Below are 72,089 nucleotides of genomic sequence, written 5' to 3'. Positions count from 1 at the left end.
TATTCATGAATTCAAGTGCGGAGTCTCATCCCCCTTTTGCTTAAGACAAGGTTACTAATGTCATGCAGATTGGATGCGGCTGTTCTTGATTTAGTTGATGATGAAGCTTCTGGTATGCAAGCACAGAAAACTCGATATCACTGGATGAAGGTATATACTTTCGTAGTGACATATTGATATGTTAGACATATGGCATACTCATTAACATGCTTATTCTACTACTGCAGAACAAATTTGTCAAGTTGAATGCAGGGGATCGTGTCACTGCTACAGGAAAGGTAATCTCCTGGATGCTATGCGCTCAATAACGTTTTAAAATACTCCCCATACCAAATTATAAGACGTTTTGGCTTTTCTAGTTACATAGTTTTTACTTTGTATCTAGACATTGTAATCTAAATGCATGGCCAAAGGTATGTATCTAGAGAAGCTAAAATGTCTTATAATTTGGAATGGAGGGAGCAGCAGACTTGAATAAATTGACTAGCACAAGCTGCGTTTGAGTATCATTCATTTTGTATTTAGTGTGGTTCCCATTTGCTAGATTTTATGTTGTACCAGTTGAAATTTTGAATATCCTGGACCTTGTGAACAAATGGAAACATTGATTGTACTTTAAAAATACATATTGGGTTTGTTATAAACTATGCAAATTCGAATGTTATGCTCACTCAGAAATATAGAATTCACTAGTGGGTAATAGGCCCTCTGGAAGTAACATTGTTCACTTAATGCTATTTTTTGTTGTTTTTTTCTGGTAACAAGTTTTATGTCTTAAAGGTGGATTGAGATCTCTCTTACTAGCTCAGTGCTTCATGTTAAATACCGAGCATATTAGTATTTAGTACGCCGATATGGTATGTTCAGCATATATGTCTGAAAGATCAAATAGTTTAACTTCACAATTCTGAAAAAACCTTTCCTAACTTATGTTAGATTAAAACGGAAGGTGGTGCAAAGATAAAGGCATCGGCTACAGGGATGTATAAGAGATGGCAGCAGAGGACACATAAATCAGTCAATATTGGTGGGAAATCTGGCAACTTTGCAGAAGAGGGCACATCCAGTTCAGGTAACACTATTTCTGATTTTGTGTTGTAACCGTTGCCTTTTCTGATTTTATTTACTCTCGCAAGTTGCAATTCAGTCCTGATACGTTTTTTAAGCTTACTGTTTTTACTTTTTTATTTTCCAGTCTCTATAGATTTGGCATGAAAACATATTATCTGTTTTTTTTTTCTGACAATAGAAGTCCATTAAATGTTTCTGAAGGTTTGCTCAGTTGAGTGAATTAATTGTTGCCCTGTGCACTGCCTTAGTTCTCTTTTACAAGTGTGTTAGCATGGTTTGTTTCAGCTGAGTACTTTAATAGCACTGAACCTTGGTATGATGAGATGTATATAGAACACTGTCTGATGGATGCAACCTCTGTGCAGGCGGTTATCAGAGAGGCAACAAGAAGCATTTCGCGGGCCATGGCCGCAGGTCTATACCAAATGCCAACGTGCCTTCTGAAATAAGGAACCCCGAGCAAATGCAGAAGAGCAGGCAGCAGAAGGCAATGGAAATCACGCGGTTGAAGAACAAATCCGCGAAGGACGGCAAATTCCAGAACAAGTTCCAGAAGAACAGGCGGCCCGATGGGAACGGGAAAGGGAGGGGTAGCGGGAAAGGGACCGGAAAAGGGTTCAGCAAAGGGGCTGGTGGCAAAGGAGGGAAAGGTAAGGGCAAGGTGAAAGGGAAGGGCGGGAGGTGATTGATGCTCTTCGGTATTCAGATTTGTTGCAGAAGCATAGATGTTTTCGAAGCAGAATGGTGGTCTAAGATGATGGAGCGACACCACCTTTGCTGCTCACAGTTTTGTTTATTTGTGGCGGTGGGGGGAAATAAGCAAGACCATAGCGTGATAACTACTACTACTATGCAGTGTGTTGATGTGGATAGGGATCAGTGAAGAATCATGGTTCTCCTGACTCGTAAAATTCCTGTGTTTGCAAACAGACCAGCGGTTTTCTATACACGGTTGGCTAATGTCAGAGAGTGATTTTGCCCTGAAAAGTACTACTGCCCTAGGTCCTGAGTGGGGTGTCGAGCACCGTCGTTGTTGAGAATAAAGAGTTGAGAACACATGATGCCAACCGGTGTTGGTGTGGTCTCCAAAACCAAAACTATAGCGCACTGCGAGTGGTGGGTGACGCCGCACGCCGCAGCCGCTGCCGCTGCTTGCCATCTTTTGGCGTTGGCCCGTCGAATGGACGGACGCCGGCTGAGGTTCTCTGCGAAGTGACGATCCATTGCCGCCAAGCCACTCAGGCAACTTTTCCTCTTAGCAGAACGCCCTTTCTTTGTTCTTTTGAGAAAAGAAAACAAAGAGCATAGGCTAAAGATGATACTAGTCCTGTCTCATCTTCAACCATTAGCCAGCCTAGCTTGTAGCTTGGACTTGCGATGTGGTGCTTGGATCGGATTGGGTGTAGTGTAGTGTAGTGGGGGGCAGTAGTAGCTACGGCCACGAGCTATGGTTCTAGGTTAGCAAAAGAAACCTGATCGGTGGTCATACTTAGTGGATAGTGCGTGGCTTTGGAGGAATCAGGGTCACATCAGCTAGCAAAAGAAACAGATCAGATAGCATGGTGTGTGTGTGGCTACAGCTACAGCTCCAGGTGGGTGGGGCATGAGTCATGACATACACAAGCAGGCAAACATGCTCTCTCTTTTTAGTGTACAACATTTTAGCAAATTTTATCGTCTCTTTTTTCAAGTATATAATGGATTTGCTCCTCCTGAATGTTGAAGGTAGTTTTAGTTCATAGGATCAAAGATCTAACCACCTAAATATATCGTTTGTTTTAATCTTGTTATCACCTTCAAGTCATTCTCGTCTCTCCTACCTTCAAATCCTCACTCTTTTTATTTACACTTCCTTAAATGTCATCCAATCCTCACTTTCAAGTTACCTCTACTTGCCGCCAGCCTTCTACCACTGTGGTCGGCAGCACCATCAGTGGCGAAGCGTGGCTGCAAAACAAGGGGGACATTTTCAGCTAAACTGGACCTCACGTGTGCTATTGGGATGCATTTTAGTTGGATGCGGCTAAAAAAACGGCCGTGCGTAGGTTAGGCCACACGTACGGCCGTCTTCAACCTCTCGCTCACCACCCCCTCCCCTTCTTCCTCCTCGCCGGTGGTCGTGCTCCTCCCCGCCGCCGCCCCCAGCCCTGCCATAGCACGCTAGGGCTTGGGCGGAGCTCCCCCGCACCGACCTGGCTCGACCGCCTCCACCGCTGCTAGGGCCCCTAACCGCCCTCCAATCATCCCCACCGCCTGGCCGACCTTCCTCCCCCACCCAAACCTTTCCTTCTAGGCCCGCCGGAGTTGGGGGAGATGAGAAGGAGAGCCCACGGAACCCTAGCTTAGAGATCCAGGAGGAGGAGGCCTACCTCGCTCGCTGGATCCGCCATGGCTGCCGCTGGATCCGCCATAGCCACCGTCGAATCCAGTGGATCTGCCATGGGCTGCGTCAGTGGGGTGAGGAGCTCGGTGAGGGTGGGGGCGCAGGCGTGGGCGCGGGGAGGAGGTCGCCTGTCGCGCACGGGAGAGAGAGAGAGAGAGAGAGAGAGAGAGAGAGAGAGAGAGAGAGAGAGAGTCTTTGCCTTTTTTAGTTTAGTTGGTGGGCCACCTACAAAGCCCAATCAACCATACCTCTAATAGAAATAACCGAGCTCTCAATAAAGCCTGTTCATATTCTCCAATTCTCCAATAGAAACATACGCAACAACTGAGCCCTCAATAAAGCTGCACAGAGGAAGAGGGGACTAGAGCCTAGTTTCGCCTCCACTGGCCTCCTCCGCCCGTGAGCACCGTACCCTCGCTACTGCATTCATTGCAGTCACAACTCACAAGGGCATGTAAATACCCCAACCTCAATCCTAAATCCACTGGCTGAATTCTTTTTCTTATTTTGTTTTCTTAATTATGTATTTGTAAGATATAAGTCACCTTATGTGGAGTAAATCTTTTTTTTTTCATTGAGAAGATGGTTGTATACATTTTGTAGAAACTTGCCTTTTGTTCTACTTTGTCTACTAAAATAGCGGCAAAGATTTTGACGTTCATTCGAAAAAAATCATTTTGTCGAAAACAAAGCATTATCGTATCATGCGTGTGCGTGACTTTGTAGCCCGAAAGAAAATAGCCAACTGAACCCTTTTATTTTGCCCTTTAGTGCAATGATACTGAAACGCCCATGATACTCGAGTAGACGAAAAACAAATGGTTTCATGGCACGCCGCTCGGTCCATTCCATCCTTTGAGCACGTAACGAGTGACCTGTTGGTGACGCCGGTAATCTAGGCGTGTAACAGACGCGGCCACCGTAGAAAACCGCGCTCCAGCACCGTCAGTGGAGGCGGCATGGCTCTCGACATTTTTATTTTTATTTCATATAGGAAAAAGGGTTGGTGGTTGATGGATGGAATATTAGAGAAGTGCGTGCGTGCGCTTGGCTTCCCAAAGTCTGCTCGTCGCGTGTCTGCCTTGAAATGGATAAAACTGCAATTCACAACGACACTTCTTACCTGTCTTTTCGAGGGCGTAAAACTGTCACTCTCCAGCTGAAGCCGCTTTGTATTGAGTGACAACGACATCAATTTGTGCAGTTAGGCGTCTATGGAAGGAACGGATATACTGTCTAGATTCTTGTGTCCAAAGCCAAGTCATATTAAAGCTCTATTTAGATCGAGCTAATAGAGCACCGCTAAGAAATGCTTTTAGTTGATCCAAAGAATCCTGCCTGAACTATCTATGTAATACCAATAAAAAGTTACGTACTTGTAGGCTGCTATGGATCCAAACAACCTCAATAGTACCACCTTACCATTTTCATTTCTAAGGTGTACCAGTGTTTAGGAAAGACATATTCAAAAGCATATGTATTATCTCCGTCCTAAAATAAGGGCACATCTCACATTTTGAGAAGGAAAACAATTTATGTTTAACCAAATATATATACAAAAAGTACTAATGTTTATGATACCAAAGAGATATCATTAGTTTAATCATGCCATATATGTTCATAGTAAACATTTTAGAGATACAAATGTTAATACCATATAAACAGTCAAACTTGAGATTTATTGACTCCTCGAAGTACGAGATGAGCACTTATTTTTGGACGCAGGGAGTATATGTGTAATGATAACGAAAGATCATGGGATCAAACTCACTCAATGCTCTTTAACTCCACTGAGTGTGCTCCCATCACATGCCTATAAACCCTAATTAGTGGACTCATTTACCTAGAGATTAAAACGGGATCGTCCGTCAAAAGTGGTTCAAAAGCTAATTGAATTAATCCGTATATGAATCTAGACATTTAATATCCATACTGAATTCGAATATGAATGCTCAAAGCTAGAGGACAAATTTATCTAGTTTAATTTCTTCATTTGAAAAAAAATGCTAATTCAGTTTCAGTAGTCGGGGAGTACCCATTTGTAGTTCAGTGTTGACAATTGAATTGCAATGTAAAGTCGTAGGTTGCAAGTTGGACTTTATCCTGTTAAAAAACAGGTCATACAAGAGAAACTGTATGGGTGTGACATAACTTCGAAGTTCTAGTGACTTGTGACCGTAGCCGCTTGCACACTTGTGTTCTTTAGATAGAGTCTTAACCTTGGGTCATCTGGTGCTGCTATATCTGCAAATCATCAAAGAAAAAATGAAAGGGTGTCTTGTCATCTAATCGAAAGGCCCAAATGGATACAAGACAAATTGAGGGAAGATAAGGATGAAAGGCACACGGTTGTCTCAACCGGTTTTCCATGGACGTAAAACTCTAGACAATAAAGAAAAAGAAAAAAGCACAGCCTTCAAGTCAGAGTACAGGAACAGAGACGTTTTGTCCTACACGACATGCCCATGCTCCCACAAGCCATTTCCATTCTGCAACGTGGCACAGCCCATTTTTTAAGATAAAGAAAGCATTATTTTGCTCCTCTTTTAAAATAAGGCTCTTCTTAGAAGGCGCCTGTAGCTGCAGCTACAACCCATAATTGGTAAGCACTTGTGTTTCCATTTTTGAGCTGCAAGTTGTTTTCCTTATGAGGACATTGTTGTTTTCCATTTTTGTCAATGCTGAACGAGATGATAGTCCACTGAGTGTTGCATTGTTATGGGCTGTGACCATGTAAGTTGTTAATCATCCCAGGATATTTTGCTCTTCTTCCCTTGCCCTGGAGATTTTTTTTTTATTTTTAACACTTTATGTAAACTAATTTTAAATCTAACATTGTTTTAATTTTTTCCCAAAACTAACACTTTTGACCGCGCCTAATTTTCTTGCGCGCCGAAACGCCTATGCCGCGCCATGCATGATGGCACGGCGAGAGGGATGACGTGGCGACGACCGGGGCGCTGACCGGTGACGTGGCAGGGTCTGTCGCGCCACCGATCTTGGCGCGGCAGTGAAGCGCCCTGATCGGTGGCACAGCAGAGCCGGCTAAAGGCCCGCGGCCCAGTCCCGCCTGCCTGCCGCGCCCGCCGCGCCTGGCCGCCTACCCGCCGCATCTTCACGCCCGCCGCGCCTGCCCGCCGCTCGTGCCCGCCGCCTCGCCTGCCCGCCGCGCCTGCCACCGGCCGCGGCCGGCCGTGGACGCACGCCACCTGCCGCCGCCCTCACTGCCGCACTGTACACCGCTCCCAACTGCCGCACACCCTTCTCTCTATCCCGTGTCCACCCGCCGCTGCCGCCGAGGCCAGCGCTCACGCCTCCCGGCCCGGTCTAGCGCGCCGCCGCCGCGAGGACGAGCGCCGCCGCCCCAAGATACTCCCCTAGTGTATTTGTTGATTGAATCGACATTGTTAGTATAGTAAGTTAATAAAATAAATAAAGTTAGTATAATTAGTAAAGTTAGTTAGTTTAGTTAGTATAGGCAATATAGTAAGTTAGTATAGATAGTAAAGTTAGTTAGTTTAGTTAGTACAGTTAATGAGTCTAGTTATACATTAGTTGTCGTAGTTAGCCTTGCATAGATATTAATATTAGATTAGTTAGTATAGTTATAGTTAGAATAGGTATTAATATTACTATGGACAGTACGTACGATGATTTCGATGAATTGATGAAGTTTCTTAAAATGCTTTTGTAGATAGATTGTTGTGTTAGAGTTCTTTACGGAGGAAGTGTTAGGAGAGAAGATGGTATGTTTGAGGATATGGAAGAAGAATTGGAATGGTTTGATGAACCTCCTAGCTTCAACGACCTTTGTGTCCGTTTGAATGCAAAGTTTGGCGATGATTTCATACTAAAGGGGAGTTTGATACTGGAAAGACTAGCGCACACTATGTCCTCATGTCCTTGCGCGACCCTGCTCACTGGTCCCGCTACACTAGGGTGCCCTAAGGTTCCAATGTGCCCATGGCTGAGGTGGTGGTGAAGAATAGGTACAGGATGCAGGGTGTCCAGGACGGGCCGTCCATTGACGGTGTTGGAGGCAATGAGCAAGAATTGGGGGTCGAAGGGGAAACAGCTTAGGGTAACATGGATTTGGACGGTCAGTTGACATAGGAGCAGTTTCATTCAAGTCAAGTAGGTTGTATAAGCAATGATTTCGATGTAAACGAGTTCGAACTGGAAGAGAAAGAGCAGGTGGAGGAGGATAGGATCAGTGATGTAGTTAGCAGTGATTCGGACGATTTAGATGGTGACCAGGGAGATAGACATGCTATGCCCACACCAGCTGATGCCATGCTAGTACCTGTTCATGGTATGACATTACCAATACCAACTGAGGTTTTGCATGCTATCTAGGCTCAGGGTAGACTAGTCACAGATTTGCCAGCAGATGATACCCCCTATGATTCATGGGGCAGAATTAGCGAAGCGCAACAGTATATTCCACCACCACCTTACATAGCGACTGAGCTTAAGCAACTAAGGTCGATGAACATACCTTTCAGGGGCGTTCCAAACTATAGGGATGTCACCATGATGGATATGACAGTTTATGACACCGATCTCCAGATGTGTAGAAAATCATTGTATGACCATGAGAAAGAAACCCTAGGAAGGGGATGATATTCAATACAATGTCAGAGATGAAGCTCTTCCTTTAGGACTATGCTGTGTATATGCTATGTATAGTGTCACTCATTTGGACCAGGAGTTGAGGTACCACGTGATATGCAAAAATGATTGTATGTGGAGGTTAAATGCACGAAAGAGACAGAGTGATGGCAAGTGGAGGATAAGTAAAGTTGTCGAACCCCACACTTGCCTAACAAATAGGGGGAAGGAAAATCATCAACAACTCACTGCATATTACCTTGCCTGTCGTATATTGGGGCTCGTTGATGACAATAACGACATTTTGGTGTCTTCTTTACAATAGTCCATATGTAGATTCATTAAGTACGATATGAAGTACGGAAAGGCTTGGCGTGCTAAGCAAATTGTCCTGGCGATTCGTTGGGGGTAGTTGGGAGGAAGCGTACAATAGGGTGCCCCGTATCTTATGTGCAATGCATTACTACAACCCTGGCTTGAAATGGTTTGTGGACACCGAAGGGATGTGTTTTCGAGACCCGTTGAGGCATGTCCTCTATCATGTGTTCTGGTCGTTCGCGCAAATAGAACATGCATTCCAGTTTTATTGGCTAGTCGTACTTATTGATGGCACTTTCCTGATAGGAAAGTACAGGGGCACCTTGATGATGGCTGCTGCTGTTGATCCTGAGGACCAGGTAGTACCCATGGCATTTGCTTTGGTAGAGGGAGAGAACAATGAATCATGGTCATGGTTCATGCGGCTTCTACATGTACAAGTGCTTGGCCTATCTCGCACTATATGTTTGATCTCGGACCGTCACCTAGGGCTTCTTAATGCTGCAACTGAGCATATAGATGGTGCATGAGACACTTTGCTGCTAATTTCTAGCGGTGTTAGATGAAGTAGGAGGTATGTGATAAGGTAAAGGCTCTATGTTGTGTATGTACAGAGCACCAGTTCAAGGAGACAAAGAGAGAACTAGACAAGATGGTAAATAAAGCGGGAAAGGCCTAGTTAGAGGCGCAGATGGAACAGAAGGCTCAGTGGACATTAGCATATGACAAGGGGGGTTTCAGGTATGGCATCATGACCACTAACTCCTCGGAGTCCTTCAACCATGTATTCACTGGAGTTCGATCATTGCCTGTGTCTAAAATTGTTGAGTTCTCCTTTCGTAAGTGCAATAAATATTTTGTCAAGAGGTGGGAACTTGCGTAGAGAAATATAGCTGAGCAAGGGTGTTTTGGAAAGGTCGGAGCAGAACATTTGAAGGAGGCCGAGGAATTGGCCAAGCAGCACACCGCTGAGCCGTATGGACCTGGCCGCCATATCTTTAGTGTACGGAGCAAGGGTGGCACAAGCTTGGGCGGCAAACGTTATGGTGGACGAAACTACCGAGTTGATCTTGAAAAGGTAGAGTGCAGTTGCAACGTCCCTCAGATCATGCATGTCCCTTGCTCTCATATGATCACGGCCTATAGGGTTCATGAGTATAACTATGAGGATCTGCCATATATGTCACCCTTGTATCTCTGTTTGAACATTGTTAGTATTTGGGAGATGAGCTTCGAGCCATACCTTGACCCAACACAGTGGCCACCTTATAATGGTTATGACTACGTGTCGCATCTAGATCTAATGAAGGTAGGGAAGGGTAGGAGGAAGAAGAAGCGACTCAAGGGGGACATGGACGCTATGAGAGGGTACGACGAAGATATGTATGGAGGAGGAGACTTCAACGAGACCCGTGGCAGGAATCTTTGCTCTGTTTTCAAAGACCCTGGTCACAAGGCTAGCAAAAATAGAAGACGAGGGCAGTAGGTCCATACATAGAAGTTCAAATTTTGTAATGCTACATAATGTTAATTTGAATACTCTAACCATTTGTTTATCAATTTGTAACAGGATAGCCCCTCCCACGCAGCACCAGTTGTACCCCCTTCTTGAGGTGGAGTACGATGACCCGCACCGAGCACACTTCTTGACTGACACTGACGCAGAGGTGCCCTTGCCTCCTTTGAAGGCCCCACACTGACGTTGGCTACACTCCCACTGTGTTGCCTACAAATCCAAAGAGACATAGGCGTCCGAGGGATTCTTACACTCCTGGGACTTAGTTGGTTATGGCGAACGAATATTGTCGTCTAAAACTTGTAGACTCATGAATCAATGAAAATGTTATGTTGCAACTTGTCAACTTGCGCACGGACTCCAATTATTTGCTTCATATTCGTTTCAATGCGTCATGGCAACACTTATAGTTGTTTACATCATCGATAGCAGCTCCCGTTCAATTGGAATTGAGGCTGTTCGGCTTCTATCTACGTCCAGGTCCTGCCGTGCCATGGGCCTTAGCACGGTAGAACCTGGGCTTAGGGTTGCGTGCCAAATGAGAACATCGATCTACCAAACATGCCACTCCGTGGGCCTTGTTATTTTACATTGATCTGATGCTAATAACATAAATTACACGCTACTATTTTATAATACATGGGAAACATGAAAGATATATATGCCAGCCAACCGTATTCGCTATTATTAAAAAAACTTGGATGCATCAGAGAGCGATAATCGGATGGGTCGGAGGGTGACAAACGGATGGGATCAATTAAGATCGACCATGGGTAATCCGAGTACATAATACATGGGTATAATACATCAATAGCTCAAAAGTAAAACAAGACAACACAATGAAAGTTCTAGTATATAGCTACATTGATCATTAATAAAGCATGGAACTAACAGATGGCGTAATAAAAGCCCTTAGTCAGAAACATACTAAGTAAGCAACTCGTCGTCCGAGTACCAATCTTCTACCACAACCTTATTGATGTGGCTAGGGTCACCTGCATTGCCCTGATCTGCCTTTCGCCTATAGTAAGCGACCTCCATTTTATCTGTGGCCTGAGACAAGAACGCGTTCTCTTCCTCCTCGTTCATGTGGCTAGGCTCACCGGCATTGCTCTGACTTACGTGTCTCCTATAGTAAGCGGCCTCCGCTTCATCTGCGGCCTCTACGGCCTGAGTGAAGAACACGTCATCATCCTCCTCCGCCTGCAAGCCCACCTCTGCTAGAGCAATGAGCTCGCTCAGTCTGCCAGTGTCGTCCTCAGCCTCCTCCGCCTGCAAGCCCGTCTCTGCTAGAGCAATGAGCTCACTTAGTCTGCCAATGTTGTCCTCAGCCTCCTCTGCCTATAAGCCCATCTCTGCTAGAGCGATGAGCTCGCTCAGTCTGGTAGTGTCATCCTCATTCTCGTCCCTCTCATCAGACAACACAATCGGTGATTGAACGGTGAGATCAACTCGCGTTCTGTGCTCATCTAACTTATTTTCCTCATACCTTGCATGAGCCACCCCTCCATCATGGTCCTCACTGCATCTAATCCCTTCATGTATAAAATGCAATCAGTTAGCAACGCGATTATATTACATTTTAAATCAGGCAACCAAAAAATGGCTTTCAAGCACTCACTGGCACATAATGCAACAACATGCTCGTTCAAGACCTGCATCTGTACTCTTGTCTCCTCCCTTGCCTCCTTGCTTGCTCTCTCCTCCTTTAACACCCTCTGTCTCTCCAATCCCTATTTGTCAAGCCCAACATCGATCGGGTTACGAATACCACGCCGTCTAGCAAACTCACGCATCTTGTCTTTGTGATGTTTAACGAATAGGTTGACATAGTCAGGTCCATATCTCCTCTTCCGTGTAATTACTTGCCTCCCCTTCAGTTCATCCAAGAACTTAGCTTGACCATCATAACATTCCCACTTGTATTTCCCAGTGCTCTGTTCAAATGAAAAAGTATATCATATATGTCTTAGCAAAAGAAACAAAATACGATTTCATGTTTACCACAAAAATAACCAACCTCATTATAGTCAACCATATGGCCGCAATAATGGCCGATTCCAAGCTCCGAAAGGACTAGCCCATAGTTCGATTTAACACCACATTCGCACATGACAGGAGGTGCTTTATAAATTACCCTTTCTTTCTTCTTTTCCTTAACCCTTAGTGGTTCTTCCGGCCATTAGTTCTTAGGACCATACAACCACTCCTTGAAACGATACTTCACTATTGAAAACACCGAAATTAGGTGACATTAGTACATGAACACATATAGCTCAATATTTCAACACATACACTTTGCACTTACTTCATGCTTGTTTGGACACACAAACTCTTATCACAGCTCGATCTTCGCAATCGCACAGAGGAGGTTCCTCGAGTCGTCTAACTGTGGCTAAGTGCTTCTCCTTAGCCGTCATTAGAGGGGGGGGGGGTTAGGGGGAGGTGGAACCCATCGCTCGAAGTGCTCTCGTGGATGTCGCCCTCTCCACCAATCGTCGAAAAGGAGGTACCTGGGGTCAAACTGGTCTACACCGTCGATCCACTGAAAGAAAAAGCACCTCTCATGGGCCTACACAACAAAATTCCAACAAAATATTAGTAACCTAGTAATACAAATGAAGAAAAAAACATACGAAAATAATTACTTACATAAAAACGACTACATGTGTAGAAGCAACAGGCCACTATGTCCGGATGTCTCAATTGAAACACGTCGGCTGGATGACCACGGACACAATTAGGGACAGGGAGGTCAGGAGGGACGGGGGCATCTTTACTAGACTCGTCGGGGTATAATTCTCTAGGACGACCCTGTTTTCGCCACAACTGCTCCCGAAACATGTCTTCCACCTAATAAAACGGTTCAAATTAAACATCAATCAAAACAACGCAAAATTAATGTAAAATATAATCATTTGCATTGCAACTCAAATAATATAACCAACACTTATAGCAACAAAAATATACATGGTAAATATACTTCTAACTAAATAATTAACCTTAACATCGACAAAATCAAACTAACATGTTCCTCCAAACCATAGCCCATAGTTCTCAAACATAATTTTCCTCCTAACCTTAACTCTCATTCATAATATTTCAATCCACCATTCAAACGAAAATAAAAAGTGTATCATTACCTTGAACGAGGCCGAGGAGAGAGGGAGGCAGCCAGGGAATGGAAGGGAAGGGAGGGAGGGAGGTGGCAATAGAGGGTCGGGCGCCGACAGCACTTGGGAGTGGCGGGCAGGCAGGCGGGCAAGCGGGGCGGTGGGCAGGCATGGCGGACAGGCGGCCAGGCGCGGCAGGCAGGCGGGACTGGGCCGCGGGCCTTTAGCCGGCTCTGCCGCGCCACCGATCAGGGCGCGTCACTGCCGCGCCAAGATCGGTGGCGCGGCAGACCCTGTCACGTCACCGGTCAGCGCCCCGGTCGTCGCCACGTTATCTCTCTCGCCGTGCCACTATGCATAGCGCGGTACAGGCGTTTCGCCGCGTCACGGAAATAGACGCGGCCAAAAGTGTTAGTTTTGGAAGAAAAAAAATTAAAACAGTGTTAGATTTAAAATTAGTTTACAAAATATGTTAAAAATAAAAAAACGCCCTGGAGCAGATTTTTTATGCAATGCTGTTTTCTTTTGTGGTTATCCTAAGCCTCGTGTTGTGTCCGGTGGCAATGCGCCATTTGCAGAGAACAGACAAGCAACTGAACAACCACTAGAAATATGCTGCAGATCGATCGAGATAGCTTTAAAAAACAAACTAATTGTCACCTCAACAGATGAAAAATACTATCTTTTTTCCATGTCTGCTCTGCACATCATGCATCTTGACAAAGTCAGATCTGTGCCAGATATGGCAAGTGCATTGTCAACTACTAGGAGTACAGCACATCTCCTACCCAGGAGGCCAGATGATGAGAATTCAGCAGAGGCCAAGGTTGCAATGCCAAGAAGGGAAAGCCAGCCGGCCAATCAATCCTCTTCGCCAAGGGGCAAAAGGGCGACATCAAGATAGAGAAGGCTTTTAGTAATAAATGGAATTAGATGGTTCTGTTCGCTTGTCTTATAATCCGTATTTTTTAGCTTATTTTTTCAGCCGAAACAGTGTTTTTCTCTCATGATAAATCAACCGGAACAGTGTTTTAGTTTGTTTTTTCAGCGAAGCAAACGGGACTTGACGCTTGGGTAAGTTTTGTTCCTAATCTGAAGAATCTGGGATAAGATATGTAACTAGGAGTATTAAAAGGATGTGTGCCCTAATCCTGATTAGGAGGAGCAGTGGTAGTACTGTTCCTCATGTCATCAAAAGCATCATCTCACAGACAAGTAAAGGGCATCTTGCAGGAGATATCAGCTGGATTAAAGTTTTGCTTTGTGCACATATTTAATTCAGCTCATCCTACTCTGTGCATCAGCTTTGTTATAATTTTTTTGAGTGAAGATATCTCTTGAAGACATCTTGGTCAATTTGATATATGGTTGAGGAGAACACTGCAAAAGAAAACATACATCAATGAGAGTACGGGATTGCTAAGAGTCGATACCTAATTGGCTGAGGACAACTCCTGGTTCCTGAAGCACTTTCTCTATCCATGCCTTCAAGTTGCAACATCTGAAGGAACTCTGCTGAAACTGAAAGATCTGTGCATATATGATTTCTCGTCGATTTCGGCGTACTTGTTAATCTTATTGGCGGCCAGCATCCAGTACCAGGACAGAATTAAATCAAACCTGACTTCTGTTAACTTTTGCATAAAGAAAAGGAAATGCAACGAATTTCAAGAGCAAGAAAAGTAGCAAGCCAACATCAATACCAACAAATGTACTTCCTCCGTCCCAAATAAGTGCACATCTCGCATTTCAAGGAGTAAAACAACCTCAAGTATGACTAAATTTATAGAAAATAGTATTAACATTTGTATCTCTTAGTAAGATTAGTATGATTAATCTATAAGTTCTGCTCCGGTGGTCCTCCCAAAAAATTTAGCACGAATTTTAAAGCAGACAAATAATTAGTTATAATTAATTTGGTCATGGTCTAGTTTGGGCCCAGACCTACCTATGCCCAATCCAAGTCCAACCCTAGCCCAGGGCGATATTTGTGGATCTCCACCATCCAATTACCGCGAGATGCTAGCGCTTGTTTGTTTAGTCGCGTACTCGCGTTGCTCCCATCAAGCAAACGGACGTCGCCGTCGCCGGCGGCGGGACCTAGAGATCGAGCCTACCTCCACCGTGCCGCAGCGTCTCCCGTCGCATCCCAAACCACTTCGCCGTACGTTTAGGATTTTGGAGCGGCAATAATGTCTGAGCGGAGGGACACCAAACAAAAATTTATGCATTACTTGATTGAGCAGAGGAATGTTTTTTTACTTGAAAAATCTGTCACCGTTCTTATATAATTTAATTTGTAGCTGATAAACAACCCAGAAAAGTAATAAACCATGGTAATTTTGGACAGAAATGCATCCAAACCACTTTATGGATTATATGACAAGGATCCATAGCTCAATCATTTGGCATATTTGAACTAGTTCATGTAGGATCACAACACTTGCAAGGACAGGGATTTCCAATATCATGCATATTTGGTCTGAAAGTTTCTTGGTCTCACACTGACCTGTTAGAATAAACTACTACTTTTCTTATGTGAACACAGCAAGAGAAGGCAGCGTCGAAAAGGCCCCCTGCTATGATTCTGTAGCCACTGCAGGTGCAGGCGCCGCACAGCTCGCCTGCAGCACTGTAGCCACATGCAGAGGCCGGCGCAGAGTTAGCCATGTATGTTATCTAGTCACTGTTACAGCATGTGCATTGTACTAGGACTAGATTGATAGAGTTGTATAAATAGACTCCCACGACAACTCAGTAAAGAGAGTTCAGATTTGTCATCTCCCATACAGGGTTTCGCCCGACGCTGGTGTCTTGTACTGTGTGTGTATACTCTGTTCTCCCTTCTTCTTCTAGCTCTATCCTTGTGTGGGGACGGACAACGCTTGTTCGTGGTCGGCACGACTAGTGAGTGCTCGGCAAGACTGGTGAGTGGTTCACTCACCTGAGTCGGTGATCCTGTGGGCCAACAAGTGGTATCAGAGCCGTACAAGCATCGTCGTCAGACTAACCGCTGGCGATGACGGGCGGTTCGGAGATGGGCGACAGCAGTGGCACTGTTGTGACTGCCCAGCCACGACCAAAGGTCGTTGTTCGCACGGCGCGGGAGGTCAGCGGCACCAGTTGGCCGACGCTGACTCGCACCAACTGTGGAGAGTGGTCGGTGACCATGAAGGTCAAGCTCAGAGCCCGATGGCTCTGGAATGTGTTGACAAGGGCACCGATAATAAAGAAGATGACATATCAGCGTTGGAGGCTATCCTCGCTGCTGTACCGGCAGAGTATAGGGAGCCGTTTGGGCGCGAAGAGCTCGGCTAAGGAGGCGTGGGAGGATATTGCGGCGATGTGCGTCGGTTCCGACCACGCAAAGAAGACAACGGCCCAGCTTCTGAAGCAGGAGTACGCTAACCTCAAGTTTAAGGATGGTGAAATGGTGGAGGACTTCTCCCTCCGCCTGCTGCTCATTAGCAAGCTGAAGAGCCATGGTATCACCATCGACGAAGAGGAGGCGGTCTCCAAGTACCTCCACTCCGTACCGGCAAAGTATATCCATATCGCTCTCTCCATAGAGACGATGCTGGACTTATCCACCCTCACCATTGAGGATGTGACAGGTCATCTGTGGGTGGTGGATGAACGCCTGGAGTAGGTGACAACAATGAAGGACAGCGGCAAACAGTTGCTGACGGAAGAGGAGTGGGTTGCTCAGAGGAACTCAGGGAAGGCAGCCTCCTTTAGTCGTGGTGGCGATGGCAAGCGCCGCGATAAGGTTTCTTCAGAGAAGAAGAAGCAGGTCGACCCCAATGCCTATCGGCGCTGCGAGAAGATGGGCCATTGGGCATGGGAGTGCCCAAATTGTAAGCAGGAGAAGAAGGCTGAGGCTCATCTGGTGCAAGCTGATGATGAGGATGAGGCCACTATCTTGATGGCGACAGTTCTGTACACTGCACGACGTCGAGGCTAAGGAGAAGAAAGAGATGATGATGGTGGAAGGACATGGGAAGGCCCTGAAGGCTATCAACCTCGACCAACCACACGCCCAAGTCCACCTCGGACGTGTGGGCGCCGACCAGGAGCAGTGGTGGTATCTGAACTCTGATGCCAGCAACAACATGACGGGCTCCAAGGCATCCTTCTCTGAGCTCGACGACGATGTTATCGGTATGGTGAAGTTTGGTGACGGCTCAAGGGTGGCTATCCAAGGGCGTGGCACCATTATCTTCAGGTGCCAGAACGGGGAGCACCGCGCACTAACAGATGTATATTACATCCCAGTAGCTGCGTTCTAGCATCATCAGCATTGGTTAGCTAGATGAGCGCGGTAGCGAGGTACTGATCAAGGACGAAGTCCTTAGGATCAGGGACCGAGAGCAGTGACTTCTTACCAAGGTGAAGAGGTCCCTAAACTGGTTGTACCTGCTCGACCTGAAGGTAGAGCAGCCGGTGTGCCTAGCGGCAAGGCACACCGAGGAACCGTGGATGTGACATATCCGGTTCACACATCTTAGCTTCGACGCGCTTGGTCAACTGGAGAAGATGGTCTGAGGGCTACCCCACATCAAGCATGGAGGGGAGCTATGTGACAGCTGCTTGGCCAGGAAGCAGAGGAGGCTACCATTTCCAAAGGCAACCAAGTATCACTGCAAAGGACGCTCTCGAGCTTGTCCACGACTGACCTCTGCGGGCCGATCACTGCCTGCTACAAACGGTAGTCGGTGGTACTTCCTCCTGCTCATGGATGATTACAGTCACTACATGTGGCTACAACTCCTTGACGAGCAAGGACGAAGCGGCGGCGATGATCAAGAAGTTCAAGATGCGCGCGGAGGCCAAGAGCGACAAAAAACTCCACATGCTGAAAACTGATCGTGGCGGTGAATTCACTTCGGTGGAGTTTGTTGCGTACTGTGTGGATCAGGGTGTAGGGTAACACCACACTACGCCATACTCACCACAATAGAATGGAGCGGTGGAGCGATGGAACCAGATGGTGGTCGGCATGACCTTGATCCATGATGAAGGCCAAAGGCATGCCGGCAAGGTTCTAGGGGGAGGCGGTGACCACGACGGTGTTCATCCTCAACTACGCTCCAACCAAAGCCCTAACGTGCAAGACGTCATTTGAAGCTTGGTATGGGCGCAAGCCGAGCGTGTCCTTCCTCCAGACATTCGACTGCATCGACCACATCAGGAAGACAAAGCTAAACCTCACCAAGCTGGAGGACAGGAAGCACACCCTTGGTGTTTCTAGGCTACGCGGAGGGTACCAAGGCATACCGGCTCTACAACCCATGCAGAGACAAGGTGCTTGTCTCACACGACATCGTGTTCGATGAGGAGGCGGCTTGGGACTGGCAGTCCGAGCATGGGGGAAGCTCGTGGCTTCACCAGCACCATCGTCGTTGAGCACCTGGTCATCCACGATGGTGGAGACACCGGGGAAGAGGTGTCGAGCACTCCGGAAGGGGTGCCGAGTACTCCAGCGGTAGAGCCGAGTACTCCTGGGACAGTGCCGAGCACTTTGGGAGGGATGCTGAGCACTCCTAGAGGGATGCCGAGCATGTCAGGAGTGGTGCCAGGAGGTTCTATAGTGGTGGCGACCACTACAGGACGGGTGCCGAGCACTCCCGTGGCGGAGCCAAGAGGTCTTGTAGTGGTGCCGACCACTCCAAGACTGAGGTTGGGCACTCCTACAATGTGGTCGAACACTATAGGAGTTATGATGAGCTATCCAGAAGTAGTGTCGAGCACTACAACCAGGGTGCAGAGCACTCAAGGTGCTATGCCGAGCACTCCAGCGGAACAGGAAACTCCATCGATATTGATCGAGTTCGCCTTACCTCCAAGTGACATCACTAAGTTCGTGGATGCCTTCCACGAAGGTGAGGAGGTGCGATTCCACAGGCTGGACTGACATCGTCGGCGACACAGGACCCTCAGGACTGGCTGGTCGGCTACTCAATGACGCGGAGCTGCTGCTCGTTAGTGCTAAGGAACCACCCATGTTCACACTGGCCGAGCACGATGGAAACTGGCGACGGACGATGCTGGAGGAGATGAAGGCGATCGAGAAAAACGAGACATGACAGCTTGTCGATCCACCTCCAGGATGCCGTTTGATCAGCCTGAAGTGGGTGTACAAGGTCAAGCAGGACGAGCTCGGCGCCATTGTCAAGCATAAGGCAGTGCCTCATCGCTCGAGGCTTTGTTCAGCGCAAGGGCGTAGACTTTGAGGAGGTCTTGCGCCAGTAGCGCGCATGGAGTCGGTCCGTTTGCTACTAGGCTTGGCAGCAGCAAAGGACCGATGCGTCCATCACCATGGATGTTAAATTGGCCTTCCTCAATGGCGAACTAGCGGAGATGGTCTTCGTCTTGCAACCTCCAGGTTTTGCCATCAAGGGAAGGAGCACAGGGTGCTCCGACTGCGCAAGGCGTTCTACGGGCTGCGGCGGGCCCCATGTGCATGGAAGGAGGAGCTCGTCGTCGGCGTATAAGTAGATGACTTGATCGTCACCGGCGCACGTACAGAGGACTTCAACGGCTTCAAGCACGAGATGATGGCTCGTTTTCGAACGAGCGATCTCGGCACACTCTTCTACTACCTCGGCATCAAGGTGAGACAGGGGAAGGAGGAACTCAATGCTCGGTCAGAGCGCGTATGCCTCCAAGCTGTTGGAGAGGAGCGGCATGGCGGAGTGCAAGCCAAGCATGACTCCGATGGAGGAGCGGCTGAAGCTGATGAAGGCCAGCATCGCGGCAAAGGTGGATGCAACACTCTACCGGTGCATCGTCGGCGGTCTATGCTACCTAGTCCACATGAGGCCGGACATTGCGTTCGCCGTGGGCTATGTCAGCCGCTTCATGGAGGATCCTAGAGAGGATCACTAGGCTACGGTGAAGCGGCTACTGCGCAACGTCAAAGGGACGGTGGATTAAGGGATCATCTTTCCCAAGACCGGCGGGAGTAGGCTGTAGCTCGTTGTGTTCAGCGATGCAGACATGGCGGGGAACATCGACGAACGATAGAGCACCTCTGGCGTGCTCGTCTTCCTCTGGTCGGCCCTAATTTCATAGCTGTCACTTGAAATAGAAGGTGGTGGTGCTATCTATGTGCGAGGCAGAGTACGTAGCGGAGGCCACAACGGCGTGCCAAGTTGTGTGGCTGCGCCGGCTGCTGGGCGAGCTGACCGGTGTGGAAGCTCACCCACCAGCACTGATGGTGGACAACCAACCAGCCATCACCCTCGTAAGAATCCGGTTCTGCACGACTGGAGTAAACACATCGACGTGAAGTTCCACTTCCTCATGGACTATGTCGATGGAGGGCAGATCAGTCATCGAGTTCGTCGAAACTGGTCGGCAACTCGCATACGTCCTCACCAAGCCGCTCGGACGTCTTCGACTCACGGAGCTAAAGGAGATGATTGGCATGGAGGGGGTACAAGGGATAGCAGTAGGTTTAGAGGAAGAATTATTAGAATAAACTACTACTTTCCTTGTATGAACACAGCAAGAGAAGGCGGTGCCGAAAAGGCTCCCTGTTGTGATTCTATAGCCGCTGCAGGTGCAGGCGTCGCCCGGCTCACCTGCACCACTGTAGCCACATGCAGAGACCGGCGCAGAGTCAGCCCTGTATGTTATCTAGTTACTGTTACAGCATGTGCGCTGTAATAGGACTAGATGGATAGAGTTGTATAAATAGACTACCACGGCAACTCAGTAAAGAGAGTTCAGATTTATCATCTTCCATACAGGGCTTCGGCCAACGCTGATATCTTGTGCTGTGTGTGTATACTCTATTCTTCCTTCTTCTTCTTGCTCTAGCCATAGTGTGTGGGGACGGACAACGCTTGTTCGTGGTCGGCACGGCTAGTGGGTGCTCGGCAATACTAGCGGGTGCTCGGTAAGACTGGTAAATGGTTCACTCACCTGAGCCGGTGATCCTGTGGGCCAACACACTACTAGAGAACAGACTTTAGAACGATGTCCCAATTTGGCATTAGCCTCGGCATTTTTTGCTCCCGGGACTAGAAGGCCTTTAGTCCCGGTTAGTGTCTCCAACCAAGACTAAAGGTCCCTGCCCAACGGCTAAACCGGGACTAAAAGTCCTCCAACCTTTAGTCTCGATTGGTAATACCAACCCAGACTAAAGATAGACCCTTTAGTCCCGGTTGATAACACCAATCCCTGTAGTCCCGGTTGGTAACACCAACCGGGACTAAAGGTCTCCGGATGGGTTAGTTCAAAAGGAAAGCATCCATCCATTGTTAGATATGTTGTGTAGGTGGGGTGGTAAGCTACGCGCGAGGCATTGCATGAGGTCTTGGGTTTAAATCTCACTAGGGCGCAGCGGTGGGAAGGCATTATTTTTTTTTAAAGCTGAGAGGATCTTTAGTCCCGATTGTAGCATACCGGGACTAAAGAACAATACCTTTAGCCCCGGATTGCTAGTCCCGGTTGGGAAACTGGGAGTAGAGCTAGTTTCCAACCGGGACTAGATCTCATTTCTGTAGTAGTGACATGACCATCCTCTACTGAAGTAATTCCCTTGAGCAGTTTCACATGATATGAAACTATTTGCGATGATCTTGGTTCTTGAGAACGTATATCTTCTCTGCAGGAAATTTGTAAACATCTTTGATGTTGATCATTTTATAAATTATTTGAAAGCTGATGTAGGATTGTCCGAGATATGAGATGTCTTTAACCGTCTCACATGCATAGAAGGATGAGTTGTTTACCCTTGTTTTTATTTTTATTTTTGCATGAATTTTGCGACCTAAATAGAATGCTTAGAACTCTTCTTTCTGGACAGAACCCACATGAATATAGTATGAATATACCAATATGCCAACATAAAACAATAATGATATCCTCAAGGTACTTCCATCACCAAACAGATAAACTGTACACTAGGTTGATGCTATAAATCAACAATCCAGTATGTACATCTCGGTATACAGATTTGAATTGATTTTCTCCAACAGTTTGGCTTCTAATCCACAACCACAACACTTAGTAAAATGGCTTTCGACAGCAGTATGAGAAACTTTAGATATCTAGGCAGCAAGCTGGAACTACAATGTGACCTCCTTGCTGAACTGAAATGTTCAGTTCAGCAAGGAAAGAACACAGTGATCTACGACAATAGCAGGTGGCCAAGGTTGCGTTCATGGGTGCTGTTTGGTGGATCCTCGCATAATTGAGCAGGAGGTCGTTGAGCGCGTCGAAGGTGCTGGCGTCGGTGACAAGAACGGTGCAGGTCGCGTTGCCCAAGGTAAAGCTCATCTCGTCTCGGTACTTGCCGAGGCAGGGCTGGCATCGTGGATGAAGCGGCGGCGGCTGCGTCATAGGAGCGCAGGAGGAGAACCGGACCTGGGATGCGGCGCGTCAGAGGTAGCCTCGGTTGCCGGAGGAAGGCTAGCGCCGCCGCCGTCTGCCCACTTGGTGGACTGGGAATGACGCAGCGATTGAGAAAGGAGAAAATAGATCAGACTTCAAACGAGGAATGGTCTGGGCTCAGGTGGGCAGAGACTAGGCTTCGTTTGGATATGGGTAGGGTCCGGCCCAGATCAACTATACCCAAACTAAAATTAATTATAATTAGTTACCGGGCTGCTTCAAGATTCGTGCAAAGTTTTTTGAGAGGACCACCGGAGCCTTAATCTAATTAGTAGTGTGCCTGTGCTAACGCTACGGTATTCTTCCTTATATTGTATTCTCGTTGTTTTATGTTCCTCTCTTCTCTTTGCTCATATGTTATTATGTTATTTGAGACATCTCCAAATACGTGTCGGCCTTCGATCCTTTTGTTCGGAGCCACACAGGAGTAAAATTGGAATTGTTTGAACGCAACCACAATCTTAACATCTGAATCAAGATTGAACAATATCAAGATTGAGACATCTCCAAATTGTTTGATTTTATAATTTTTAGTATTTTTTTCATACAGAACCTATGCACGCTTCCCCGGTTCCCCTGGTGTGGTGGACAGGACACACTTGCAGGATCAGATCCACTTGCCAGGAACTGAACCTATCCATGTTCTATCATTTTCTCGTTGCGGCAGCAGCATGCTTGGGAATCATGACCTGGACAATACAAGGATCCAGTGTTACGTGAACGATGATTAACTCCCCACATGAGCAGCTAGCAGGCATCGCAATCACTCGAGTAATTAAACTTCAACCACGAGCGAAAATAGGCTTTCTTTCTGATGCAGCTTGCTTGGCCGGCAGAAGCTCCAAAAGTCAGAATCGTGGCGCGCCGCCGGTTAAAATTCAAGGGGGGCTTGGGCTTGGCTTGTGTTGGCTTCTGAAAACGACCAACCGATCCATTGACGAGTGAGCTTGTGCATGAGAAAGACTCTCTTAGGTGGTGTTTGGTTGCGTCTCCTAAATTTTAGTTGTTGTCACTATTGAATGTTTAGACACATACATAGAGTATTAAATATAGACTAATTATAAAACTAATTGCATAGTTTGCGACTAATTTACGAGACGAATCTTTTAGGCCTAATTACTTCATGATTTGACAATGTGGTGCTACAGTAAATATGTGATATTAACGGATTAATTAGGCTTAAAAAATTCGTCTCGTGGAGTACTAACGGATTATGTAATTTATTTATTTTATTAGTATCCGAACACCCCATGCAACATTCTCCCGACACACCTCCTAAATTTTAGTCACTGAATCCAAACACCACCTTTGGCTGCATTCGGTTGTCAGGGAATCGTGACCAAGAACCATTCACTATTACAGAAATGAGCTGTACTCCCGGTTGGGAAACCCCTTTCAGTCCCGGTTTCCCAACTGAGAGCACGAATGTGGGACTAAAGGGCCCCTCCTTTAGTCCCGGTTTCTAGTCCGGGACTAAAAGTACAATACCAACAGGGACTAAAGAGGCCTTTCGGCCTGGCCAGGTGGGCCGGCCCTTTAGTCCCGGTTGGTATTACCAACCGAGACTAAAGGTTTTCTTTTTTCTTCTTTTTTTTATTTCTATTTTTAATTGATGATTCGTTTTGGTTTTTGAATACGCATTCTACGCTGCTAATAATATACGTATTCTACACGCTTATAATGTTCGAACATTTTGTACAAACTAAAGTATGAAACTAACGTATATATTACATGCATATACATATATTATACATTATTTTATGTACATATAATATGTATATATATATATTACAAATAAAGCTTGCATTGTATATTCTATCATATCCTTGGGATGACAAATTCACTCCATCTGGTTTGGCTTCCATGTTTCATTCACGTCATTGTAGAACTCGTCGGCGGGTTTAAGACCTGGTCATTAAGAACTTCTGCTATGGTCTCTTGAATTGCTTTCAGTTGGTCACGTCGTATAACTTTTTTCTTCAACCATAGAGTCTTCAATAAAAGTTAAAGGAAAGTATTAATATATATATATATATATATATATATATATATATATATATATGTTGGTCACGTGATTACTTATATATATGAGCAATGAAAGAAATTGTGGATATATGAATATATTTATATAACGTACTTTGAGGATCTCTTCAGAAGTTTTTTTTTGCGTACGCCATGATAAACTCGTAAACATAGTATCCGCAGTAGTTGTTCCCCTATTCTTGCCTCAGAACCCACTTTTACGAGAAAAAAGATCCGGTGATTTGAAAACATGCATGGTGTTAATTGAATTATATATATATATATATATATATATATATATATATATATATATATATATATATATATATATAAATGTAGCTAGTACTTACTTTGTATGCGATTACATTCAGTGGCGCTTTGCAATGTTTCATGTGGTGTTTCTCAATGAAACTTTTCCAAACACTGCGCCCAATAAAATAAAAAATTAATTTAGCCTTTAATCATTATTGCAGTTAAGAGATCGTGGTATATATAGTTGCTAGAGAGACCAAATTATCCTTGGATAATATCTATCATGTCTTGGTACTCTGTTTGCTTTTTTCTTAACGAGTCTAAGATGCTCAACCGACTATTGGCCATATCGATGACCATCAATATTCAGTGATTGCTGCATATGTTTTTATACACAAATATGATCAGACATTAACTAGAGTCAACATATATATATATGGGAGATAGCTTAGCTAGTAAGCAAATAATTGAACAAATGCCCATATGATCGACATTAATTATTTAACACTCACTTGAAGTTGTAGGGGAAGAGTATGTCCTTGTTTTGTTGGTTCACTAAGAACCTCATGAGATTTTTCTCGAGTTCAGCTTTCCATTGAGGCGGGGGATTAGGGTGTTTGAATACGATATTTGGATCAACGAAACTAACATCATTATCTTTTCTCTTTCTGAGTTTTGTCATCTCATATCTGCATATATAAAAATATAGTGTGAGGATATATAATTTATATATATACATGTAGCTTTATATATATACACTTTAATAGTAGAAAATAATCACACTTATAGACAATAGCAGCTAATGAGACTTTTATCGAGAGAGTCCAGGTGGCATAGTTGGTGTAATTCTAAAAACTCGACATATATAACGTCATCGCCACGGAAGTAATATTGGTTTCTAACTCTGACAGAAACAAAGTTCTCTCCCCATTCACACGCCGCCATGTACCACTTGTTTAGCAGGTACATTTGCGTACCCAGTTCACCTAAGGCCTCAGGGTTGTATAGACTCTTTTCATGTTCAAATTTCTTCCAAAGATTCACTTTCGGAGCAGATGGTCCTTCATCGAGCACTTGGGCAAGGTCCAAACGGTATCCTCATAAAACCGAGTCAGGTCCTCAAAATCGACGTCCAGTAAGCCTAAGTTTGAACCATATTCATTAGGAATGACAAGAGGGGGGACTGATTGTTACGATTGTTGTCCGAGTTATGCAACACCTTTCCTCTGCTCTAGTCTTTTTCTGCGCCAGCCTCAAATGACTTGGTGAGAGAGCGGTCGTAGTCTGATTTTGACAGGGTCTTTTGAGATTCCTGTTTTTTCTAGTCCACCTTCTTTCTTAGAAGATCTGGAGGTAGGTAGAAGTACGGTTTCTCCGGGTTCTCCCTCGCTTCTCGTTGCTTTCTTACTTTTTCAAAGAAACTGTTCACATTTTTTTGTACTACAGCATTTAATTCCTTTTCACTTTTCTCGTAAGATAGTTCTTGGGGAATAATTGGATTAGAGGAAGGCTTTCTTCTTTGCCGGCTGGTGGGCCAACGACTTCGTTTGCGGGGTGGACCTCTTAGGAGCTGGCTGCTTCTTGGTCATCAAGGGAGGCTGGGGCGGCCATTGGAGACCTCCTTGGAGGCGTTAGAGACCTCCTTGGAGGTGGCGGCAGTGGCGGTGTTGCCACCTGATTGCTCGGAGCACTATGATGATCTAAAGATTGAATAATTGAACTTAGGTTGGCGGAGGCCCTGCTGTGTGAGTACAAAAAAGAATAATTAGGTATAAAAATTATTATTATTAATCATGCATATCAATAGAAAATTAGTGAAAAAATTGTTTCGTTCACTTTTGTCCGCACCTATTGTCTGGCAGTTGAGGAAGCGGCGGTGGACTAGAGACCTCGGGAATAATGATGTAGCGCTTGCGCCTATAGTATGAATGTCTTCTCTGCTTCTCCTAGAGTTTTCTCCCCATCACCTCCTGGAATGTCAAGAGTCAGATCACTAAAACCTTTGTTAACTCTATCCACTGAGACGCTAACATATCTAGGTGGTATTATTATCCCATAAATTCTTGGTGTCTTGGTAGGATCTGGAGGAGAAAAAACACCGAGATCCACCATGATTGTGGCATTCCCTTTTGAAATATGTAGCTCACATGATGTAAACGGTGCAGTGATGTTATCCATGGGGAAACAGTAGCATTGCGTCATCTTGATTTGGCAACTCCAGTGGAAGCGCAGCTGCTTTTCAACTGATCAGAGGGGCTAATATTAATGTTGATTCCTAGGATCTGATGCCTGCCTTTGGGCACTCATTGCTATTTGCACTTACTTTATGATTTCATCCCATATTCTAGCTTGCATGTCTTTTTTCGCGCTCCTGTGCTTGAAGCAACGCCTCCCGTGACTCACGAACATATTCCTTCAACCTAGCTGATCCGCGTTGCTTCCTCATCCTTCCTTCTCTATCGGCTTCTGTAGGTATCTCTGTCGTTAGGGAAACCATGCTCCCAAGAAATGTTCCGTCCTAAACCTCTCGTTCGGCCACTGTGTTCAGTAGTCCTGATGGCATACGTCAGTTCATTCTTCTCTCTATTGGGCCTGGACGCACCAATAGCTTTAGCTTGTAAAGCATAAGAAAATCTTTGTGTTGCTCTTTCGAGTTTTGGGCCATGAACCAGCTTCCCGGTCTCTAGGTCCAGTCTTTCCCCATGAGCGAAAAAACAATTCTTCACGCGTTTGGGCCAATTGAGTGATTCTGGTGTGATACCCTTGGCAAGAATATCCGCTTCCATTTTTTTCCCACTTGGGAATGGTAGTCGCGTAGCCACCTGATCCTATGCCATGGTGGTATACCTTCTGTCGGGCATTCTCTTGTTTTCTTCTCACCTCGTTCCTCACCCTCTTCGATGTCTTGTACTATACAAAATCATTTCAATAGAGCCTCAACTTCGCGAGCGGGCCACTAGTATTGAAATTGGGCGTTATGTTCTTCTTGACGTATTTCGTGTATAGGGATTTCTTCCAAGTCTGGAATTGTGTGGCCATCTTCTTCATAGCCCACTTTCGAACTAGCTCCTTCAATTCATCATTGTTGATATCATCATAATCATCCGCTTGCAACGTGAAATGTTGAAGGATATCATCCCAAATTAAATTCTTATCAAGATTAGAGACAAAACTAACATGAGGCTTGTTGATCTTTTGCTTCTATTTACAGGCACTGATCGGAAGTCTGTCCCTTATAAAGCACCCACAGTGTTGCATGAATTTCCTTGCATGTGGACCAAGTGGTTCGCCTGTCTCGATATTGAATTCTGATATTATGTAGCGCCCCTCCAATGGCTTTTTCGGGCCTTGAATATTTTTGCTTTTCACCATTGTGGTCGTCGATCCAGAGGGCTACATATAAAAAAAGAATAAATAAATATCATGTGTACACATAATAGATGATAGATATTCAAATATATATATATATATATATATAATATTCAAATATATATACCTCGCTAGTATTTTCTTGCACAATATTTTCTTGATTATTTTCAAGAGCCAGGTATTGACTCCTGTCATCTACATCCTGCTGGTCATCATCGGCAAATTGAGTGCCGGTGTTGATAATATCCATCATTTCTTCATCCATGTTGTCTCTCGGGGCAGCCATCTAACTTTTACACCACTAGATATATCTATAAAAAACAAAAACCATATAACTATAAAATGGATCGAGTCATGTGCTTAAATTTAATTAAATAACTACACTCGAAATTCAAGTCTCTAAAGCATAACTTTGATTTCTTATTTTCTAGAAATCCATACACTAGTCATGCATATGCTATTTAATGGATACAGCTAGGGGATTAAACTTAAATAATTATAGAATTTAGGGTTATTATTTACGCCGAGCTCTGGTTAGGGTTTGCATGCGCGGAACTTGATTAGGTATATATAAGAGTTTGAAGTGGAGCTCGACCGGGTTAGGATTAGGAGCGAGTTTAGGATAATAGGTTATATATATCCTGATCTACATTGGTGTATATAAATATATCAAAATTCATGTCACCCTAATTATGAAGAATCAAATATATATAACTATAGAATTCAAGGTTATTATTTACGCCATTGTTAGGGTTTAGAGCGGAGCTCGGCCGGGTTTGGGTTTGGAGCGGAGCTTAGGATATTAGGATATATATCAATATTAATGTCAATATATCAAAATTCAGATATATATACCAAAAAATTCATAGCACTAATAAAAACAATCTTTTCAATTGTGACAAAGATTCTAATATATTTCTACAACTATATATTGTAGTACACTACTACATTTTTTCTACAATTCATCCACTCAACATTTTTTCTATATATATATATTATATTTAAGTAAACTACTACATTTTCTATACACACTATTGCTCACATATAGCACGGCGAGCACAATTATGTACCATGCTTAAGTTACTACAATATATAGTTACTTTTAGTATCCAAATAAAATAACTCAAGTGCTGATATATATGTACCATGCTTAAGTTAGCAAGTCTAAATTTTTTTATATATTTGCAACCAAGAAGAGTGGTTTGAATAAATTTGCATTCATCTAAGCCATTATTAAAACTAGTTGTTTTTTAAAGAAATGAATGAACTTTTGGTTGATATTTGAAGAAAAATACATTGAGTTAATACAATCTTCTTGAAAATACTCTCCACCCTAGATATATCATGCACACAAGCACGGTAAATGGATAATAACCTGTAAATAAAGGAGATGAAAATTTTTCTTTTCGATACTAAATCATTCCTGCAAAGCAACAAGCAACAAGCAAGTAGTAGCTACCACTCCCAATAGGGCTAGCAGTTTTAGACTCTACTAATTGCAAGCACGATGGCTGGCGAGACGAGCACAAGCACAAGCACGGTGAGGAGATCGAGGACGACGAGCGTGGAGGATGACGAGCGTGTGGAGCCGGCCAGGACGAGGCGCGCGTGCGCGTAGAGCCAGCCGCTAGGGACGAAGGACGAGCTCGAGGCGCGGTGCTGGCCGGAGGTGATCTCTCGACGACGAGGATGAGTGCGCGGCGATAGGGACGACGACGAGCGCTCTGACAAAGGGAACGACGACGAGCGCTCCAGTGCTTCGGTGAAGGGGACAACGAGGATGAGCGCGCGGCGATGACGAGGATGAGGATCGACGACGGCGATAAGGGCGTGGCATATCCAAATCAGATCTAGGTGAGGGCGAGGATGATGGCGGTGGATTCGGGTCTAGGTGCCGTGCACGAATGGGAGAGACGCAAGCCGGGCCGCCAGCGGAGACAGCGAGAGATGGGAGAGGCACGTGGAGGCAGTTGGAGCTGATGAGGAGCGACATCGGTGTGGTGGCTCTTGGGCGATGGATGAAGATGATGGAGGCAGAGAAGAAGATGAGGCGATATATATTTAGGGGATCTTTAGTCCCAGGTGAAGCCATGGCCCGAGACTAAAGGACCTTTAGTGCCGGGTGAAGCCATGGCCTAGGACTAAAGGACCTTTAGTCCCGGGTGCAGCCATGACCCGGGACTAAAGTTATTTTTTTGATGGGCCACGAAAATGTAGCCCACCTTTAGTCCCGGGTGGTTGATCCACCCAGGAGTAAAGGTGGACTGCAGTTGGCTTTTTGAAAGTTTTCAAAAGTTTTTTCTTTTTTATATATTTCTTTTATATAAATATGTAGAGAGTTATTAATTACCTAATAAATAAAATATTATCCAAAAAATTATAAAAAAATTCTTGGACTTAGTTTTGTATTATTATACACAACAAAAATTTATAACCTAAACTCTTTTGTTTTACTGTATAAATATTTAACATAGTGTAAATAATAATTACAATTTGCACCATGCAAAAATATACTCCTTGATTAAAATCATTAAAACTATTGCTTTTCGATAGAAAATTAGTTTTCACATCTTATTAACGTTGATCATTTGGTTTTTCATCACACATTCTCCACGGGAAAATCCACCGTCAAGCAGAAAATTCATTTAAACCGTAGAAAATATGAAAACACGACAAAAAAATCTGAAGTCATAATTATTACATAATAGGTCTAATATATCACCATATCAAGCCAGGACTAAAATAATTTTTTCACTAATTTTTTCACATCAGATGCATTGCTTTTGCTTTTTGCTTTGTGCGACATGGAAATCCCACCATCAAACACAAATTTAATCTGAACATAGAAAAAAAGAAAACACCTAATAAACATCTCTAAATTCACAATTATTATATAATACCTCTAATACACACTATTAAACATCAATATATATATCAAGCGGGCACAGTAGTGAACTTCTTCTTAACGTATATCCCTTTGTTATGATCATGCCGTAACCATGGAGTGTCCTCATCATTTAGCTAGATGCTTGCGTCTTTGTTCACTGTGGAGGGTGGAATTCAGTCATCCTTTTTATAATCTTCTGATATGTCTGGCCTGTCTTCAATTCCGACGATGTTTCTTTTTCCTGAAAGAACTATGTGACACTTTGGCTCATTGATTGGGTCGTTGTTGTTTTTCCCTCTCTTCGGTTTTGTAGACATATCCTTGACATAGAACACCCGATTCATATCCTTGGCAAGGACGAATAGTTTGTCTTTGTACCCAATATTGTTGAGGTCCACGGTTGTCATTCCATACTGGTTGTCGACTGCTACCTCGTCTCTAGTCACCTTTACCCATTGGCACTTGAACAAAGATACCTTAAAAGTAGGTGCATAGTTTAGTTCCCATATCTCCTCTATGCGGCCATAATATGTTTGCTTATTTCCATTAGGGTCGGCGCCATCTATGCGGACACCACTGTTTTGGTTGGTGCTCCTTTTATCTTGGGCTACTGTGTAAAATGTATTCCCATTTATCTCATATCCTTTGTATGTGAGGATATGCCACGATGGCTGCCTAGCCAACAAATACAATTGCTCATCAATACTCTCATCACCCTGACATTCTTTTTGCAACCAGTCACTGAAAGTTTCCATGTGCTGACGCGTAATCCAAGCTTTAGACTTCCCTAGAAACTTGGATCGGAGCAACTCTTTATGTGTCTCGATATATGGACCCATCAAGGAGGAGTTTTGTAGAACTGTGTAATGTGCTTTATTAAAATAATTGTCTTGCGTACCAATATATGTTTTCTTCCCTAGTGTCCCCTTTCCACTTAGTCTCCCCTTGTGTTGCGATTTAGGAACACCAATTGGGTCAAGGTCGGAAATAAAGTCAACACAAAACTCAATGACCTCCTCTATTCCATAGCCCTTGGCGATGCTTCCTTTTGGCCGAGCACGGCTGTGAACATATTTCTTTAGGACACCCATGAACCTCTCAAAGGGGAACATGTTGTGCAGGAACATAGGGCCAAGAATGCTAATCTCCTTGACCAGGTGAACTAGGAGGTGTGTCATGATATTAAAGAAGGAAGGAGGGAACACCAACTCAAAGCTGATAAGACATTGAACCACATCATTCTATAGTAATTAGCTAGATCCATTAGATCGATTGCCTTCTGAGAAATTGCATTGAGGAATGCACATAGCTTCATGGTGGCTAGACGTACATTTGGAGGTAGAATTCCTCTTAATGCAACTGGAAGCAATTGTGTCATAAGCACGTGGCAGCCATGGGACTTTAAGTTTAGGAATTTCTTCTCTGGCACATTTATTATACCCTTTATATTCGAGGAGAATCCAGATGGTACCTTGATGCTTGCTAGGCATTCAAACATGCTTTCCTTCTCTTCTTTGCTAAGAGTGTAGCTGGCAGGACTTAAGTAATGGCGTCCATCATCTGTCTTCTTTGGATACAGGTTGTCTTATTCTTTCAAGTGTGTCCTTAGGCTTTCTATACACACCCCTAAAGCCTAGCAGGTTCACACAAAGATTCTTCGTCAGGTGCATCACGTCGATCGCGCTACGGACCTCTAGGACTTGCCAATAGGGTAGCTCTCAAAATATGGACTTCTTCTTCCACATGGGTGTGTGACCATCGGCGTCGTTCGAAATAGGTTTGCTGCCATGTGCCTTTCCAAATACTACTTTCACATCCTTAACCATATTGAGTACATCCTCACCAGTTTGGTTGCTCGGCTTGGTCTGGTGGTCTGCCTTACCTATAAAATGCTTGCCTTTCTTTCTTAGGGGGTGATTCGCAGGAAGAAATCGACGATGAACAAGGTACATAACCTTTCGACATTTTTTCAAGAATATACCTTTAATGTCATCGAAACAGTGCGTGCATGCATTATTCTCTTGTTTGATTATCCTGAAAGATTACTTAGAGCAGGCCAATCATTGATTGTTATGAACAACAATGCTCGCAGGTCAAAGTGCTCCTGTTTGTGCTCATCCCACACACGTACACCTGGTCTGTTCCACAAAAGTAGAAGTTCTTCAACTAGTGGCCTTAGGTACACATCGATGTCGTTGCTAGGTTGCCTTGGGCCTTAGATGAGCACTAGCATCATAATAAACTTATGCTTCATGCATAACTAAGGAGGAAGGTTGTAGATACATAGAGTAACATGCCAAGTGCTATGACTACTGCTCTACTCCCTGAAAGGATTCATACCATCCGTACTTAAAGCTAACCTTAAGTTTCTTGCGTTATTTGCAAACTCCGAGAATTCTCTATCGATTGCTCTCCACTGGGACCCATCAGTAGGGTGTCTCAACATATTGTCTACCTTACGGTCTTCTTTGTGCCATCACAACAACTTTGCATAGTCTTTGTTTCTGAATAGACATTTCAAGCGCGGTATTATAGGAGCATACCACATAATCTTGGCAGGGATTTTCTTCGTGGGACGTTCACCCTCAACATCACCAGGGTCATCTCGTCTGATCTTATACCACGATGTATGACATACCGGGCATGCATCTAACTTCTTGTACTCCTCGCCACGGTAGAGGATGCAGTCATTAGGACATGCATGTATCTTCTGGATTTCTAATTCCAAAGGGCATACTACCTGTTTTGCTTCATACATAGTGGCGGGCAATTCGTTATTCTTCGAAAGCATCTTCTTTTGGATTTTCAGTAACTCCTCAAATCCCTTGTCAGATAGACCATTCTTTGCCTTCCATTGTAGCAATTCCAGTGTGGTACCCAACTTTTTCTGCCCCGCGTCACAAGTTGGGTATAGTAATTTCTTGTGATCCTCTAGCATGCACTCGAACTTGATCTTCTCCTTTTCACTTTCGCATTCTCTTTGTGCGTCACGAATGGCCTGACCAAGATCATCAGCGGGCTCATCTTCTGCCCCTACCTCTTCTTCAGCTTCCCCCATTGTAGTATCATTGAAGGCACCATATTCAGCAATAATGTCATCATCGTCCCATTGTTCTTCTTCACCTTCTTCCATTACAACCCCGATTTCTTCGTGCTTCGTCCAACAAATATAGTTTGGCATAAAACCCGACTTCAACAAGTGTGAATGAAGAATCCTTGAGCTAGCATATTCCTTCAAATTCTTACATATGGCACATGGGCAACACATGAAACCATCGCGTTTGTTTGCCTCGGCCACACGTAAGAAAGAATGCACGCCCTCAATGAACTCTTGGGAGCGGCGATCAGCATTGTACATCCAATGTCGGCTCATCTGCATTACATGACATACATTCCATATTAAAACCTAGAACATAATTAGTTAATTAGACGACATGCATGCCACCACACAAGGTATTAATTTATGAAAGTCTCGCTACAATGTAGACAATCCCAACTACCTCTAAAAAACTAAAGCTAAAATGCACTTCAGCAGCATAAGGATTTCGCGACCAATCCCAACTAAAACAGAAAGATCATGCATTTGTTCAACATCTATGGGCTTCTTCCGCAGGATCACTGCCTCATCAGCCACCGTAGCCACCTTTGTAAGAGAGTTTTGCACGTATTCAACATACTCTTCCTCCCAGTCTGATGAAACATGAGAGTATAAAGTTGGTAACCTTTAGAACCGAAGAATCGATGGAGGAATCGAAGAAATCTTGTGATTACCGGCGATGAGGAAGAAGAGAGGCCGGCGATATGAAGCAAGAACACTGAACTCGATGTGGCTCGGGCTCGGGGAGGAAGAAGGGGTATATAGGAGGGGACTTTTAGTCCAGGTTGGAGACAGAAACCGGGACTAAAGGTCCATTTCTAGTCCGAAGCCTCCAGCCGGGAGTAGACTTTTACTCCCAGTTGGAGGGACCAACCGGGAGTAAAAGTTAACCTTTAGTCCCGGTTGGTAGCTCCAACCGGTCCCCTGCAGCAAAAGCCTGCCGCAGTAGCCGTTGGGCAGAGACCTTTAGTCCCGGTTGGAGCTATCAACCGGGACTAAAGGTTTCTCTAGTCCCGGGCACGAAAAATACTGGGACTAAAGCCAAATTTCGATGTGGATCAAAAGTCGTTTCTCTACTAGTGATTCCTACCAGGATTACTTGTGTAATTTATATAGCTCAACCTTCATTAGGAACTATTCCTGCCAAGAACAGACCTAACCAAACGAGCCCTTAAACTTTTGTGGTGCCTTTTTCTTATATGCAAATAAATAGAATTTTGATTTGAGATTATTGATTGGTCCGAGAGGCGGAAACATCGTAACAAAATCCAACGGCAGTGAAACCCTTTGACCACTATATGGTGCCGGTGCCTGAACTAGCCATGCATGCATTCACCACACGTCATCTAGGACTAGGACAGGACGGTATGGTACAACATGCATCTACAAGAGTCGCCTGTTCTCGCATCTTACCATCAGCTGATAGGGGAAGTAAACGTATGCAGACATGAGAGAGAGACGTAGAAGCTGCAGATTGCAAATATTTTGTCCACGCGACGCGAGACATGGTGAAGAAGCTCATTCTCATCATGTCCTTGTCTGCGCGTGCCGATGACGCCAGACTGCCAGCCAGAGCTAGCTAGGTTTGAGGTTTCCTTGACAGTTTTTTTCTTCTTTTTTCTTCTAGAGACTGCCTGGTACGCCTTCGTTTCAGGGGCAAGGTATCGTGGCAGCCGCAGGTTTGGTGTGATGAGCGTTGATGAGGAACCAAACACCTTTTTAATTAGCAGACTGTCAAGACAGTGACCCATTTAGCATTTTTTTCCTAAATTTTTCTCTGATTATAATTTAAATTCTTTTTACAGACCAGTTTTTTTATAACCATCGAATTACAAACACCGGGCACACGAACGAAATGAGGTGGATTAGGATATGTGGGGGCGCGTGTTTCTGGACACGTCGTTCCTTTGGTGGGTGGGTGGGGCCTGGATAGATGCAGAGGATGATCAAGCATCACATTTGATGCAATTCGTCATTCGAGTGACATGACAAGCCAATATGATGCTGTGTTGTGTGCGATGCTATGATTTGTTAGCGCCTCCCATTTGGTGCGAATATTTGGGGTCGAGAGAAAAGTGTGTATATTTTTATTTTCGCTTTCGGCCGGTTCGGTAGGACTTATTGCTACTGTGGCTAATTTGTAGGACTGATTTGTTATGAAAGAAAAATATTATTTCATAGCTTAAAAAGTAGGACTGATTCTAGCTGATAAGCTCAAGCGAACAGGGTCTTCGTTCCTTATTTCCCCTTTTCCGCATTAGCTTATTAACTTTTATATGTGCAATCAGGTGGGTGCGTTGACCTTAATACATGTTCTAGTTCAAAAAAAAAAATCCTTCGACAATTTAATGAAAAGGCTGTTCCATGGCTGGGTTAATATAATTTTCCTCTTAATTGTCATTTGGATAAATTTAGTTTGATAAAGCGCCAACTTTTGTCCATACGCCGAAATATTTTGAATGGTAAGAACCTTGCAATTACTTTTTGTTCTTTAGCTGACATAGAGTACATGAATCAGGAATGGAAATGGTCAGTAATATTTTATATACATAGACAATTCGTGCACAGTCGTAATTTTCCCATATTTCTCAATTTATTAGTAAGCAAGTGCAACACTATGCTAAGTAAAAAAAAGAAGAAAAAATTATGGACATTGCAGTCTTTAACTGCTATCAAAAACTGTAAGTCATAAAGCAATTATCATTTTTCTTCTGATAAACGAACAATGTTTTCTCTCACAACAAATCCGCATAAACATCAGCACCATTTGTTCTGATTCAAATGGAAACCGTTTTCACTGATTTGATAAAATGGAAGTTTTTCTGAGTGCAAATAAAATGTTGCAACTACAGCTGGAATTCCCTACACCTAAAGTTTAATGCGTTTTATTTTGTATGCCTATGCACACCCAAAATTAAGTTTTTGTGCATCATTTGATGATACACAGGTTAATTGCGAAGCGTTTTTTTTCCCAAACATTTTCCCTGGATTGAAAACTTGGTAGACTTTCAGCCTGTTCGCTGGTTGGTTTCTGGGCTGGTTTGGTCTAGCTGGTGCTGGTTTATTGTGAGAGAAAAACACTGTTGGCTGGCTGAAACCAACAAGCGAACAAACTGTTTACCAACAGTACAGCACGCATCAGATGAACAGGTGTCCACTGTTCTAGTTCTCTGAAAAAAACAAAGAACAGAGAATGCTTTCCAAGCTAGAAAAGTCAGCACCTATATAATTAAGAAAAAGTGCCTTACCTTAAACCTCGCTTACGTGTCCGTGATCCGCCATCAGAGGCAACTTAGAACCCAAAACTGCATCATGTTCGGGATTAGATTAAAAAACTCCCCTAATCCCCCGATCACTGGGCAACATCACATCCTAACAGTGAGGGCATTTCCGTCAATACCACACCTGGCCCGGCCCATCTTTGCCCCTTCCCTCTTCTCTTCCTATAAATCCCGGTCATCTCCAACCCTCTCAACTTTAGCCACAAAATTCATCCAAAAATAATCCCATTTTTTTTTAAAAAAAAAAGAGGGAGAAGAAAACACTTGCAGTGGCATCCACCACCGAAGCTCCCATCATCGGCCCCATCCCTCCGTGTCAACCCCCTCCTCAGAAGTTCTACTTGCAGTTCAGCCCCTGGCCGGTCCGCCGGAAGGATCGGAGCCGCTCGCCGGAGGAAGCCCCCCGTCTCCTTGTCCTACGGCGGGTTCATGGGGTTCTCGCTGTACCCCATGAAGACGTCCACGCGGTTGCTCTGGAGCACTAGCTTCTTCCGCCATAAGCTCAGCTCCTCCTCCTGCTTCCTCTGAGCCCGCCTCGATCGCCTCGGCGGCGGCGGCCCGCTACTGCTGCGCGGCCCTAGCATCCGTTCAAGCGTGTGTGTTTTGTGTCTGTGTTCGTGTGTGCGTGTGTGTGCGCGCGCGTACCGGCGTACGGGTTTCACTTTCAACATTGGGTTTTGTTGCGTTCTTGGGGAGAGGAAGGGACTAGGGCGCGGACAAGAATCAGCATGGATCCGAGCGCGGTCAGTTTCGACTTCGGCGGTGCGCGGCGGGGCGGCGGCGCGCAGATGCTGCTCTTCGGCGGCGGGGGCAGCGCCAACAGCAACGGCTTCTTCCGAGGTGCGTCAGTGACTATCCGTGGACCATGGGGTCGCTCAGATCTGGCGGTTCTTGAGATCCCCGATTGCTTACCGGTGGTGCGATGCCATGTGGCGCAGGTGTTCCGATGGCGGTCCTGGGCATGGACGACGCGACGCACGTGGGCAAGCGGCCCTTCTTCACCAGACACGAGGAGCTCCTGGAGGAGTACTACGACGAGCAGGCGCCCGAGAAGAAGCGCCGTCTGACGGCGGAGCAGGTGCAGCTGCTGGAGCGGAGCTTCGAGGAAGATAACAAGCTGGAGCCCGAGCGCAAGACCGAGCTGGCTCGCCGCCTCGGGATGGCGCCCCGCCAGGTGGCCGTCTGGTTCCAGAACCGCCGCGCGCGCTGGAAGACCAAGCAGCTCGAGACCGACTATGACCGCCTCAAGGCTGCCCACGACGCGCTCGCCGCCGACTACCAGGGCCTCCTGGCCGACAACGATAGCCTCCGGGCACAGGTAGCTGCCTCATCACCTCGCTTCGTCTCCGCGGTTAATCGATTTTTACTTGATTTGATTTCATCGGTTACCACATGCGTTGTTCAGGCATCTTCTCTCCCCAGTTAGTTAGGTTGGTCGCCGCACTGCTGCCTAGGTGGATCGAATAAATAGGAAATGCCATCTCGATCCTTTAACTTGTTCCTATTGCCAACTTAATGATTTAGGTACAATTTTTGCAAACGGTCCTTAAGCTTCATGTTAACTTTAAATTGGTATCGGTATCATTGGGTATCTGTTCCAATTTGTTGTTTATCTGCCTCTCGTCTCTTCTGTTAAATAAAGATCATGGTCTATAGTTCCATGCCATGGTGCGATAAAAAAATTGCAGGTGCGTGCAGATCCCTAGGAACTAGAGCTAAGATTGAGGAATGACGAATATGGCCCTGTTCGTTTCGCTGAAAAGTCAGACTGAAAAGTATTGTTCGCTGATTTACTGTGAGAGAAAAAAATATTATACCATGGCTGATAAGCCAGGCTGATAAGTTCATGATCATCGTTGTTTGGATGTTTTGAAATCCTAGCATGTATGTCAAGTTAGTGTCATCAATGCTATCAACATTACTGAAAAGTGGGGTTTAAGATGAGCATGCTTAGATAATATAGTAACTTTCGACCATACACCCAAAACAATCGAAAACTTACAGTATCCAGTTGTGTTGCTATTGGTAGTAGGTTCTTTCCAAAGTTTGAATTAATTCTTATGTGAGAGAAATAGCCAACTTGTGTTTCTGATGCTTATGTATGCTGTTCCCATCCAAGAAATTTATGTCGAGCAATTGTCAATCGGCAATTACAGCCCCTTTTAATGAAAGTCGCTAAGATTATAAGGAGTTTTGAGGGTTTAGCTAGAAAAACGTAGGTCTTGGAATTCAAATTTTCAGACGCCCAGGGCCTCTGTGTGAAAAAGCTGTCTTCCCACGACAGGTTACTGTTTGTAAAATTAAATAAGCTAGTACCACTTTTGTCACCTTCAATTTGGCCATACACGTAGTCATCAGCGATGACCCACTACTGGATGTATTTTAGCTATTATCCAATTTAACAATCCAGTGCTTAGGAACCTTGGGTACCTATCGTGCGCCTCCCAAGTCTAAATCCGATAAATTACGCTAACCTATGTGATGCGAAAGAGTTAATTGCTCTATCTATGCATCACACCTTTTGAAAAACATATAGTAAAGTATTGTTATTTTTTTTGTCAACTGCTGTAAACAGATTACCAAATATTCAGTCATGTCATGTGCAGCTGTAGTGGTCCTTTGTAATTAAATCAAAGTAATCATTTAGTTTAGACTTGAGTGACTATATGTTCTTATAGAGGTGTATGTGCAAATATTAATTAAAATAAACAGTCTAGCTTAAGGTGTCTTTAATTGGTCTAAATGTTTGACAATGAACTGGATTTAAATCTCAAACTAATGCTAGATTTTAGGGAAGATGTGCTCTAGTATATGTCTAAAACATATCAAGATTTAGAAGATACAAAGAAAGATAAACACCTAATATAATATTGCAATCATTGCTCTATTCACTGTATTTGTTTTCTCCATACCTTACGAATGAGTCTGGTTGGATCTTAAAAATATTCAATGTAATTAATATGCCTACCTCAACATCTATTATTTGTTTTAGAACTTCTGAAAGTATTGCAACTAATGTTCACATAATTCACAATCACAACACTTACGTTATCTTCATTAAATGCATCCCTTTTAATAATCCCTTGAAATTTAAATATTCTTCGTCTTAGGTTGAAATGCCAAATAGATGGGGATCAGTTAGGCCAATGGTTATATTGTTGTAGTTTTTACTTAGATCAGATTGTACTGATTAGCTTGCACGATGAAAAATACTACTTGGAAAATAGGGATACTACTAAATTGCTTGCTGGCTAGAAATAGTTAAAATATCCAATTTGACTGAACATGACACTTGATTTTTTGTTTTCTTAGAAAGAAAACAAATAGGGGAGAAGACCGACTGAGAATCACTAAGGCCTTTTCAAGGATAATAGTTCAACGCGTGGCTGCTGATCCATGTTTCTAGGTTGTGTTACTGAAAGCTTGTTTAGTACTATTTTATAGAGGGAATATATACAGAATCACTAGGAGTTTGCAGTTTAATCACGTTTGAAGGAAAATACGAATATTGGCACAGTGAAGTCTGCGCAAATTACATGTTAGATGGCATTAACATCTTTCATAAGGCCTCTTAAGACAGTACCACAGTTTATCAATCATGCCATTGCTATTCTATTTAAGTATCTGATTGTCACACGCTTTGTCTTAAATGTAAACTTATATGAAAAATGATACACCCAGAGGTCGCATGTGCTGATGGTTCCCTTTTTCAGATCAGATCACAATGCCAGCTGAATAGTATGTTTCAATGACTACGATTGACACAATTAACAATGTGTGGTACAGGTGGTCTCCCTAACAGAGAAGCTGCAAGGCAAGGAGGCATCCCCGTCGGCGACCACTGCTGCCCAAGAGGTCGACCAGCCAGACGAACACACCGCGGCGTCAGGCACTGAGAAACTGCTGGCGCAGCAGCTCAAGGACGACCTCCACAGCAGCGGCGACTGCACTGGCCATGGTGCCCTCTCCTCAGAGGAAGAGGATGGTGGTGTGGTCAGCGACGAGGGTAGCTTTGATCTCCCGGATGCCATGTTTGCTGCCGGGGTCACCCAACATGGCGCCGAGGAGGCACAGCTGGCCAACTGGACATCCTGGTTCTGGAACTGATCGATGGGTGGATGTGCAAAGAGCAAATCCTCTCCTGGTTTCGACCCTTTTCTGCACCATATAATTACTGTGTTGATTATGTGCTGTCGTCAGAAGTTTTCAAGTAATGAAACAGTACTGATGTTGTAAGTTTATGTTTTTGAAGATTTTATATGTTCATATATATAATAATATGCTTTGAACATGAGACTCGAAAAGTTTAAATAAGTGGATGTGGAGACCTGTTGTGCACTAGCAGCCCGCACGAGTTTTTTTATGCTGCTTTAGACATGAAAATGTATATCCAACTTGGGCCTGTGAATAAGATGATGAAGGTATATCCAACCGCTTCCCCTTTGATTTGGTGTATGTAACTTGTGTTTTATGATACAAAAGAAAAGGTTAACTAGCCTCTATATGCTAGTGAGTGTTACAGAAATTAAAAAACAAAACTGGAGATTTTTTTTAATTGCCACTAAAAGGTGATGGTACGTCTCATGCCATCAGATGACTGTATTCGTGACAAAGCAAAGGGAAAAGAAATAATGTTGTGGCAAAGAGGGACCATGTGTTTTCTGAGGCCGGCTGGGATTTTTTTTTCCAGAGAGAACGGTTTTGGACGGGCTTGGTGTAAGCGGTAGAGTCTTACCGCCTGTGATCGGAAGGTCCTGGGTTTGAGTCGTGGTCACCTCGCATTGCACAGGTGAGGATAAGGCTTGCCACTAACACTATTCCCCAAACTCTGCATAGAGCGGGTGCTCTCTGCACTTGATACGCCCTTTAGAGAACGGTCTTAATTGGGATTGGAATTTTTTTTTAATTTGCCACTAAAAGGTGATGGTACCTCTCATGCCATCATATGACTGTATTCATGGCAAAGCAAAGGGAAAAGAAATGATGTGGTGGCAAAGAGGGACCATGCGTTTTCTGAGGTCGGCTGGGATTTTTTTTCTAGAGAGAACGGTCTTAATTGGGACAGTAGTGCTAGCCCCAGGACGGACGCCCGCGCGTTGCACTCCATTTCGCGCGCTCTACGCGGGGCCTATGCCACTCGAGTGACAAGAGAAGAAGGTGAAAGGTCCTAATATAGCTAGAGGGGGTGAATAGCCTATTTAAAAATCTACAAACCAACTAGAGTAATTTGATTAGTATGACAAATAGCGAAAAGAAAACTTGCTCTAGCTCTACAAGGGTTGCAAGCCACCAATCGAATAATTTTAGTTGTTATGATCACTAGACACACAATCTATTAGGTCACTACTCACTAAGAGCTCTCACAAATACTACACTAAAGAGCTCCACTAGATGAACTTAATCCACAAAGCAAGCTCTCAATTTTAGCTATACTAAAGAGCTTGCTATAGCTAGTTTGCGGAAATTTAAATGAGTAAGTGAGGTGATTATACCGCCGCGTAGAGGAGTGAACCAATCACAAGATGAATACTTAATCAATCACTGGGAGAATACCAAAGGGCAAGAGACAATCTATTTTCTCTCGAGGTTCACATGCTTGCCAACACGCTACGCCCCTGTTGTGTCGACCAACACTTGGTGGCTCGACGGCTAAGAGGTGTTGCACGAACCTCATCCACACAATTGGATACCGCAAGAACCAACACACAAGTGAGGTAACTCAATGACACGAGCAATCCACTAGAGTTACCTTTCGGCACTCCGCCGGGGAAGGTACAAATCCCCTCACAATCACTAGAGATGTCCACGAACAATCACCAACTCGTGCCAATCCTCCACCGCTGCACTAAGCTGTCTAGGTGGTGGCAACCACCAAGAGCAACAAGTGAATTCTGCAGCGAAACACGAACACCAAGTGCCTCTAGATGCAATCACTCAAGCAATGCACTTGGATTCTCTCTCAATCTCACAAAGATGATGAATCAATGATGGAGATGAGTGGGAGGGCTTTCGCTAAGCTCACAAGGTTGCTATGTCAATGCAAATGGCTAAGAGAGTGAGCTTGAGCCGGCCATGGGGCTTAAATAGAAGCCCCCATGAAATAGAGCCATTGGCTCCTCAGTCCACTGAAAAACAGGACGACCGGACGCGTAGGTCAGATCGACCGGACGCTGGACCCCAACGTCCGGTCACGCAATGTGTGCCACGTGTCCCCTACTTCAAACGCTGATCGCCCGATCTCAACGGTCATCAGTACATTTAAGTTGTGATCGGACGTGCTGCTTCAAAGTGACCAGACACAGAACCCCAGCGTCCGGTCATTTCTAATAAGCATCCATTCACAAAAATCCATGACCGGACGTGTACGGTCAAGCCTGACCGGACTCTCCCAGCGTCCGGTCACTCAACGTCTCCCCTGTGCGCTGCATATGTCATCATACGTCATACTGACCAGACTCAGGCCCTGAGCGTCCGGTCATTTCTTGTGCCAGTGTCCGGTCAAGAGATCGAGGGCGGACTTCACTACGCCACTGACCGGACGCAAGATCCCAGCATCCGGTCCCTACACCACCAGCGTCCGGTCACTCTATGAACCCCTTTCTTTTTTGTATAGGGCGCCGGTGGTACCGTCGGACTGTCCGCACTCTACGGGCGGACACTCCACCGGTGAAGTTTCTAACCCTTGCTCAAATGTGCCAACCACCAAGTGTATCACCTTATGCACATGTGTTAGCATATGTTCACAAATATTTTCAAGGGTGTTAGCACTCCACTAGATCCTAAATGCATATGCAATGAGTTAGAGCATCTAGTGGCACTTTGATAACCGTATTTCGATATGAGTTTCACCCCTCTTAATAGTACGGCTATCAATCCTAAATGTGATCACACTCTCTAAGTGTCTCAATCACTAAAACAAAATAGCTCCTACCACTTATACATTTGCCTTGAGCCTTTTGTTTTTCTCTTTCTTCTTTTCAAGTCCAAGCACTTGATCATCACCATGGCAACACCATCGTCATATCATGATCTTCATTTCCTTCATCGCTTGGAGTAGTGCTACCTATCTCATAATCACTTTGATAAACTAGGTTAGCACTTAGGGTTTCATCAATTCACCAAAACCAAACTAGAGCTTTCAGAAGGGTGTGTGACGCCTCCGATTTAGAAGGATCCAACACAACGTTGTATGGATGCCCGGCATCAGGAGGAGGACACACGGAGACGATGCAGCAGAAGGTGAGGAGGAGAGATGCAACACCCAATCTACCTTTGAACATCCAAATACAATAGTTGCAATATACGTCTCAAGGTAGTTGAAACACTTGAAACATGCTTCTGAAACACTTGAAAAAAACACCTAAAAACACGTGAAAAACATTACAACCATACGCAACATCCAAATAAAACAAATGTAACATATGCGTGAAACATATGCAACATCCAAATAAACACACTTGCAACATGCGTTCGGAAAACACAGATGAAACATACCTCTGAAACACTCAAAAGATACGCCTGCAACATGCCTCTGAAACAATTGCAACATCTCCCGATCTACTTTTGCGACATCCATATGAAACAATTGCAACATACATCTGAAACACTTAAAACATACATATGCAACATAGGGAGGGGGAGGCTAGACCGGTCGATTCCGATCATCGGGGTCGGAGACGGTGGCGAGCGGCTGCACGCGAGCACCACCGCCACCAGCGCTACCAGTACCGGGCTTGGCTCAGCGGTGACAGTGGGGGATGGGGACGAGGAGTGCCATGGCCGTCGGGTTTGGGGGAGCTCGACTGTCGGGGTGAGAGAGGACGCCTATCGACAGAATATGCTCGGTAGTCCACCGAGGGGTATCCCGCGATGGTAGATTTATCGGTGGGGGTGCACGTGATCAGGAACCGGATGGTGACACAAGGCGTAGAGACATCGATTTAGATAGGTTCGGGCAGTCTGATCGACGTAATACCCTATGTCCTGTGTCTTTGGTGTATTGTATTTATCTGGACGACCAAGTAGCTTGATATAGCCTATCCGTTAGGGGACCCCTGCCTCTCCTTATATAGTCTAGAGAGACAGGGTTACTAGTAAAGTATCCTATTTAGTACTATACAATGTCTTGCGGTGCACGCCGAGCAGCGCCGTGCATGCCTTGATCTTGTGGGCCGGACCACCTCTAATGGTGCGGCCCATGTCTTGGGGGCCATACCCCCACAGCTAGTCCTTGAGCCTGATAGTAGGTGATGCAGTCACATGGTGCTAGAGTCATAAAGTAGAAGACCAGCCGAGCAGGCATCTAGTCCCCGGGCGTAGCCTTGAGATGAGAACAAGCACATTCACCGCAAGGTGAAGTGTGCCCACTTAGTCCCTGAGCCTGCTAGAAGATGAAGAATGAATCTTGTAGCAGGGTCAAAGAAGTCTGAAAGCTTGCCGACGTCGTCTAACATGCGCATATCAAGACCCCAGATGTGCTGCTCAAGATCAGCACCCTGATCCGAATAGCATGGAGCAGCTTGATAGCACACCAACAAGATGTAGCAAGAGCTGACCACCAAGGGAGCACCGAGGAGTCCCCGACGTCGCTGGCGATGACCGAGCACCGAGAAGCGAGGAGTCCTAGGCATCGCTGGCGATGACCGAGCACCAAGGAGCGAGGAGTCCCCGGCGTCGCTGGCGATGACCGAGCACTGAGGAGCGAGGAGTCCCCGGCGTCACTGGCGATGATCGAGCACCGAGGAGCGAGGAGTGCCCGGTGTCGCTGGCGATGATCGAGCACCAAGGAACGAGGAGTCCCCGGTGTCGCTGGTGATGACCGAGCACCGAGGAGCGAGGAGTCCCCGGCGTCGCTGGCGATGACCGAGCACCGAGGAGCGAGGAGTCCCCGGCATCGCTGGCGATGACCGAGCACCAAGGAGTGAGGAGTCCCCGATGTCGCTGGAGATGACCGAGCACCGAGGAGCGAGGAGTCCTCGGCGTCGCTGGCGATGACCGAGCACCGAGGAGCGAGGAGTCCCCAGCGTCGCTGGCGATGACAGAGCACCGAGGAGCGAGGAGTCTCCGACATCGCTGGCGATGACCGAGCACCGAGGAGCGAGGAGTCCCCAACGTCGCTAGCGATGACTGAGCATCGAGGAGTGAGGAGTCCCCGACGTCGCTGGTGATGACCGAACACCGAGGAGCGAGGAGTCCCCGGCGTAGGTGGCGATGTCCGAGCACCGAGGAGCAAGGAGTCCCCGGCGTCACTGGCGATGTCTGAGCACCGAGGAGTCCCTGGTGTCGCTGGCGATAACTGAGCACCGAGGAGTCCTCGGCGTATGCGGTGATGACCGAGCACCAAGGAGCGAGGAGTCCCTGGCATCGCTGGCGATGATCGAGCACCGAGGAGTCCCTGGCATAGGCAGCGATGACCGAGCACCGAGGAGCGAGGATTCCCCGGTGTAGGCGGCGATGACCGAGCATCGAGGAGCGAGGAGTCCCCGGCATCGCTGGTGATGACCGAGCACCGAGGAGTCCTCGACGTAGGCGGCGATGACCAAGCACCGAGGAGTCCCCGGTGTAGGCGGCGATGACCAAGCATCGAGGAGCGAGGAGTCCCCAGCGTCGCTGGCGATGACCGAGCATCGAGGAGTCCCCGGCGTAGGAGGCGATGACCGAGCACCGAGGAGCGAGGAGCGAGGAGCGAGGAGTCCCCGGCGTAGGCGGCGATGACCGAGCACCGAGGAGCGAGGAGTCCCCAACGTAGGCGGCGATGACCGAGCATCGAGGAGCGAGGAGTCCCCGGCGTCGCTGGCGATGACCGAGCACCGAGGAGTCCCCGACGTAGGCGGCGATGACCGAGCACCGAGGAGCGAGGAGTCCCCGGCGTCGCTGGCGATGACCGAGCGCCGAGGAGCGAGGAGTCCCCGGTGTCGCTGGTGATGACCGAGCACCGAGGAGTCCCCGGCGTAGGCGACGATGTCCGAGCACCGAGGAGTCCTTGGCATAGGCGGCGAGGTTCGAGCACCGAGGAGTGCCCGGCGTAGGCGGCGAGGTCTGAGCACCGACGTAGCTGACAACGTCCGTGCGGTGAAGTGTGCCCACTTAGTCCTCGAGCACGAAGAATCCGAAGGCCGAGGAGTAACCGGCGTAGCTAGCGATTAAGCACGAGCGACGAACAGTCTGGTCGACTGGTTGGCGGTGAAGTGAACATTGAGTAGAAATGACCGGCGAACAGTCCGATCAACTGGTTGGAGACGGAGTCCATGAACCAAGCGGTCCGACCAGTTGATCGGTGGAGAAGTCTGAGCACCAGGTGGTCCGATCACCTAGACGATGACCTGCAATGCAAACATGTAGAATGGGTAGTACATGACGCACAAATAAATAAACTCCGAAGAAAAATCAGCAATGGTGATGAAACGACGTATGTAGTTCGGTGATCAGTTGGCATAAAAATATATTTATGTTTAATATAAACTGCCCGAACAGTTAGTATATAGCTGAGTCTCCAGCCCTAGCTAGCCCATAGTCCATAACATCGAGCGCGGAGCCCGTGCATGTGTAGGAGGAACAGGCGTGACCAAGGAGCCGCTGCCGACCACCCATAACGCAAAGCGTGGAGCCCGTAGCACGTATAGGGAGGAGCCGGAGACAGGGCCGTCTCTGGAGGCGTCCGAGCATCAACAGGACTGTTCGAGGGTTCAGAAAATCGTTTGGAGAGCAAATATGGAGAAAACAGTTCGGAGAAACATTATTGCGCTATACGGAGATTGGAGAATATTTAAAAGAATATTAAAGCGTGACTTTGCTTTGGACGGAGCGTCTGGTCGGCGGCGTATGGCGCTATCTGGTTGGCGTTGATGGCGAGCACCTGGCGGGCGGTGAGTTGTTGGTGAAGACGACTTCGGAGGTGGTTCTGAGATTGGATCTGCTGTCGTGGGGGCTGGTGTAGCCAGCGATGAATCATCATCACGGACCGGCATGGATCTCCACGAGATTGATGACGAGAACACGCTGTTGATTTGAGGTCCATCTAGCTCACCATGGATCAAGCGCACACCCCTACCTGGCGTGCCAACTGTCGACAGAATATGCTCAGCAGTCCATCGAGGGGTATCCCGCGATGGTAGATTTGTCGGTGGGGGTGCGCGTGATTAGGAACCGGATGATGACACAAGGCGCAGAGACAGCGATTTAGACAGGTTCGGGCCGTCTGATCGACGTAATACCCTACGTCCTGTGTCTTTAGTGTATTGTATTGATCTGGATGACCAAGTAGCTTGATGTAGCCTATCCACTAGGGGACCCCTACCTCTCCTTATATAGTCTGTAGAGACATGGTTACAAGTAAAGTATCCTATTTGGTACTATACAATATCTTGCGGTGCACGCCGAGCAACGCCGTGCACGCATTGATCTTATGGGCTGGGCCACCTCTAGTGGTGCGGCCCATGTCTTGGGGGCCATACCCCCACAACGCCACCGGGGGTGGGGAGGGTGCTGTGCTGAGGTGGGGGAGAGCCGCCTAGTCCCCTGCAACACTGTCGCGCCACCTCCAGGGATCTCGTTAATGCTCCATGGATCTTGCCGGGGTGGGGGAGAGGGCCACCGGATCCACGGGCATTGGGTGCTCCCGGTGGGTGAGGACACCGGAGTGGGAGAGGAGGACACCGATGTCGGGAGCGCGCACGCCAGGGTGGGTGAGGGCGCCGCCGCTGGCCACGGAGGCAGCCATGGGCACGTGTCGGGATGGGGCAAGCCGCGGAAGGGATAAGGATGGAGAGGAGGAAGCGAGGGATAAGATTTTTTTTAGTGTGGAAGTGAGCAGAGTGAGGCGTCCATAGGTCTTAATTGTATCATTATCGTAATTGGGAACGTGAATTGTGTTGTTGTTTTTTAAGAAAAACCAAAACAAAAGACACCATGCTAATGCCTTGTTTGGCATAACTTGTGGCTCTAGCTTGTTCTGTACTTGTAATTGTATTTGCATTGTTTATAGGAATTGTTTTTCTCTCTGCTATCAAAATGAAAGCTAAAAGAACCATAGCTCGACATCAAGTTTGACATTACGACCACTATACGCAAACACTCAATATTCACGTCAATGTCGTAACTGGGAATTAGTAGCCCAGGTTCAATCCATATGAGCAGTCGAAGTTTGATTCTGTTGTGATGGATGATGGAGATGAAAACAACAAAACCCTGCCCATCCTGACTTTGGGAGTGGATGGATGGATAGTGGATACTGGATAGACATACTAGAGGAGACGACAACGTTCACTCTATTTTGTCGCAATAGGGAATAAGGCGCCGCTGCAATCTATCAAGATCGATTGATGTCTCCTGAGCAGTCCTCGTCAAAGTTTTGGAAAATACAGCATCAGGTCTGCTTCGAGCTTCGTTACACGTAGTACTTACAGTTTCAAATTTATCCTCAGGTTGTGATTTTTTTTTGTCTTGAATTAAACTATGTAGCGTGTCCGTGCGTTGCTACGAAAAAACTAAATCTTTTATATAAAAAACATACGGATCGTATGATAAGATGACAATACTGTTAAATTAAATATCGACGTCAAAGTAACATTTAATTCATAAAGCAAAGTTCGTGAAATTAACACAGTCACGGAGAGCGCGACGTCGCAGGCTCACAAACTCTACTGTATAGATTTTTTCGTGATACGGCTAAGATAATATTTTATATCGACAAAAAGAATTCTACGATATCTATTTCTTTCATGCGCCAATAAATCCATGAATAAGTTCCGCTGCATCTCCATATAATAATGTACACACATGTTCGAGTATATATGCAAATAGGTTCATGCCCGTGCGTTGCTACGAGACAGCTAAACTTTTGTACTAAAAACACACGGATCGCACGATAAGATAACAATATTGTAAAAGTATATGACCGACGTTAAAGTGATATTTAATCCAAAAAGCTAAGTTCGTGAAATTTACACAGTCACAGAGAGCGTGGCGTCGCGGCTCACAAACTCTACTGTGTAGATCTTTTCGTGATGCGACTAAGATCATTTTTTATACCGGCAGGAAGAGATTTCCGATATCAATTTCTTTCGTGCGCCAACAAATACACGAATAAGTTCCACCACATCTCCGTACCATCCTATACACGGCACTGACAAGCGAATTAGCCACAACTTATGTAATTAGTTATATAATTAGCTCATGTTTAGTTCTTCTAATTGATATGTAAAAATTTAATGTGACATGGACTAAAGTTTAGTCCTAAGATACAAACACCTTTGATTTTCGACTCCTGCTGGCTGCTTACTTGCATCACCATGCCTATGTGTCTGTACGAATATACTCTAATGCCAGAACGTCTAAGATGGTCTCTATTGTCCACCATTTAAAAATATCATAACTTTAAGATTGTCATTTGTGTATGCTGTAGGATTGGGATGCTTTGCACTGATTCATGAGGGTGCCCATGAGAGTCAAATTTTTTGATGCCATTATGATGTCTAAGCTTACCAATCAGACAGATAAACTTGATTGTTAAAATATTTTCAACACTGCTTTCATATACTCCCTCTGTCCCAAAATAGAATTCATACTCGCTTCCCGAGAAGTTAATTTTTTTTAACTTCGACCAATTATATATAAAAGAATATTAATATTTATAATACATAATTAGTATCATTACATAGAACATTGAATATATTTTTATAATAAACTTATTTGGAGATATAAATATTGCACGTATTTTTTACAAACATAGTCAAAGTTGAGAAAGTTTGACTTGCACGCATCCCATAACGACTTATATTTTGGGGTAGAAGAAGTATATGCTAATGAGAGTAGTCAACTGGAAGTGATGATGAACACAACAATACTTTCATATTATATGCTAATGGAAGCACGAAGAAACGCAGGGGAATGAACCTATATACTAATGGTGGAAATATTCGTTTAGAAAATTGTAGAAGGTCACCAGTCTCAGCATGTATAACCTGCACATCTTTTATTTGGCATCACTGATGTTTCCTTATATGCATGATTATTGTTTCATGCATGATTATTGTTTCCTTCCATGCATGATTATTGTTTTCTTCTATGCATGATTATTATTTCTTTCCATGTATGATTATTGTTTCCTTCCATGCATGTGGCCTCAGATGATCGATTTGTTTCTTTCAAAACAGACGGGACTGCAGGGATGGCAATTTCTTTTTCTATCGCGCCTTTTCTTTTCTCGCTCGCCCGTTGGACAGCGTGGGAGGTGGGATCGATCGCATGGAGTGGCAGACGGACGAACCAAGATAATTGTCACACCAAAACGGTATCCACACTTTATTCTTTTTAGTTGTAGGAGATACAACACTTCAATATATTCACAAAACAAAAATGAAAGGACCTTAATTAATCAGCATAATAAACAAAATAACTCGACTGTAGGACACGTGGATACGAATCACAAAGCGCGCAAAATAAGGGGAAAATTTGCAGCTATGCAAACAAAAGGAGAGGCTCCATATTTGGGCTGGGCCAGCCTTGCTGGTGCGAGCGATGCACGGGTCGTGCTATATGCCAACCACAACCAGGGTGCCCTGTAGCGCTGCGCCGATCAGGTTTCCCGTCCTCCCACCCGCTTGCGCGCGCATCAGCCCGTGGGCCCGCTAGTTTTTGTTGCGTGCGCCTTTTCGTTTCCCTCCGCTTGCCCGGCAGCCCGCACGCTGCCTGATCTGCTTTCTCGTGAAAAGAAAATAGAAAATATGACCAAGCAAAAATTAGTGTTAGAGATCCAGCAAAAGACCGACGGTTTAACAATCACATCATCCTACCAATGGACCATACAGATGTTTGTGTGACATATAAAATATTTAGTTATTAAATTGATCAAACCATTTAAGTCTGATTAAAAAATATTTCACCTCACAATATTTATATTCTAGACCAAAAATATATCATGGGTCATAAAATATGAAAGAAACTATATAATAGGAAAAGCAAAGAAGAAAGAAATGAGAAGACCAAGTAAAAAAACCATGTAACAATGGAAATAAAATGAAAATATGAAATAAAAAAAGAAAATAATAGCCAAATGTAAATAAGTGGAAGGGAAAATGAAATATAATGGAAGAACGCATAAAAATATAATTAAAAAATACATAGAACATCACATGGATACAACTAGAATAATAAAAAATATACCATAGAACATTGCATGAGTACTACATGAATACTCAAAGATAATCGTAGAACATCACATTTATACTACATAAACATTACAACAAGACATATGGGCAAACATAAATAATAAAAATAAAACACATGTAATAGAGGGAAATAAAAAAGAACTCACATGCATATTACGTGAACAACCCGAAATATATCATAGAACTCTCACAAGTACAATATGAATATTCAAAGATAGTTATGGAACATCACACTTATAATATGTGAAATCCGAAAACATATCGTACAATGTGACATGTACACTTACATGATCATAGAAATATAGAAATTAAAATAGGAAAAACTACATAATAGGAAAAACAAAAAAAAGAAGACAAAGGAAAAAGAAACCATGTAACAGTAGAAATAAATGAAAATACAAAAAAATAATAGTAAAGTGCAAATAAGTAGAAGAAAAAATATATATGGAAGAATGCATAAAAAATAATGTAATAAAAACACATAAAGTATCACATGGATACTATAAATGAGTACTAAATGGATCCTAAAAGTTGATCGAAGAACATCCCATTTATACTAAATAAACATCACAAAAATATACTATAGAACATAAAATATATACTACATGAACTCCAAAGAATTTAGAAAAACAGAAATAATGAAAAGGAAAAATATAATTGAAGAAAAGGATATGGCTATCAACAACCGGTTGTTTTAGCTCCTCTCAACAATTAGATTTTTTCCATACACTTACACTGTCTTATAGTTATATTTACATCGTATTATTACAGTATTTACAATTATTTCTTCATTATAATTTATTGGACTGGGTGATATAATTTGGGAATAACACAAATATATGTCTTTTTTTTAAAAAAAATTACAAATTATTTCCGTGGAATCCAGACATTAGAGAAATATACGTCAAATTATTCATAAATTGTTCACAAATTTTTTTAAAAAAACAAATTGTCCACAAATTGTGGGGGACCCACCCTCAACCTTATCCGTTCCCTTCCCTCAACCCTCTCGTCATCCCGTCAGCCCCATCGTTCCCTATTCCTCTGCCACCGCATTTCAATCCCCAACGCCACAACCAGCTACGCAGGAGAGAGATCCCAGGAGGCATGACGAGGGGCAGCGGAGGCGACATGAAGTCCTTCCGTCAGCAGAAGGCGCACGCCGACGCCGGCACCACCAAGCCCACCGGCGGCGTAACCTGCGGCGCGTGAAGCGCGTGGCGGAGAAGGTCGGGTTCCTCCGCGAAGGAAGCTGTGCGATGGCAGGAGTGGAGGCGCTGCGTATCGGGCCGCAAGCTTCGGATCGCACGGTCAAGAATCCAGTTGTTTTGATTCTCCAAAACAACCGGTTGAGCATTAGAAGAAAATAAAGAAAGAACATCACATGAATATTCCTTGAACAATCTAAAAACATATCACATAATATCTCATAAGCACTATATACATATTCAAAGGTAATTACTTATACTACGAGAACATCCGAAAACATATCGTGCAACATTATATGCAGACTTCAAGAACAACCTATGTAAAATAATTAATTACAATAAATAAAAAAGAAATTAAAAAGATAAAAAAATAAAAAAGAATAAAATTCCACATAGAAAAGAAAAAATTAAATGAAAACTAAAAGAATAACAGAAGACCGCGCAAAACAAAACAAAAATAAGAAGTAGCCAGGAAAGAGAGAGAGAGAAGAAACGTATCCTATCTGGCCTGCCTACGTGAGCGTTGCGTGGCCGCTGCTCGATCCGAACTTAACTGGGCCGCGCTCACTCAAATTCAAACAGGGCCGGGATGCCCTGCCTACCTGAGCGTTGCGTTTCAAGATTTTTACAGGTTACTCGTAAAAATATAGTCTATTTGTGGGTTTGCATCCCTATCCATTCGTCATCGCCCAACTTGCCGCAAAAGCTTTGAAGCCTTTGCTTGTTCTTGTTCGGCCTCCTGTCATCTGCTTCCCGGCCATCTTATCTTATTGGCAACATGCATGCACAGTTAGACTAGGGTCTTACACTGCGCGATGACCGGAGTGACAGCAGCGCAGGTAGTTCTAGCAACGTGCACAAGAATAGTAACGGCCACGATGCACAGGTGCGCTTCAGCGCTTGTTGCATGTGATGCCAATTAGACATGGCCGGGTGCGTGCATGGCAGCTGGTGTAGCGGGGCATGGTGAGGGCGTCATTCCAGCAACGGGGATATGTGGGTATAATAGTTTAGGGATCTATGCTAGTATTAGCTATAGCTGCTGTTGGTGTGATTTTCTGTAAACTCAGTTAAATTTTAACTTATGACCAAACTAAAACTACCTATATTTTGAGACCAAGGAAGTATATGCATTATTAAATATTTTTTTCTAACGAGTCCATTACTACTAGTTTCAATCTTGTATTTCTAATCTTTATAAAATCTCAGATATTGATTGTTAATCAAAAAGTTTGACTAAAACAAGCCTAGATGTACTAGTATAAGCTTAAGAAAGTTTATGATCGGACCAAGTAGGACGTAGCATTGATAATGCAAAATGATAATATTTTTATATGGTCTAAGCTTTAGTTCATTATTATTCACATACTCTCAATGCATTATTTAATTTTACTGTTTCCAGTGGTCCTCAAAACTTTTGTTTGAGGAGCTAATCTTAGCATCCGCTAAACTGAACCAGCTCGGCTACTCGTCAGCAGCCGAGGATGGCCTCCCTCTCCCCCACTAGTAGAAAACAGACATTTGATCCAAAGGCCAAATCAGGCTCTAGTTCCGGTTGGAGGCTCCAATCGGGACTAAAGGTCCCTGTCCAACGGCTCCTACGTCAGGCCGTGTGACATGGGGCCATCAACCGGGACTAAAGGTCGACCTTTACTCCCGGTTGGTGGCTCTAACCGAGAGTAAAGCTCTTGTCCCGGCTAGTGGCGTGGCCCAGGACTGGAAAGTGACCTTTAGTCCCGGTTGGATCCACCAACCGGGATTAAAGGTCCCCCCTATAAATCCTGCTGGCCGTCTTCTTCCTTCCCGAGCCCGCCCGAGAGCTTCGGTTTAAATTTAAGCCACTGGTAGAGAACCGAGCTTTACTCCCGGTGGGGAACCCCCTCTAGTCCCGGTTCCCCACCCGGGAGCAAGCATCCGGGACTAAAGGGGGGGTCCTTTAGTCCCGGGTCAGGAACCGGGACTAAAGGAGGACCTTTAGTCCCGGTGGGTAACACCAACCGGGACTAAAGGTGCCTCCTGACATGCCACGATGGCCGGCACCTTTAGTCCCGGTTGGTAATACGAACCGGGACTAAAGGTTTTTTTCTTTTTTCTTTTCTTTTCATTTTTTTGTTTTCTTTTCAAAATAGGTTTTCGAAGTCGTATTGTACGCTGCTAATTATACATTTATATGCACATATAGTATGTTTCGGTTCAAGCACAATGAACGTATTAAATCACACAATTCAAGCATAGAAATATATATATATATATATATATATATGCATGCATCATATATATATTTACATGCATGCATGCATATGTGTATTTTACATTATATTATTTCATGTGCATATATTACAAAAGATTGCATTATAGTTGTTGTGACATAACAAGTTTCTTCTCATCCTCTAGCTTGGCTTCAATGGCAGTGTTGGGTCGAAGTAGAACTCGCCCTTGGAATCGATGACCTGCTCATTAAAAAATCCGGCTATAGACTCTTGAATTGCTTTGATTTGGTCTTGCCGTATGACCTTTTCCTCCAACCATCGAGTCTACAGGTTTGAATTAAAGGAAAATAAATTAATATATGTACATATATATATATATATAAAGACATAGTAACACAATCAATAATAATAATTAAATGAATATATAGTGTATTTTTAACGTACTTTGAGTCTCTCTGTAGGAGTTCTTTGGGAGAGCACCTTGATAAACTTGCAAACATAGTAACCACAGTAGTTGTTCCCCTGTTCCTGCCTCAGACACCACTTTACGAGAAAAAGATTTGTCATCCAATCTGGTGATCCGGTGAAAGCTATATGTTTAATTAATAAAGATGATGCGATTCAGGGGACTTACTTTCAATGGGATTACATTCAGTGGCGCTTTGCATTTTTCCATGTGTTGCTTCTCAATAAAGGTTTTCCAAACACTGCCCAATAAAAAATTTGCCACGTCATCAGATATAGTTAATCATCATGTTTGTGTGTATATATAGTTGCTAGAGATCCCGAAATTACCTCTGGATAATATCTATCATATCTTGGTAGTCTTGTTGTGGTTTTCTCATCGAGTCATAGATTATCAAGTGACTTTTCACCAGATCGATGTCCATCAATATCCAGTGATTGCTGCATGTGTTTATAGGATATAACGCATAACACTCATTAATTAACTAGAATCAACATATGAGCCATTAAGGCTATGATCGACATGATTAACACTCACTTGAAGTTATAGGGAAAGAGTATATCCTTCTTGTGGCGTTGGTTCACTAAGAAGTTCATGATGTTACTCTCTGACTCAGACTTCCAATTAGTCATTGGAGTAATTGGGTCTTTGAATACTATATGCGGATCAACAAAACCAATTTCATTGCAGCCTTCCTTTCTGAGCTCTGTCATTGTAAATCTGCATATATATAGTACTTGTTAGGATAATTTATATGCATATGCACACATATGATGAGTTTAATAATAGATCGAAAGAATTATTACTTACAGGCAATAGCAGCTAATGATAACTTTGTCCAGAGAGGTAAGGTGGCATAGTTGATGAAATTCTGCAAAGTCAACATACATAACATCATCGCCACGGAACCAATGTTCGTCTCTAATTCTGACACCAACGCAGAAGTCTCCACTGGTAGACGCCTGCATGTACCACTTGTTTAGCAGGTACATTTGCGTCCCCAGATCAGATAAGGCTTGAGGGTTGTATAGACTCTGGCCTAGTACAAATTTTTTCTTCCAAATATCAACCTCCGCCGCACTCTCAATTTTTCCATCACCAAACATCTGGTAAAGGTCGAGACCAGTCTCATCAAGAAATTCACCAAGGTGATCCAAATCGACATCCGGAGGTATGTTTGCCTGATGCATTAATCCTAAATTCGAACCATATTCATTACCAACAACTAGCGGGGGGATTGATTGGTGCGCTTGTTGTCCGAGTTGGGCAACTCCTTTCCCTGCCCGCTTCTTTTTCTGTGCCGCCTCAATTGACTTGGTGAGAGTGCGGTCATAGTCTGATAACGTTGATTTGGACGGCTTACGAGATTCCCGCTGTTGATGCTGGTAAGAAGTCACCTTTTTTCTTAAAATATCCGGAGCTACGAAGAAGTACGGTTTCTCTGGGTTTCTCCTTGCTTCTTGATTCATTTTAAGTTTGTCATAGAATCTAGACATGTCTTTTTTATATGCATCAGTTCCTTCTTCCTTCTCTTCAGATATTATTTTGGGAATAGCCCTTGGTTTCACGGTGGCTTTCTTTGCAGGCGGGGACTGATTCTTCGTTTGAGGGGCTGGCCTCTTGCTAGGCTTCTTGGTAGGCGGGGGCGGGGGAGGCGTTGGAGACCTCCTTGGAGGTGTTGGCAGCGGCGTTGGAGACCTCCTTGGAGGTGTTGGCAGCGGCGTTGGAGACCTCCTTGGAGGTGGCGGCTGTGGCGTTGGAGACCTCCTTGGAGAGGGTGTGGATGCAGCCTCGTCTTCCAACACAATGTCATCATACAGAGCACTATGATGATCTGGCGATTGAACAATTGGATTTAGGTTGGGGGAGGATCTGCTACAAAAAAAGGAATGACATATTATTATGAGCAGATTGTTAATTATTTAAGCCAATACAAATTAATGATGTAGTGTTTTCATCCGCACGTACCTATGGTGAGGTAGTTCAGAAGGAGGTGGAGCCGACATCCCTGGAATGATGATGTAGCGCTTGCGCCATAGAATGAATGTCTTCTCCGCTTCTCCTAGAGTCTTCTCGCCATCACCTCCAGGAATGTCAAGAGGCAAATCACTAAAACCTTTTTCAGCTTTATCTACCGAGATGGTGGCATATCCTTCTTGGATTATATTCCCATGAATCCTTGGTGTCTTGGTTCGATCGATAGGATTAACAAGACCGATAGCCACCTTGATTGTGGAATTCTCCTTCGGAATGTGTAGCTCACACGTTGTACAAGGTTCAGTGACGTCATCCACAGGGAAGCGCAGTCCTGTGTCCCCTTGATTTGGTATCTCCGTGGAAGCGCAGCTGCTTTTCAACTGAACAGATTGGCTAATGTTGATTCCTGGCTCTGATGCCTGCTTGCTTGCACTCACTGCTATTTGCACTTGCCTTTTGATTTCCTCCTGCATTCTCGCTTCAAGGTTTTTTTCCCGCTCCTGTGCTTCACGCACCGCTTCCTCCAACCTCTGGAGCCGGTGTGCCTCTTCTTCCTTCTTTCTCTGGCGACTTCTGTAGGAAGGTCTGTCCTGAGGGAATCCATGCTCCCACGAGACACTTCCTTTGCCTCTAGTTCGGCCACCATGTTCAATAGTCCCGATGGCGTATGTCAGCTCATCCTTCTCTCTGTTGGGCCTGAACTCACCACTAGCAGCAGCTCTCTGAGCATAAAACAATCTTTCTGCTGCTTCTTGCAGTCTTGCGCCATAAACGCACTTCCCTGTCTCCTGGTCTAGTGTTCCCCCATGAGCGAAAAACCAATTCTTTGCACGTTCTCCCCACTCGAGTGATTCTGGTCTGATACCCTTGGCAAGAAGGTCTGCTTCCATTTTGTTCCACTTCTTAATGGCAGTCGGGTAGCCACCTGATCCCAAGGTATGGTGGTATGTCTTCTGTTGGGCATTACGTTGGTTCTTTATCACCCGACTCACACCCTCTTCTGAAGTCTTGTACTGTACAAACTCATCCCAATAGGGCCTCTGCTTTGAGATCGGGCCTGGGACAGTAAAATCTGGTGCTATGTTCTTCTTGACATACGTCGTGTATAGGTGTTTCTTCCAAGTCTGAAACTGGGTGGCCATCTTCTTCATTGCCCAATCCCTAACTCGCTCCTTCAATTCATCACCATCTATTATATCATCATAATCATCTGTTTGGAGCGTGAAATGTACCAAGACATCATTCCAAATTAACGCCTTGTCACGATCGGAGACAAAACTGATATGAGGAGCATTGGTCTTCTTCTTCCATTCACGGGTACTAATCGGGAGCCGGTCCCGTACAAGGTAACCACAGTGGTGCACAAATTTCATTTTATTCGCCCCCCCCGGTTCTCCTGTATCCACATTGAACTCCGAGATGATGAAGCGACCCTCCAATGGCTTTTTGGGACCTCGAACATTTTTACTCTTCGTTGTAGTTGTTGATGTCGATCCAGAGGGCTACAAAACATAAACATTATTTTTAATGTCATGAGCACACATAAGACATATGATAATATATATATATAGCTAATAATAAAAAATATATACTTGGCCAATATGTTGTTGCTCATTTTGTTCAAGAGCTAAGTACTGACTCCCGTCATCTTCATCCTCTTGCACGTTATTTTTAGCACCATCATCGCCGGCAACTTGAGTGCCAGTGTTGATCAAATTCATCATCAACTCCTCCTCATCCATATTTCTCGGGTCGGCCATCTAGCTTCAAAAAACAAAACCAATATATAGTACGTCAAATCTTTGCTTATTACATGCGTAAAATCTACAAACAATATGCATTATTAAATCTTGCCCCTCGATCACGGACGCAATTCGCCACACTAGGACGAACTACGTCGGTACTAGGGCGAATTAGGGCACGAGAAAGGGCGGTGTGACAAGAGTGGCGGTGCTCCACTCCGCCGTATATATGTCTGTACACATGGGTGAACGAGGGCGGCGGTGCTCCGCCGTATACATAGAAACGCATGGACGAAATGCATATGAATACAAATGACGTATATAAGGACGAAACCATGTGATCAACCATGTAGTCATTCATCATATGAGAAAATTCTATGTTAATAATATAAGTATAAGCCATTATGAAATGTAAGTATACGTGTCTTATTGCTCATATAACCATTACTATTTCCGAAATGATAAGAATTTATTTTCTTCTTCTACAGGCGATCTCTGATGCTATGATATAAAGTTTGAAGATAGTCTTCCCGGAAAAAAATATGTAATGCTCATATTACTTTAGCAACATTAATATTTATTATATCTGTATATTCAAAGTTCACAAATGAAGAAACATGTGATATTTTTGATAAACTAAAAAACGCTTAGTTTATAAACTGGGTATCAAAATTGAGTTCCTATTTGACCATTATATATCCTACAACAAATCCTTCAAAAAAAAGACCCTACATGAATATATTTGGATAAAATTTCGTTAACAAACATTGATCTATGAAGATAGAAAAAATTCTTCTATTGAAACTGCATCTTGAAATAATGGCATATCATATAGTGATGAATATATGGCGGTTGATGGGCTGGATCATTAGCGGATGGTTCGTAGCGTTGTTTCCAAATAATATATAGCGTGTTTATTATACAAGCCATGGATTTACATCGATCTAATTAATTTCTAAAATAATTTCATTGGTGATCCTTAATTATACTTGTCATTTAGAGTTCCAAATATTCAAAACTTGCCTTAAGATATGTTTTTATTTAAAATCATTTAGAGTTCCAAATATTCATTTTTAGTTTCTATAGATTTTGTGATTCAAAATTTGGAATTTTCAATCGACCTCGACCGTTGACATGGCTTACACCAAAGTTGTAGTTTTCGATGTGATCTATAACTCGGCAGTGGAGGGCTCGGACGAATGTACAAAGAGATCGACGAATATATCACCTCGAAGCTCGGCAGTGTACCTACTGGAGGGCCTCGGGCCGGCGCGGTGGGGCAACGCGCGGTGGAGGAGGGCCTCGGGCGCGGAGGAGGGCGCGGTGGAGGGCCACGGGCAAGCGCGGAGGAGGGGCACGGGCGCGCGCGGTGGAGGCCGCACGAGGAAGAAGACGGCGGCGCCGGTGTCACGGAAGGCGAACCGACGCGGCGCGAGGTCGAAGAAGAGGCCGGGCGGCGGTGTTCGACGAGGAAGAAGACGAGCAGATCGATCTGCCAGGCGCTGGAGGTTATATAGCAGAGGAGAATTACTCCCGGTGCCAGCCACCAACCGGGAGTAAAAACCCTTTACTCCCGGTGCGTATTACCAACCGGGAGTAAAGGTTCCTTTACTCCCGGTGCGTGTTACCAACCGGGAGTAAAGGTATACCTTTACTCCCGGTTGGTAACACGCACCGGGAGTAAAGGCTTTTTTTTGGCGGGCCACGAAACTGCAGCCCACCTTTACTCCCGGGTGGGCTTCCCACCCGGGAGTAAAGGTGGCCTGCAGTTTCGTTTCCCGCCTGTTTTAAGCAATAGTCTTGTTAAATACAATAGAAATGCAATAGTTTTTATTAAATACATAGTAAATTAAATAAAAGGCATAAAATTATTTTGTTAAAAATATGAATTTTATTTTTGTTTATTGCACATAGGAAAAATCGATAACCTAACTTTTTTTATTTTTTGTTAGAATTATAAAACATAATGTAACTAATATTTATTATTTCGTTAATGCAAAAATGTAGTGTTTAATTAAAATTATTAAAATTATTGGTTTTGGACAGGAAATTTGTTTTCACATCATTTTAACGTTAATATTTTAATTTTTCATCACTCAGTATCCTAATTTACCTTTTTGAGAGAGAAATCCCACCAAATCAAACATTGATTTAATTTGAAATATGACATAATAAACATCTGAATTCACAATTATTACATAATATCTCAAACACACACTATATTAAATCACTATATCATCAAGTGGGCACAGCAGTGAACTTCTTCTTTACGTATGTCCCTTGGTTATGATCGCTTCGTAACCATGGAGTGTCCTCATCATTTACCAAGATGCTAGGGTCTTTGTTCACTTTGAAGGGCGGAATTCGGTCATCCTTTTCATATTCTTCTGACATGTCCGACTTGTCCTCAATTCCCACGATGACTCTTTTCCCTGAAAGAACTATGTGGCGCTTTGGCTCTTTGGTTGAGTCATTATCGTTTTTCCCTCTTTTTGGTTTGGTAGACATATCATTGACATAGAACACCTGATTCACATCCTTGGCAAGGACGAATGGTTCGTCTTTGTACCCAATATTACTAAGGTCTACTGTTGTCATTCCATACTCGTTGTCTACTGTTACTCCGCCTCCGGTCACCTTGACCCATTGGCACTTGAACAATGGGATCTTCAAAGTAGGTGCATATTCTAGTTCCCATATTTCATCTATGCGTCCATAATATGTCTGCTTATTCCCATTCGGGTCTGTGGCATCTATGCGGACACCACTGTTTTGGTTGGTACTCCTTTTATCTTGGGCTACTGTGTAGAATATGTTCCCATTTATCTCGTACCCTTTGTATGTGACGATATGCCATGATGGTTGCATAGCCAATAAATACAGTTGCTCATGGATGCTCTCATCACCTTGACATTTTTTTCGCAACCAACCGCCGAAAGTTTCCATGTGCTTATGCGTAATCCAAGCTTCAGTCTTGCCTGGAAACTCGGATCGTAAGAGATCCTTGTGTGTCTCAATATACGGATCTACCAAAGAGGAGTTCTGTAGAACTGTGTAGTGCGCTTTATTGAAATAATCATCATCCGTACCAATATATGTTTTCCTCCCTAGTGTCCCCTTTCCGCTTAGTCTCCCCTCATGTCTCGATTCAGGAACACCAATCGAGTCAAGGTCGGGAATAAAGTCAACACAGAACTCAATGACCTCTTCTGTTCCATAGCCCTTGGCGATGCTTCCTTCTGGGCGAGCACGGTTGTGAACATATTTCTTTAGGACTCCCATGAATCTCTCTAAGGGGAACATGTTGTGTAGGAACACAGGACCGAGAGTGAAAATCTCCTTGACTAGGTGAACTAGGAGGTGTGTCATAATATCAAAGAAGGAAGGAGGGAACACTAACTCAAAGCTGACGAGACATTGAACCACATCATTCTGTAGTTTAGCTAGATCAGTTGGATCAATTGCCTTCTGAGAAATTGCATTGAGGAATGCACATAGCTTTACGGTGGCTAGACGTACATTTGGAGGTAGAATTCCTCTTAATGCAACTGGAAGTAATTGCGTCATGAGAACGTGACAGTCATGGGACTTTAAGTTACAGAATTTCTTCTCTGTCACATTTATAATACCCTTTATATTCGAGGAGAATCCAGATGGTACCTTGATGTTGTTTAAGCATTCAAACATGATTTCCTTCTCCTCTTTGCTTAGAGTGTAGCTAGCAGGACGTAAGTAATGGCGTCCATCATCTGTCTTCTCTGGATGCAGGTTGTCTCTTTCTCTCAAACAACGCAGGTCCTGTCGTGCTTCAAATGTGTCCTTAGGCTTTCCATACACACCCATAAAGCCTAGCAGGTTCACACAAAGATTCTTCGTCAGGTGCATCACGTCGATCGAGCTACGGACCTCCAGGACTTGCCAATAGGGTAGGTCCCAAAATATGGACTTTTTCTTCCACATGGGTGCGTGACCGTTAGCGTCTTTCGGAATAGGTTGGCTTCCATGTCCTTTTCCAAAGACGACTTTCACATCATTGACCATATCGAGTACATCCTCACCGGTTCGGTTGCGAGGCTTGGTCAGGTGGTCTGCTTTCCCTTTAAAATGCTTACCTTTCTTTCTTACGGGGTGATTTGCAGGAAGAAATCGACGATGGCCAAGGTACACGACCTTTCGACATTTTTTCAAGAATACACCTCTAATATCACCGAAGCAGTGTGTGCATGCATTATATCCCTTGTTTGACTGTCCTGAAAGATTACTTAGAGCAGGCCAATCATTGATTGTTACGAACAACAATGCTCGCAGATCAAAGTGTTCCTGTTTGTACTCATCCCACACACGTACACCTTCTTTATTCCACAAAATGAGAAGTTCATCAATAAGTGGTCTCAGGTACACATCGATGTCATTGCCAGGTTGCTTCGGGCCTTGGATGAGCACAGGCATCATAATGAACTTCCGCTTCATGCATAACCAAGGAGGAATGTTGTAGATACTTAGAGTAACAGGCCAAGTGCTATGACTACTGTTCTGCTCTCCAAAAGGATTGATACCATCTGTACTTAAAGCAAACCTTAAGTTTCTTGCGTCATTTGCAAACTCCGGGAATTCTCTATCGATTGCTCTCCACTGGGACCCATCAGCAGGGTGTCTCAACATATTGTCTACCTTACGGTCTTCTTTGTGCCATCGTAACAATTTTGCATGTTCTTTGTTTCTGAACAGACGTTTCAAGCATGGTATTATAGGAGCATACCACATAACCTTGGCAGGGATTTTCTTACGTGGACGTTCGCCCTCAACATCACCAGGGTCATCTCGCCTGATCTTATACCGCGACGCATGGCATACCGGGCATGCATCCAATTTCTCGTACTCTTTGCCACGGTATAGGATGCAGTCATTAGGACATGCATGTATCTTCTCTATTTCTAGCCCCATAGGACAGACAACTTGTTTTGCTTCGTAGGTAGTGGCGGGCAATTCATTGTACTTCGGAAGCATCTTCTTTTGGATTTTTAGTAACTCTCCAAATCCCTTGTCAGATACACCATTCTTTGCCTTCCATTGCAGCAATTCTAGTGTGGTTCCCAACTTTTTCTGCCCTGCATCACAAGTTGGGTACAACAATTTCTTGTGATCTTCTAGCATCCGCTCGAACTTGATCTTCTCCTTTTCACTTTCACATTCTCTTTGTGCATCACGAATGACCTGACAAAGATCATCAGCCGGCTCATCTTCTGCGGCTACCTCTTCTTCAGCTTCTCCCATTGCAGTATCATTGAAGCACGCACCATCAGGAATAATATCATTGTCGTCCCATTGTTCTTCTTCATCTTCTTCCATTACAACACCGGTTTCTCCGTGCTTTGTCCAACAAATATAGTTTGGCATGAAACCCGACTTGAACAAGTGTGAATGAAGAGTCCTTGAGCAAGGATATTCCACCGTATTCTTACATATGGCACATGGGCAGCACATGAAACCGTCGCGTTTGTTTGTCTCGGCCGCACGTAATAAAGAATGCACGCCGTCAATGAACTCTTGTGAGCGGCGATCAGCATTATACATCCAATGACGGCTCATCTGCAATACATGACATAAATATCATATTAAAACCTAGATCATAATTAATTATTTATACAACATGCGTGCCACCACAAAAGATACAAATTTATGAAAGCATCGCTACAATGTAGACAATCCCAACTACCACTAAAAGAACTAAAGCTAAAATACATTTCAGGAGCACAAGGATTTCGCGACCAATCTCAACTAAAACAGACAGATCCCCCGATTGTGCAACATCTTTGGGCTTCTTCGACTGGATCACTGCCTCATTAGCCGCCGTATCTGCCTGTTGTGCAAGATATTTTTGCACGAGTTCAACATACTCTTCCTCCCAGTAGAAGCCTGAACATCGTCCACTGCCATCCCACTGAAATTAAAACAAAAAACTAGAACTTTAATCACAACCATCATGAAAATAGGTATAAACTAACCATAATCATTAAATACGATAAAATAACTCACATTGCGATCCGGACACTTGTAGAAGATACGATCCTTGTTGGGACCCTCCTTCTTCACTCGGTACTCCATCACAATCTTCATCTCATCACGACACTTGCCGCATGGAATGAGAGGAAGGCCCGGCCTAAGTCGCTTTGGAAACCCATGAGAGGCCGAGGACCCGGAAGCAGTTGCCATCTACTCTCTATACTCATTTTTTAATACACTATAAATTTCTTCTTTTATAAACAAATAAAATTAACAAACTATAAAATTATCTAGATCTCTAAACAATGATATTTTTAATGGTCATTGTGTTCTCGTCTTTTACTGCGGCAGGTAAGTAATTCATATGATATTTCCGCAAATTAACAGAAGAATGGGAATGTACACACATAACAGACTACTACGACGATATCGGGACGTGTGAATAAATAACCATCCGTACTAGTTGACCTTGCTTACGTGATCATCTCGGCGAGCATTTCTCCACCGGACAGCACCGTACTTGGTCAAGGAAGAGCTCCGATTCTATGAGGAAGGGAACACGGTCTCCCACGACCGTTGTCGCTCTCCCTCGTATAATCAAAGCTCCTCCTTGATGTCCGTTACCGCTCGACAGAGAACATGCTTGCCGAGCTGAACACGGTCCGCAAGTTCAACTAGTACGGATTTTCTATAATTTTCTAACTATTTTCTAAGTTTTTATTTATATATACTACGTTTAGGTACGGTGATTGACAGACTACTACGACGATATCGGGACATGTGAATAAATAACCATCCGTACTAGTTGACCTTGCTTACGTGATCAGCTCGGCGAGGATTTCTCCACCGGACGGCACCGTACTTGGTCAAGGAAGAGCTCCGATTCTACGAGGAAGGGAACACGGTCTTCCACGACCGTTATCGCTCTCCCTCGTAGAATCAAAGCTCCTCCTTGACGTCCGTTACCGCTCGGCAGAGAACATCCTCGCCGACCTGAACACGGTCCGCAAGTTCAACTAGTAAGGATTTGCTATAATTTTCTAACTATTTTCTAACTTTATATTTATATATACTTTAACCTTCTTTCATGTAAATATGCAAGCTTAAAGTGATTTTGAGCTCAAATTGCTTACAAATGAAAAAAAACCACAATAAAGAACCATAAATATATATAGTGAATAAAATGGTATAAGAAAATGGTAAAAAATGAGAGTATGAGATTGGTAACCTTTACAACTGAAGAATCGATGGAGGAATCGAAGAATGGATGGAGGAACAATGGAGGGAGGGAGGAAGCAAGAACACTACTGCAGTGAGCTTCAAAATGTGCTGAGCTCGGGCTCGGGGAGGAAGGAGGAGACGGCCGATTTATAAAGGGAGAACATTTAGTCCCGGTTGATAGATCCAATCGGGACTAAAGGTAACTTTCCAACCCCGGGCGCAGCCACGGCCCGGGAGTAGACCTTTACTCCCGGTTGGAGCCACCAACCGGGAGTAAAAGTATACCTTTAGTCCCGGTTGGTGGCTCCAACCGGGACTAAAGGTCCCTGCCACCTCTGTCTGGCGCAGTAGCCGTTGGGCAGGGACCTTTAGTCCCGGTTGGAGCCACCAACCGGGACTAAAGGTATTTCTAGTCCCGGGGGCAAAAAATTCCGGGACTAGAGCCCATTTTGGCCGAGGATCAAAGGTCTGTTCTCTACTAGTGAGCAGTGTTCTTGCTCTTTCTCCATCCATTCTTCGATTCCTCCATCGATTTATTCGATTCCTCCATCAATTCTTCGGTTCTAAAGGTTACCAACTTCATACTCTCATGTTTCACCATTATCTTATCTCATTTTGTTCACTATATATATATGGTTCTTTATTGTGGTTTTTTTCATTTGTAAGCAATTTGAGCTCAAAATCACTTCAAGCTTGCATATTTACATGAAGGAAGGTTAAAGTACCTATTAAAAACTAGTATTCACCGTTCATTTGTAGCATGCATAGCACACTTCATTGTTTAGAGATATAGAGAATTTTAGAGTTTTTTTTTTAATTTTATTTGTTTATAAAATGAGAAATTTATAGTGTATTAAAAAATGAGTATAGAGAGTAGATGGCAACTGCTTCCGGGTCTCGGCCTCTCATGGGTTTCCAAAGCGACTTAGGTCGGGCCTCCCACTCATTGCATGTGGCAAGTGTCATGGTTTTGTGGTTGCGTTGCTGTCTCTGTGCACTTCGCTCGTCTTCCTCATTTCTTTCTTCCACCGTCAACATGCTGCGTCTCGGTATACCAGTAGAGGTTTGAAGCACACCAGGGACTAGTGCCTCCGACTGGTATGACAGATGCAATGCAAGGCCGTGCAATAGGAAGCAAATTTGTTCTCTTTTGACGATACGCCCGAACAACCGGGCCTGACAGATTTGGTGGTTGAACGGGTCCGTCGGCCGGCGCCGTGCGACTGTACGACAAAGAACGACATCGATCGACCATAGTATTTTATTGTCCGGAGTCCGGTCCGGGGTGCAATGCAACGCAATGACAATTGACAATGCGTTGCTAGGTCAAAATATGGTCATTTCTATGGACTCCGCGACTAAACATTTTATTTTAACTTTTTATGAAATGAAAAACTTAGAAAATAGTTAGAAAATTATAGAAAATCCGTACTAGTTGAACTTGCGGACCGTGTTCAGCTCAGCGAGCATGTTCTCTGCCGAGCGGTAACGGACATCAAGGAGGAGCTTTGATTCTATGAGGGAGAGCGGCAATGGTCGTGGAAGACCGTGTTCCCTTCCTCGTAGAATCGGAGCTCTTCCTTGAAAAAGTACGGTGCCGTCCGGTGGAGAAATGCTCGCCAAGATGATCACGTAAGCAAGGTCAACTAGTACGGATGGTTATTTATTGAAACATATTTTTGAGCTATAAATCCTGCTGGCCGTCTTCTTCCTCCCCGAGCCCGGCCGAGAGTGTCGGGGACCTAATACCGGGGTACCCCAGAAGGTGGAACCAATAACCATCGAACGTTAAAAACTTCTGGACGGACAAGGGCGCCGCTACGTTCCTTGCCCGAATGACGGGAGTTTGGTTCTGTCTCGCCCGACGTCTTTGGGCCAGCCCCGCCTCGCCCGAGGGCTAATGGCTAGTCTCTGCCTTACCCGACGCCTTTGGGCCAGCCTCGCCTTGCCTGAGGGCTAAGGGCTGGTCTCCGTCTCGCCCGACGCCTCTAGGCCAGCGCCGTCTCGCCCGAGGGCTAAGGGCTAGTCTCTGCCTCGCCCAACGCCTTTGGGCTAGCCTCGCCCCGTCCGAGGGCTAAGGGCTAGTCTCAGCCTCGCCCGATGCCTTTGGGACAGCTCTGCCTCGCCCGAGGGCTAAGAGATAGACTCCGCCTCGCCCGACCCCCGAGGGGTGGGCTCAGTCTCGTCCAAGGGATAAGGACTAGTCTTCACCTCGCCCGACGACCGAGGATGAACCTCGCCCCACTCGATGTCTAAAGACTGGTTTCGTCTTGCCTGACAACCTCTCCTCGTTCCCTCATGATGATGGGTACAGGGCAAGATAAGACGTTTGGGTCAACCACGGCTTCAAGGACCATACCCTACTCCCCGGTAGGAAAGGTACTGCCAGGGAACGACGGGACGGGTGCTTTAGACCCTTCTGGGCATAGCAGAGCCTAAAAAGTATTGCAGGTGCGTGTTCTTCGCACTGTAGAGTTGTAGGCGCCGCCTTCAGCTCTAGGGCATAGAACCCGATGAAGATATATGACAACCACTACGCTCTAGAAAAGGATTTGCGATCTCCACAAATGACGGATATCCCGTCACCATGTTATGGTCCCAAGGGAGCGGCACCCGCTTCCCGCCCCATCGGGTTCACCGGATCAGAGCACACGCTTCAGCTTCTAGACGCCCTCTCCGATCGGAAGACCTTGCCCATAGTGCTACTTTGGACCCCAACCCCGCGTCCCTCTGACAAAGATTCATAGGAACCGAAAGGCGTGTAGAGCAAGACTGGGCAAGGCTCATAAGTCAAAGCCACTGTACTATAGTCCATACCCTGCGAGGGACAGTGTTCTGTAACCATCCTGATATTCTACAGAGGTATCGACAGTATTGTAGGCGCTTATCATCCTTTCGCACCCATCAGAATGGGAAACCAGGCTGGGTAGACATGAGCCACAAGGCTAGGTAGAGTACGCATCCTAGCCCTCGTGCTTGTAAAGCCGTCCCCTTCATCTATAAAAGGGGATGCGCTTTCTCCAATGAGGGGACCGACTTTTGATGGCACAACACACAGTCAAGCTGCTATCAAGCTCTTGGCCTCCTTTCGACCCTTCCATCAGAGACTTGGGACCAGTCCCTCTCTCGATCGTTTGTACCCCCTACTATGAACCATTTTCGGTGCTAATAACATGAGCAGCAACAAACTGGACGTAGGGACATTCAGCCCGAACCAGTATAAATCTTGTGTCCCTTAGCGCACCATCTGAGCCTAACGCGCATTACTATAAATCTACTTGCCGGTGCTTGTATGAAACACCGACAGTTGGCGCGCCAGGTAGGGGTGCTTGCGCATTCCAAGTCAGGCCTCGGATGGCCACCCACGTAATCAGCTGGCTCCCAGGCGCACACGTGCGTTTTAGTAACCTAGATTTCATCATTACACTGGGGAGGGAGCTGGCACTGGCCCACACGGTCGCACAGTCCCTCCCTTCTGCCAGCCTCAGCCACCAGAGGCTCGAGGGCCAGTCAGGCGACTCCTTTGGACTCTAGTTATCCAGGGAGGACCCATGCTGCATCACCCTATCCCCAGAAGACCTCATATGAAATGCCCCGACAACGTTTCCATTCAGTCTCCGCAACGCTGCGGCGACCGCTGGCCACCTTCTGGCACTATGTATGGTTCAGCCACCCACGGACAGCGAGTTCGTGGGGACGATTGAACATAATACGGAGACTCTCCACAGGCTCCTCACCGAGGAGCCAGGATCGTTCTCCAGCAGCGGGAGCCACCACCCTTCCTGGGAATGCTTCATGGCGCAGACCCCCGAGGGGCACGTCGAAAGTGTCTCCGAGGAAGAGGCCACCCCGACAAGCAACACTAGCGGTAGGTCCGGGGAGGAGACGATGGCCTTATATCGCCTAAGGATGGAGCAGCTGAGGGCCCACAAGCTAGAGATCGATGAGGTCGGGCAAGGGCTCATCCAGGAGTATGCGGACATCAATCGTGAGATTGAACACCGTGAAGACGGGGGCGCGGGCGCGCCACGGCCCGCACCGTACACCAAAGGATCCTCACCGACGACGGGACCCTTCCTCACTTTGCTCGGGTGAGCCAAAACATCGCCACAGCAACCGCCTTGCTGCACGGCCTACCGGAGGCCACGGCGTCCGAGGATCGCCGCGCCCGCCGAGAAATCCGCACGTTGCTCGAGCGTGCGGCGACACATCAGGTAGAAAGTTCGTTGTCCCAACGACGCGAGCCTAACGCCAGCCAGTGTACGCCATCGGTGCGTCCCACCAAGGACGCGTCCATTCGCCAGACACCGCCAGGCGACAGGCAGCCCTCCGCCGTCCCGGTGCATCAATGTCTCAGCCACGACCGCAATGTGCGCAGCACCATCGATGTCCGTAGGCGCATCCACGGCGATGCAGGGGAGGCAGCCCGCTGTGGCTACCATCCCTGATGCGGCAGACGCTATGATAGCGGCGAGGACCGAAGCCCGAGCCCTGGCCTGCCAGGCCCTTAGGCCTTCGGCCGACACATCCTCAACGCTGCGTTCCCCCTAAGGTACCAACCGCCTACCAACATCCCTAAATATTCTAGGGAAACAAATCTCGGGCTTTGGCTCGAAGACTATTGGCTTGCATGTCAGGACGGTGGCGCGAGTGATGACGATTTCATTATTCGCAATCTCCCACTGTTCTTGGCCAATTCAACGCGAGCATGGTTGGAGCACCTATCGTCCAACGCTATTCAAAGTTGGGCGGATCTGACGGAGATCTTTGTGG

At 45.1% G+C, this 72,089-nt stretch overlaps 1 protein-coding gene and 1 pseudogene across 1 annotated transcript; both read left to right on the top strand.

Annotated features, from left to right (window-relative positions):
• LOC136501030 (DEAD-box ATP-dependent RNA helicase 29-like) overlaps positions 1-2,018 on the top strand; it is a 6,979-nt pseudogene extending 4,961 nt beyond the window's left edge.
• Positions 2,019-37,526: 35,508 nt separating this feature from the next.
• On the top strand, positions 37,527-41,666 carry LOC136501145 (homeobox-leucine zipper protein HOX5-like). Its single transcript, XM_066496637.1, has 3 exons — positions 37,527-38,162; positions 38,261-38,640; positions 41,109-41,666. Exons 1-3 carry the CDS (start codon positions 38,051-38,053, stop codon positions 41,427-41,429), a joined length of 813 nt encoding a protein of 270 aa, XP_066352734.1. The 5' UTR covers positions 37,527-38,050; the 3' UTR covers positions 41,430-41,666.
• The last annotated feature ends 30,423 nt before the right edge of the window (positions 41,667-72,089 follow it).

This window comes from Miscanthus floridulus, chromosome 13 (assembly GCF_019320115.1).
Source record: "Miscanthus floridulus cultivar M001 chromosome 13, ASM1932011v1, whole genome shotgun sequence".
Classification (NCBI taxonomy): Eukaryota; Viridiplantae; Streptophyta; class Magnoliopsida; order Poales; family Poaceae; genus Miscanthus; species Miscanthus floridulus.
The sequence above is the reverse complement of the archived record's forward strand: the minus strand, read 5'-3'. Positions and strand labels throughout refer to the sequence as shown.

Coding starts and splice junctions, on each gene's coding strand:
- LOC136501145 (XM_066496637.1), top strand. CDS start 38,051: ATGGATCCGAGCGCGGTCAGTTTCGACTTCGGCGGTGCGCGGCGGGGC. Junction 38,163..38,260: donor CAGCAACGGCTTCTTCCGAG/GTGCGTCAGTGA, acceptor CATGTGGCGCAG/GTGTTCCGATGGCGGTCCTG. Junction 38,641..41,108: donor ACGATAGCCTCCGGGCACAG/GTAGCTGCCTCA, acceptor TGTGTGGTACAG/GTGGTCTCCCTAACAGAGAA.